The sequence below is a fragment of the Pelodiscus sinensis genome, chromosome 25 (assembly GCF_049634645.1).
Source record: "Pelodiscus sinensis isolate JC-2024 chromosome 25, ASM4963464v1, whole genome shotgun sequence".
Classification (NCBI taxonomy): Eukaryota; Metazoa; Chordata; order Testudines; family Trionychidae; genus Pelodiscus; species Pelodiscus sinensis.
The window spans coordinates 13,358,769-13,419,716 of NC_134735.1; the positions used below are offsets into that span (position 1 = coordinate 13,358,769).

Sequence of the window (60,948 nt, forward strand, 5' to 3'; positions counted from 1 at the left end):
GCAGATTTGCAAGGCTCAGCAGGCTCCGTGCAGGACGAGGGGCTGTCCGCACATCAAATCTGATCACTTATTAATGGGGTCATTTAAAAAAGCCCCAAGTCTCAGCTCCCACCTCTACTGGCGGCATCATCATGGACGTCCTGTCTGGAAATCTCAACCAGGGGACCATGGCATGAACACACACCCTGGGACCCCAGCTAACCAGCGTGCGTGAGCAGAATGGCCTTGGTGTGCTCAGCGGAGTCCCTTCTGGGCAGCACAAAATCCCAGCACAATGTAAGTCAAGTAGCAGCGTGGGCCTGGCAGAGGGTTGGGCCAGCAGAAGTCGCAGGAGCGCCAAAGCCAGGGACACAGCGGTGCTGGGGGGAGGCCTCCGGGGGAGGATTCCCAGCGGATGCTGCCAGGCAGGACTGAGCAATGCAGGCTAGCTCTGCAATAGCCAGCAAAGCGGCAGGGACATCGGTGGGGCACACAGACCTGGGAAGAGCTGCGGGGCGCATTGGCAGAGCTGTGGGAAGTGATCCAATTCAGACTTGAGAGAGCCCACGAGCATTGGGAGTGGGCGGATTTGCATGGCCCGCCTGGCACCTTCTGGCATCATCCCACTCTCCTGATCGCAGCAGCGCTACATCGCAGCCCTCAAAACAAACACCCCCCCCCAGTGTATGATCCTCCCGCTTCATCAATTAGCAACAAAGCAGCCCTGGGAGAAGCCGGGTGTGAGGACACATCAGAGCAGCCGCTAAGCAATCTCTGACTCCCAGAGCAGGATGCAACCGGCGAAGAAGGGTCGTTGGAAATGGGAAGTGAGATAAAAGCAGGATCTACAAAGCAGGGAGTTCAAAGCCAAGCCAGTCAGGAGAGGCCCGAGGGAGGCAGAGTGAAAAGGACTTTCTCCGAGATCTATTGCCGGATCGCATGGCTGCCCATTCTGTGCCATCCGAACGAGAAGTATGCTGACAGCCTGCGCTGAAATATAGGCTTCATAATGGAGAGCTAGCAATGGAGTCCTTCCAATTTTAATTAAAAGTATTTTATCTCAGTGCATGTGACGGATGCTTTTCAAGCTGCAATTAAATATAGATCCGTGTCTGGCATGTGCAAAAAGCAATAGTTGATTCGTGTGCTAGACTTCCGAGCCAGCAGGAGTTAGCTTAAAGAGATGCTAGATAAATTCATGGAGGTTAGGTCCATAAAAGGCTATTAGCCAGGGGATAAAATGGTGTCCTTGGCCTCTGTCTGTCAGAGGCTGGAGAGGGATGGCAGGAGACAAATCGCTTGATCATTGTCTTCGGTCCACCCTCTCTGGGGTACCTGGTGCTGGACACTGTCGGTAGACAGGATACTGGGCTAGATGGACCTTTGATCTGACCCAGTACGGCCGTTCTTATGTAGCAGCTTTAAGAATCACAAAGAAGATAACAAGTAGTCCTGTGGCATCTTAGATACTAACAAAAATATCAGGAGTATCATGAGCTTTCATGGGTAGAAGTGGGTAAGATCCACGTCATCAGATGAGTGGGAATGGAACCAACAGAATCCAAGATACATATAACAGCCTGTTCATTGTAGGACACGTGTTAATGAAGCTAATTAAGTGGACTGGATGTGTTCCATTCATAGCTTTTGATGTGAAAATGCAGAAGTTAAAGGCAGGGGGAAATGGCTTTGTAGTGCGTTAACTAGTTAAATGTCTTTACTCAAGCTCAGGGTAACTGTCAAATTAGTAGATGAATTCCAGTTCTGCTGTCTCCTTTGTAGAAGAATAGTTACTTTTAAATCCACGACTGAGTGACCAGGTAAATTAAAATGTTCATACAGATTTAACAGCTACCCCGCAGATACTTTTAAACAAAGATGATAGGCTGGAAATCTGTAGATAGTTCCCACAACCAACACTGGGATATATCAGGCTACTGACTGCTGCTAATGTAACCCACATGCCTAGCGTGGGTCACTGTCCCATGGAATGGCACTTAGACCACTATAGTGAGTGCTAATAACAAGGGAGCTCTACAGCCTAAGCTGAGAGGCAGATGGCTTTCCTCTCAAAGGGTAGTGGCTCCTAAACTAAGCTCTAGAAGTCTCAGGTTCAATCCCCTGCAATGGCAGTTACAAGGGGGAGGGGGGGGGCTTGTCTGGGATCTCATGCTTCCTCAGCTAGGGGAAGTATGTAACCTGTACACCTAGGCTATGTCTACACAACAGGGTTTTTGTGCAAAAATGGCTGCTTTTGTGCAGAACCCCATCCACACCTCAAGCACGTTTTTGCACAAGTAGATGTACAGTAAATCAAAAGAACAGAGGGGTTTTTGTGGTGTAGGTATTCCTCTTTCTACAAGGAATAACTCCTTTTTGCACAAGCGTTCTTGCACAAAACGGTGCATGTGGACAGGCAACAGGAGGTTTTTGCACAAAAAGAGCCAATCAAAAAAAGCACCTCGAATGTAGATGAACCCTGAGACAGGGCAGGTGCCATCTGTAACATGCTATGGATAATAAGCCCCCTTCTGTGAATAGCAATCGGAGCTTTCTCTCAAGAGAGAGTCCATGCAGTACAGATGCTCTCTTGTGCAAAAGCACATTGCTTTTGCGATGCCCTTTTCTAGTGTGGGTGCGTTCTTGAGCAAAAAGTTTTTGTGGAAGATTTTCTCTTCTGCAAAAAGCTTCTTGTGCAAGAAGCCTACGGTGTAGAGCAGTGGTCTCCAACCATTTGGAACTTCCGGGCACCAGGGGGCGGGGCCATTCGCCTTCCAGGCGCCAGAGGGCGGGGACACTCACGCGCCCGGGGGCGGGGCCACGCATACGCCACACTCCCATGAGCCACGTGCCTGGGGCCAGCAACCCCATGTGCAGGGTGGCCATGTGTGGGGCTGCCCATTCGCTGCAAGCCTGGGGCCAGCACCCCCCCCATAGCCACGCGCCCAGAGCCAACACCCCCCATAGCTGCATGCCCGGGGATGGGGAGGCCAATTCTCTGTGTGCCCGGGGCTGGCGCCCCCCATAGCCATGTGCCTGTGGCCAGGGTGACCAATTTGCCACACGCCCAGGAAATATAACTTAGATAGGGCCACGATAAGGTGGGTGCATAATTGGCTGGATAACCGTAGTCAGAGAGTTGTTGTTAACAGTTCTAAATCCTGCTGGAAAGGGATAGCAAGTGGAGTTCCTCAAGGGTCTGTTTTGGGACCCGTACTGTTCAATATCTTCATCAATGATGTAGATATTGGGATAGAGAGTACGCTTATTAAGTTTGCAGATGATACCAAACTGGGTGGGGTTGCAACTTCTTTGGAGGATAGGGACATAATTCAAAATGACCTTAGCAAGTTAGAGAAATGGTCAGAGGTAAACAGGATGAGGTTTAATAAAGAGAAATGCAAAGTGCTCCACTTAGGAAGGAACAATCAGTTCCATACATACAAGATGGGAAGCGACTGTCTAGGAAGGAGCATGGCGGAAAGGGATCTAGGGGTCATAGTGGACCACAAGTTGAATATGAGTCAACAGTGTGATGCTGTTGCAAAAAAAGCAAATATGATTTTAGGTTGTATCAACAGGTGTGTTGTAAGCAAAACTCGTGAAGTCATTCTGCCGCTCTACTCTGCACTAGTTAGGCCTCAGCTGGAGTACTGTGTCCAGTTCTGGGCGCCACATTTCAAGAAAGATGTGGAGAAATTGGAAAGGGTGCAGAGAAGAGCTACAAGAATGATTAAAGGTCTAGAGAACATGACCTATGAAGCCAGGCTTCATGAACTGGGCTTGTTTAGTTTGGAAAAAAGAAGATTAAGGGGGGACATGATAGCGGTTTTCAAATATCTAAAAGGGTGTCACAAGGAGGAAGGAGAAAATTTGTTCCTCTTGGTTTCTGAGGACAGGACAAGGAGTAATGGGCTTAAAGTGCAGCAGGGGAGGTTTAGATTGGACATTAGGAAAAAATTCCTAACTGTCAGGGTGGTCAAATATTGGAATAAATTGCCAAGGGAGGTGGTGGAATCTCCCTCTGGAGATATTTAAGAACACGTTAGATAGACATCTGTCAGGGATGGTGTAGGTGGAGCTTGGTCCTGCCTTGAGGGCGGGGGGCTGGACTCGATGACCTCTTGAGGTCCCTTCCAGTCCTATTATTCTATGATTCTAGGACTGGCACTCCCCATGCGCCATGCACCTGGGGCACGGGTGGCCCATTTGCCACGCGCCCAGGGCCAGCGCTCCACATGCACCATGCGCCTGGGGCAGGACCAGCCCCAAGCACTTGGCAGGTGCACACAAATGCCCCCGCGGGCGCCATGGTGCCTGCGGGCACCGTGTTGGGGACCACTGGTGTAGACATAGCCTCTAGTGTGGTTCACTGTCCCATGCAGTGGCACTTGGATCACTTACAGCTACAGATAAGAACAAAAGATCTCTACAGCCTAGGCTGAAAGGCAGCTGCTTTTAGCTCAAGCAGTAGAGGCTCCTTACACTAAGCTCCAGAGATCCCAGGTTCAAATCTGCCTGGTGGTGGTTATAATGTAGCATGTCTTGCATCGCCCACCTCTGGGGTGGACCACAGCAGTTGAAGGAATGAAGAAAACCACATATTGAACTGGACCACTGGTGAATTTGCATGGCATCTCTGCTCTTGCCCAGTGTGCGCCATGCATTGACGAAATGGTTAAACTCTGCAGTGGAAAAGGCACTTCCAACAGCACAGCCGCCCTGGCAACACTGGTTGAGTAGTGACTCAGATGTGAGTCATCATGAGTCATCCCGTTCTCAACCTGGCCACTTGCAGCCCTCAAAACAAACACGTTCTCAGCCTGGCCTTTCCCACCCAGCTGCACACCAGCCCCAGGCTTGCTGAGCTAGAAGACATCACAGGCCCAGACAGGGAGCAGACTGGCTGGCACAGGTGCACCTTCTATCACCCTGATCTTCCCTCTTCTGCTCTGCTAGCGTAGCGGGGGCCCCCAGCCAATGTGGATTGTCTTGTCGTCCGTGTGTCTGCTACCAAGTGAGATAGGCTGGAACCTCGGAACCTTGGCTGGCGTAAATCTGGCTGATGTCAGTGGATGGAGACGGAGCCAGGCCAAATTACTCCAGCTATAAACAATGCCGGGCAGGGAGTCCACCTATGACCCTTCCTGTCCAGGGTCCATAGCTCCCCCACCACGTGGTGAATGGAAGAATGGAAGCGAGAACAGCACTTCATCGCCCAGTGACTGCAAGGCAAACCTGCATCAGGAATAGCCCGGGGGAGCTAGCCCACAGTTGTTTGTTACCAGGTGTCAATGGTGGAGTCTCTGCAACATGAAGTCTTGACACCATGATTTGAGGACATCAGATTCGAGGACATCAGAGGGTCTATTACAGGAGGGAGGAGGGGGACAAAGTTCCATGGCCTGCAATATGTGACGGATCAGACTAGATCAGAGCTGGGAGCTCCCCTGCACTCCATGTCCACGTCCCCTGCGCCCCATGGCCCACCTGGGCAGTCAAAGGCGTTGCTATGAGGTGGGCACCAAGAGGCAAGTCCCTGCCTCTCGCCTGCACCCTGTGCCAGCTCGCAAAGCCTGCAGTTGCCTGGTGGAGAGCTCCCGTGGAACTATCCTCCTGAAAAGTAACGACAACAGGCCCGGCTTTGTCACCAGCAACAGTCCCAGGCCTTTTTGGGTGCCCCACGAGAACCCCAGTGGAGAAGATACCCCAGCCCCCACCCAAGGCAGCCACTTTGGCCGGTTCTGCCTACGGTCTCCTTGCCTTGTAGCCAATCTGTGGCACTCGAAGGGAGTGGCAGGGGATAGGAAGCCAGGCTGCTGCCTAGCCCTCCTCCTCGCTAAAGGACCACTCCATTAACCATCCCCCTACCGGGACCCAGCGGAACTAGAAACAGCTCTGAGCTAAATTCCAGCCCCTCCCAGATCTGACCCCTCACTGGATCAGAAATGGCCCCTCCCCTTATAACATCCCCCCACCCAAGCACCCGAGCTTGGTGGGATTTAGCCCCCCCCTCCATCCCATCCCTAAGCAGCAGTCCACTGCATCTCTTTCTCTGTGTAACTGGGCTCAGTTCACCCTTGCTTGGGCAGCTGCTGGGTCCCAGCGGTACCGCCCCACCCCGGAGGGCAAGGTGTCCCTGCAGGGTGTCTTTGCACTGCTGGCTCTTCCCCTCCAGGGGGCAGCTTTGCATTGCAGCAGGATGCTCGGTAGCAGCCTCATGTACAGAGGAGGTCCAGGGATGGTCATTTTGGCCTCATCCCATCCAAACCACCAGCAGAGCAGGAGTCCTGGGCACTTCCCAGTGTGGGGGCCGGGGACTGAGCTGAGCCCATTCCACCCCATCTTCTCCAGCCTCTCAGCTGCTCTCTAGTGCTAGCCCCGCGCCCTTGTGTCTAACCCAGTGGGAGTTTTGCCTGTGACTTCAGCAGAGCTAGGCTCACGCCCCCAGGACACTGCCGAAAGCGGCCAGGGCAGCCAGAGTTGGTGTGCTCAGATCCCCAGCCAGGGTTCCCACTAGGTTGAGCTTCAAAGCCAGATGGGGCAGCCCACACGGCCCCCGAGGAGTTCTCAGCAAAGAGATAAATGCAACCAGATGCAACAAAAAGCCTCATTCTCCTCCCTCTCCCGCTCCCGGCCTAACGGATATGCACATCCCACCGAATTCAACAAGCATTGACTGTATCCTGCCAGGGCAGAGGAAGCAGGACCCAGGGGATGGTGTGACGTGAGCCAGGAGAAATAACAATCAGAACTAAGAGGGGACAAGAGCAGGATGAAAAAGAGGGAAAGGGAGAAAAGAGGGAAATTAAGAGAAAGGCAGAGACTGAGCAGGATAGAGACTGGGGCGAAAAAGGGGACACGCAGAGACAGCAAGAGGGAGAGCACCTGGGGACTGAAGCTGAGGTCTGAGACCCACCTTCTGCACCCCTGCACCCAGTTCCCAGCACAGAGCCAGGAGCCAGCCTCGACTGAGGGCAGCTTGTGCAAAACCTCCCAGCATTCAGGTTCTGCATCTTCCAAGCTCCCCTTTGGGGTCACAGGACTTGCTGGAGCTTCCGGCCCTTCTGATCTGGAATCGGTAGCCAAGGGCAAGCCCCCAGCCTTCCTCCGCCACTGCAGGAAGCTGCCTCAGTGGCTCATTCCCAAAAAGGCGATTGAGGATTTTTTTAAAAAGGATTTTCAGCTCAAGGGCAGCCTGGGCTCTGCGCTGGGGACGGAAGTGCTCAGCTAAGCCCCGAGGGGCTTGATACACCCAGCCCAGGAATTGTTTCCACAGCGCTTTCATAGACTGTGAGCTCTGTGGGGAAGAGTCCACCTTCTCCAGAGTTTGTTCAGCACCTAACGCAAGAGGCCACTGCCATCCACACAATAAACAACAACATATTCATTCATTCGCCATATTGCCCCTCTCACCCGCTCCTCCTTCCTGACCCCACACCCAACCCGCATCCTGACCTGCTCGCTGGTTAACCACCAGCCCTGCGATGGGTCAGAGGGGCCTTGCTACCCAGGGCACATTACAGATGGCACCTGCCCTGTCTCAGGGTTCGCTTTCATTCAAGGTTTGCACCTTCAGCGAACTGATGGCCCATTAATACGAGGTGGCTCAAGGCTGATAGAGAAATCAATTGAAAGGCTCTCTAGGAGACAAAGAAATCAATGAATCATAACAGGCCATGCTGGGGCACGGTTATTATTTATCTGAGGGCTAAGCCACGCAGAGGTGGGGCGACACGGGGGGTTCTCACTACTCAGCACTGGGGAGCCGAGAAGGATTTTTGCAGGATAGTTTCAATTCTGACAGGGACAGTTGGTATCGCTTGCATCCCGGGAGGGCTGAAGTAGAACTGTGATCACATAGGGCTGTCCCAGGAGAGGAAGGGCAGCCCAGTAATTAGAGCACTGTGCTAGGACTGGGTTCATCTTCCTGCATGACCTTGGGCAAACCATTCAGATGCCCTGTGCCTCAGTTTCCCCATCTATGCAATGGAGATAACAGCACTGCCCGGACTTGCAGGAGGCTAGTGTGGGAGAAGACATTAAAGATTATGAGGCTCTCAGATATTACAGTGATGGTGGGTGAATAAATACCTAAGAACAAGCCAACAGGGCAAGAACACAGCAAGGAAACTAGGTCAAATTACAAAGGATGGATATGAGCAAACATCACAGGTATGCAGGGGCAAGATCAGAAACGCAAAGAACATAAGAACGGCCGTACTGGGTCAGACCAAAGGTCCATCTAGCCCAGTAGCCTGTCTGCCAACAGTGGCCAGCACCAGGTGCCCCAGAGAGGGTGGACCAAAGACAAGGATCAAGCGATTTGTCTCCTGCCATCCCTCTCCAGCCTCTGACAAACAGAGGCCAAGAACACCATTTTATCCCCTGGCTAATAGCCTTTTATGGACCTAACCTCCATGAAATTATCTAGCTTCTCTTTAAACTCTATTATAGTCCTAGCCTTCACAGCCTCCTCTGGCAAGGAGTTCCACAGGTTGACTACATGCTGTGTGAAGAAGAACTTTCTTTTATTAGTTTTAAACCTGCTACCCATTAATTTCATTTGGTGTCCTCTAGTTCTTCCATTCAGGGAACTAATAAATAACTTTTCTTTATCAGCCCTCTCCACACCACTCATTATTTTATAGACCTCTATCATATCCCCCCTCAGTCTGCTCTTTTCTAAACTGAAGAGTCCCAGTCGCTTTAACCTCTCCTCATATGGGACCCGTTCTAAACCCCTAATCATTTTAGTTGCCCTTTTCTGAACCCTTTCCAAGGCCAAAATATCTTTTTTGAGGTGAGGAGACCACATCTGTACACAGTATTCAAGATGTGGGCGTACCATAGTTTATACAGGGGCAGTAAGATATTCTGGGTCTTATTTTCTATCCCTTTCTTAATAATTCCTAGTATCCTATTTGCCTTTTTGACCACCGCTGCACACCGCATGGAAGTTTTCAGAGAACTGTCCACGATAACTCCAAGATCTCTTTCCTGATTTGTCGTAGCCAAATTAGCCCCCATCATACTGTACGTATAGTTGGGGTTATTTTTCCCGATGTGCATTACTTTACACTTATCCACATTAAATTTCATTTGCCATTTTGTTGCCCAATCACTCAGTTTGGTGAGATCTTCTTGGAGTCCCTCACAGTCTGCTTCTGTCTTGACTATCCTAAACAGTTTGGTATCATCTGCAAACTTTACTATCTCACTGCTTACCCCTTTCTCCAGATCATTTATGAATAAGTTGAAGAGGATTGGTCCCAGGACTGACCCTTGGGGTACACCACTAGTTACCCCTCTCCAATCTGAAAATTTACCATTTATTCCTACCCTTTGTTTCCTGTCTTTTAGCCAGTTCTCAATCCAAGAAAGGACCTTCCCTCTTATCCCATGGCCATATAATTTACACAAGAGCCTTTGGTGAGGGACCTTGTCAAAGGCTTTCTGAAAATCCAAGTATACTATATCTACTGGATCCCCCTTGTCCGCATGTTTGTTAACCCCTTCAAAGAACTCTGGGGGTATGTCTACACTACCCCCCTAGTTCGAACTAGAGGGGGTAATGTAGTCATACGGAGTTGCAAATGAAGCCCGGGATTTGAATTTCCCAGGTTTCATTTGCATAAAGCCGGCCGGCGCCATTTTTAAATGCCGGCTAGCTCGGCCCCCGTGCCGCGCAGCTACACGTGGCACGGTCCATCTAGTTCGGATTAAGTGGAACGAGGTGTACAGCTAGTTCGGATTAGGAAGCCTAATCCGAACTAGCTAGTCCGTGCCACGTGTAGCCACGCGGCACGGGGTCCGACCTAGCTGGCATTTAAAAATGGCGCCGTCCGGCTTTATGCAAATGAAGCCCGGGAAATTCAAATCCCGGGCTTCATTTGCAACTCCGTATGACTACTTTACCCCCCCTAGTTCGAACTAGGGGGGTAGTGTAGACATACCCTAATAGATTAGTAAGACAGGATTTCCCTTTACAGAAACCATGTTGACTTTTGTCCAATAAATTATGTTCTTCTACATGCTTCACAATTTTATTCTTTTCTATTGTTTTGACTAATTTGCCCGGTACTGAAGTTAGACTTACCGGGCTGTAATTGCCAGGATCGCCTCTAGAGCCCTTTTTAAATATTGGTGTCACGTTGGCTACCTTCCAGTCATTAGGTACAGAAGCCGATTTAAAGGATAGGTTACAAACCACAGATAATAGCTCAGCAATTTCCCATTTGAGTTCTTTTAGAACCCTTGGATGAATGCCATCCGGTCCCGGAGATTTGTTAACATTAAGTTTTTCTATTTGTTCCAAAACCTCCTCTAATGACACTTCAATCCGGGACAGTTCCTCAGATTCATCACCCACAAAGGACGGTGCAGATTCAGGAATCTCCCCAACGTCCTCAGCCGTGAAGACTGAAGCAAAGAAATCATTTAGTTTCTCCGCAATGGCTTTATCGTCCTTGATTGCTCCTTTTATAGCTCGATCATCTAGGGGACCCATAGGTTTTTTAGCAGGCTTCCTGCTTCTAATGTACTTAAAAAACATTTTGTTATTTCTTTGAGTTTTTGGCTAGCTGTTCCTCAAAATCTTTTTTTGCTTTTCTTATTACATTTTTACACTTGATTTGACAGTGTTTATGTTCCTTTCTATTTATCTCACTAGGATTGGACTTCCACTTCTTAAAAGATACGTTTTTGTCCCTCACTGCTTCTTTTACATGGTGGTTAAGCCACGGTGACACTTTTTTAGGTCTCTTGCTATGTTTTTTAATTTGGGGTATACATTTAAGTTGGACCTCTATTATGGTGTCTTTAAAAAGTTTCCATGCAGCTTTCAGAGATTTGGCTCTAGTCACTGTGCCTTTTAATTTCTGTTTAACCTCCTCATTTTTGTTTAATTCCCCTTTTTGAAATTAAATGCCACGGTGCTGGACTGCTGAGGTTTTCTACCCACCACAGGAATGTTGAATGTTATTATATTATGGTCACTATTCCCAAGTGGTCCGGTAACGGTTATATCCTGGACCTGATCCTGCACTCCACTCAGGACTAAATCGAGAATTGCCTCTCCCCTTGTGGGTTCCTGCACTAGCTGCTCCAAGAAGCAGTCATTTAAGCCATTGAGAAATTTTATCTCTGGTTCTCTTCCTGAGGTGACATGTATCCAGTCAATATGGGGGTAATTAAAATCCCCCATTATTATAGAGTTCTCTATTTTGGTAGCCTCTCTAATCTCCCTCAGCATTTCAATGTCAGTATCGCTGTCCTGGACAGGTGGTCGGTAATATATCCCTACTGCTAATGTCTTATTATTGGAGCATGGAATTACTATCCATAGCGATTCTATGGAACATGTCGATTCACTTAATATTTTTATTTCATTTGATTCTACATTATCTTTCACATACAGTGCCACTCCGCCACCCACCCGGCCTGCTCTATCCTTTCTATATATTTTATATCCTGGTATGATTGTGTCCCACAGATTTTCCTCATTCCACCAGGTTTCAGTGATGCCTATTATGTCAATCTCCTCATTTAATACGAGGTACTCTAGTTCACCCATCTTATTAGTCAGACTCCTAGCATTTGTGTACAAGCACTTTAGAAATTTGCCACTGCTTATTTGTCTGCCCTTCCCTGATGCATTGGATTCCTTTGTATGCGGTTGTTTGTCTGCTCTGGCCCATGGTTTGCCCTCTCCCCTCCTCTCTTTCTGACTACAGCTTAGAGAATCTCTATCAATGGATTCTCCTCTAAGAGAAAAGTCTCCATCCGATTTACGTGCATCTCCGCGCCAATCGGCTTTCCCCCATCTCTTAGTTTAAAAACTGCTCTACGGCCTTTTTAATGTTTAGTGCCAGCAGTCTGGTTCCACCCTGGTTTAGGTGGAGCCCATCCTTCCTGTATAGGCTCCCCCTCTCCCAAAAGTGTCCCCAGTTCCTAAAAAATCTAAACCCCTCTTCCCTACACCATCGTCTCATCCACGCATTGAGACTCTGAAGCTCCGCCTGCCTACCTGGCCCTGTGCGTGGAACTGGAAGTATTTCCGAGAATGCCACCATAGAGGTCCTGGATTTCAGTCTCTTTCCTAGCAGCCTAAATTTGGCCTCCAGGACATCTCTCCTACCCTTCCCTATGTCATTGGTACCTACATGTACCACGACCACCAGCTCTTCCCCAGCACTACACATAAGTCTGTCTAGATGCCTCGAGAGATCCGCAACCTTCGCACCAGGCAGGCAAGTGACCATACAGTTCTCCTGGTCATCACAAACCCAGCTATCTATGTTTCTAACGATCGAATCACCCACTACTAACACCTGCCTCTTCCTAACTGGCGTTCCCTCCCCCTCAGAGGTATCCTCAGTGCGAGAGGATACTGCAACATCCTCTGGGAAGAGGGTCCCAACTATGGGATGGTTTCCCTCTGCTCCCATTGAATGCTCTGTTCCCTTGAGACTCTCATCCTCCTTAAGAGCACAGGGGCTCTCAGACTGGAGGTGGGACAGTACTACAGTGTCCCGAAAAGTCTCATCAACATAGCTCTCTACCTCCCTTAGCTCCTCCAGTTCAGCCATCCTGGCCTCCAAAGCCCGAACTCGGTCTCTGAGGGTCAGGAGCTCCTTGCAACGGGTGCACACATACGCCACCCACCCACAGGGCAGGTAATCATACATGTTACATTCGACACAATAAACAGGATAGCCCCCACTCTGCTGCTGGGCTTCTGTCTCCATTTTTCTAATGAATAAGTTTATACTTAAACTGGGATTCTTTTTAAACCTCTGGAGTATAGATTATTTTAAGAGTTATGTTTTAAAGAAGGTCAGAAGTCAGTAGAGCCCTCTAACCTCCCCCTCTAAACTCCCTCTCCAAACTCTCCTGTTAGCTGTTCCTGGTCACTGAGTCACAGGCTTATATAGCTCTGGTAGCCCCTCCCCCTGACTAAGGCTCAGCCAATTAACAGAGGCTTCTAGATTTCAAACCTTTTAGAAGCTCCTTCAAACAAACAAACAAACAAACCAAACAGACAAACACCAGCTCAGCACACAGCAAATAACTCCCCCACACAGAAACACACACTCCAGACAGCCACTTACCACAAGGGCCCCGTTTTTACTCCTCTTTTACCTGGAGAACTCCCTCTCCAAACTCTCCTGTTAGCTGTTCCTGGTTGCAAGCTCCCTGGTCGCTGAGTCACAGGCTTATATAGTTCTGGTAGCCCCTCCCCCTGACTGAGGCTCAGCCAATTAACAGAGGCTTCTAGATTTCAAACCTTTTAGAAGCTCCTTCAAACAAACAAAGCAAACAAACAAACCAAACAAAAAAACACAAGCTCAGCACACTGCAAATAACTCCCCCACACACAAACACACATTCCAGACAGCCACTTACCGCAAGGGTCCCGTTTTCTTCTCTTTTACCTGGAGAACTCCCTCTCCAAAAAAAAAGGCACAAAACGTGCTCAGTCCAGCTAGAGCCATCAAGGGTAACAAGAAAGCCTTCTATAAATATATTAGAAGCAAGAGGAAGACTAAGGACAGGGTAGGCCCACTGCTCACTGAAGAGGAAGAAACAACAGGAAACTGGCAGAGGTGCTTAATGACTTCTTTGTTTCAGTCTTTACCAAGAAGTTTGATGATGATGGGATGCCTAACATAGTGAATGCTAGTGGAAATGGGGTAGGTTTAGAAGATAAAATAAAAAAAGAACATGTTAAAAATCACTTAGAAAAGTTAGATGTCTTCAGGTCCTCAGGCCCTGATGAAATGCATCCTAGAATACTTAAGTAGTTGATAGAGAAGGTCCACTGCTCAGAGCCTTTAGCTATCATCTTTGAAAAGTCATGGAAGTCAGGATCGATTCCAGAAGATGGGAAAAGGGCAAATATAGTGCCCATCACTAAAAAGGGAAATAAGAACAACCCAGGAAACTACAGACCAGTCAATTTAATTTCTGTGCCAGGGAAGATAATGGAGCAAGTAATTAAGGAATTCATCTGCAAACATCTGGAAGATAATAAGGCGATAGGTAACAGCTAGTATGGATTTGTAAAGAACAAATCACGTCAAACCAATCTGATAGCTTTCTTTGATAGGATAATGAGTCTTGTGGTTAAGGGAGAAGCGTTGGACGTGGTATACTTAGACTTTAGTAAGGCATTACATACAGACTCACATGATATTCTTATCAATAAACTAGGCAAATACAACTTAGATGGGGCTACTATAAGGTGGCTACATAATTGGCTGGATAACCATTCTCAGAGAGTTATTAACAGTCCACAGTCATTCTGGAAGAGCATAACAAGTGGGGTTCACAGGGTTCGGTTTTGGGATCGGTTCTGTTCAATATCTTCATCAACGATTTAGATGATGGCATAGAGGGTACGATTATTAAGTTTGCAGATGATACCAGGCTGGGAGGGGTTGCAAGTACTTTGGAGGACAGGGTCATAATTCAAAATGACCTGGACAAACTAGAGAAATGGTCTGAGATAATTAGGATGAAGTTTAATAAGGACAAATGCAAAGCCCTCCACTTAGGAAGGAACAATCCGTTTCACACATGCAGAATGGGAAGTGATTGCCTAGGAAGGAGTACTGCAAAAAGGGGTCATAGTGGACCACAAACTAAATACAAGTCAGCAGTGTGACACTGTTGCAAAAAAAGCAAACATCATTCTGGGATGCATTAACGGGAGTGTTCTGAGCAAGACACAAGAAGTCATTCTTCCACTCTACTCTGCGCTGATTAGGCCTCAGTTGGAGTATTTGTGTCCAGTTCTGGGCACCACATTTCAAAAAAGAAGTGGAGAAATTGGAGAAGGTCCAGAGAAGAGCAACAGAAATGATTAAAGGTCTAAAGAACATGAGCTATGAAGGAAGGCTGAAGGAATTGTTTTCAGGTATCTAAAAAGGTGTCTCAGGGAGGAGGGGGGGAAATTGTTCGCCTTGGCCTTTGATGACAGGACAAGAAGCAATGGGCTTAAATTGCAGTGAGGGAGGTTTAGGTTGGACATTAGGAAAAACTTCCTACCTGTCAGGGTGGTTGAACACTGGAATAAGTCGCTTAGGGAGGTTGTGGAATCTCCATCTCTGGAGATATTTAAGAGCAGATTGAACAGACACCTGTCAGGGTAGGTGGTACTTGATTCTGCCATGAGGGCAGGGGACTGGACTTGATTATCTCTCGAGGTCCCTTCCAGTACTAGTATTCTATGATTCTATGGGTACGTCTAGACTACATGCCTCTGTCGCCAGAGGCATGTAGATTAGGCTATCAGACATAGTAAAATGAAGCGGCGATTTAAATAATCGCCGCTTCATTTAAATTTACATGGCTGCCGCGCTGAGCCGACAAACAGCTGATCAGCTGTTTGTCGGCTCAGCGCGATAGTCTGGACGCGCGGGTGGCGACATCAAAGGTATTTGTCGACCACCCAGGTAAACCTCATCCCAGGAGGCATACCTGGGTGGTCGACAAATACCTTTGATGTCGACACCCACGCGTCCAGACTATCGCACTGAGCCGACAAACAGCTGATCAGCTGTTTGTCGGCTCAGCGCAGCAGCCATGTAAATTTAAATGAAGCGGCGATTATTTAAATCGCCGCTTCATTTTACTATGTCTGGTAGCCTAATCTACATGCCTCTGGCAACAGAGGTATGTAGTCTAGACGTACCCTATAAGGCAGGCAGGAGATTTTGTAAAGGGACTGACTGTTCAGTGCGTAAGGAACACACTACTTACTATGCTGCAGGCTGGGAATGGGTTGCTTTATTTGACTCCATAGCAGAGTGGGGGAAACACCCACTAACTAATCAGGAAGAAAGGGTGGGGTGGAGGATGGCTCCAATCTGTAATATTCTGAGTGACCCAGTAAACCCCCACACAATCACTTCACTACAGCCAACTCTTACAATACGAGATGCTTTTCTTACAGCCTCAGCTCCTGGAGTCCTGTGACTTCCCAGATTTTGTGTTTTAAGAAGCAAGTTTCTTGCCACGATGGTTGCAGAGAATAGCTGGGAAACATGACCTGAATGCACCAGTCCGGAAGGCTCAGAAATCAGAAGGCACAGCAAAAAAAGACCATTGTTATTTTGAAAAATCACATATTTGTAAAGCCAATCTCATATATTTGGGGGATGCCAGACTCAAGATTTCATAATGTATGAGGCTGACACAACTCGGAGAGAGAGAGAGGCCAAACTAAGTGACAGAAAGAAACAGTTCTGTGTCTATCCAGCCCCTAACACAGAGGGGCCCTGGTCCAGGACTGGGGTTGTATACAATACACACAGTAAATACAGTAGGATCTCGACTTTACGAACACCCATCTTATGAACAACCAATTACACAAACTGTTCTTCCTGAAGAGGAAAAAAAAATCACATAACAAAAGTGATGCTGAGGAACAAAAAGTCGACATCCTTTCCCATTCCGGAACCTCCAGTGCATTGGAAATTGTTTTGCTGCAGTTTGAAGACAAGAAGAAAGCGAAGTGGTGCCCCATACTGCATCGGACCTACGGTAAGCATCGAGATCTTCTGCTTTATGCCCCTATTGAATTTCTGAACTCCTCAGTCCCCAGCTGGTTTGTAAAATAAGGCTTCTGCTTGTAATAATAACAATGCAGCTGAAAGAGACATGGACGGAAACGCACAGATAGCTAGATAAGGGGCGTAGGTGGGAATAGATGGGTGTGCAGGGGAACAGCTAGCTAGCTAGATGTGTGTGCACAGGGTTAGCTAGCTAGATGCCTGCACCTGGGGATGAATGAAGAGAGAGAGAGAGAGAGAGATTTGTGCATATGGGGATAGATATGGGTAGGGGTAGCTAGCTGTGTGTGCCTGCGAATGGGATAGATAGATAGATAGATAGATAGATAGATAGATAGATAGATAGATAGATAGATAGATAGATAGATAGATAGATAGATAATGTGCATTGTCTGTCTGTCTGTCTATGAGGACAGCTAGCTTGCTGTGTGTACCCGGGAAAGGGCCGCTAACTAGCTAGCAGCGCATACGATAGGTACATGGGGACCACAGCAGTACATGGCTAGATGTCTGGGGATATGGGGACCAAGCAGAGCCAGATAGGCTGCTAGCGGGAAGCAACTCAGCCAATCACCCCAACCGCTCCAGCCCCTGCTCCTCTCCTCTGTGGGAGAAGGGGGAGTTCTAGGGGGTTGCAGGCGGGGAGAGGGGCCCCGTCTCCCGTCCCCCTGCGGCCCGGGAAGCCAGAAGCCAGCTGGCTCTGCGGACTGCCCGGGCTCGGCTGAGCTCGCCGCGTCTGTGAGCGGGGTTAGGCCGCCCCCTGCCGGCCCGAGCGGGGAAGGAGCCTCGGGCGCCCCGCCGCACTCCGGTCCCAGGAGCTCTCCGCAGGCAGCCCCAGCAAACAGGCTCCTTCGCTGCAAGGGCTCAGGTAGGTGCCGCCTTCCTCGTGCGGGGCCGGAGGGGAGAGCTGGGCAAGGGGGGGGGGGCTCCTGGGCTGGGCGCTGCCCCGGGGCTTTGCAACCAGGGAGGCGCCGCCCAGCTGCAGAGGGCTCAGCCGCCTGCCCCTGGCCGAGGATGCTTGGGAGCCCGTTCCCCCCCCGCGGCGCTCGGTCAGCCCAGCTGCGGACCCCGACCCGGGTCCCATCGCTCGGCACAGCGCCCCCTGCTGCAACGTCGGGACACGGCAGCGCCCCCTGCGGCGGGGCGCGGGCACCGCAGCGCCCCCTGCAGGAAAGCGGCGGGCGGTGCAACTCCCCCCTAGCGCGCCTACTTCTAGAGACCCCCCGGCACCTGCTTGGGGAGCGGTGGTGGGACTACGGGTGCAATCCAGGGGGAATCGACACAGCAGAGCCGCTGCTGTTCTGCGCTCCTCCCCTCACGCTCCCTTTGAGAGGGCTGTGGAAGGAGGGGGCCAGATTGGAGAGACCCCCCCCACACACACACACACGTTGTGCGGAACGGGATCCACAAATCTAAATACACACCCTGCTCACCTGCGCCCTGGGGCGGGGAGGCAGCCCGGAGGGAACCAGCTAGCCAGCATGTTTCCCTGTGATCACTCTGGGGTGGTCTCCCAGGCTCAGCTTGCTTTCCAGCGGTTTTTCTAGACCTTTGTTCTAGGCCACCCTCCTAGCTTGTCATTCTAGATTCTTTTCCCAGGCTCTTTAGCATTCAGCCCCAGTGCTTTTCACCAGGGCCAGGGGAGGGGAGGGGAACATGGAAGAGCTGTGCTGGAGACCCTGGTGGCCTTGCTTTCTCCCCCCTCTCTAGGTAATGGAGCCCAGCCCATCAGAGAAAGACAGGCGGCTCTCCGAAACCTGGCACCCACCTTGTTGCTGTGGCCCTAAACCCTGCTGCTTCTGCTGGTGCTGCTGCAGCAGCTGCTCCAGGTGACTGCTCTGAGCATGACATACAAGCACCTTACCTCTGTGGGGTTCTTGCAGACGAAGCCTTTACAACCTCCGTAGGCACCTAAGAGTGTAGGAGAAAAAGTTACAGGATCATGGGGAGCTTCATTCAGAGTGACCTGTATTGGAGGTATCATGTGGCCAGGACTAAAACATTCTGGTAATGTCTAACCATTGGAGGTGACAATTTCCTAACTCAAAAAGTGCTGCAGCTAACATGTGGGATCCTATGTTAAGGGTTAGAGGGTGGAATCTTCATCCCTAGAGGTTTTTAAGTCCCAGCTTGACAAAGCTCTGGCTGGGATGATTTAGTTGGGGGTTGGCCCTGCTTTGGGCAGGGGGCTGGACTCTTCTAACCGTAGGAGTCTATGAAAGGGAAAGTTGATAGCAATGAATATAAATCAGAAGTTAGGAATGATAGAAAATTGATAAGGGAAGCCAATGGATACAAGGTGGCATATATGGCCAACAGAGTTAAGGTCTACAAGAAGGAGATTTTTAAAATGTATTAGAAAGAAAAAGAATCCTGACAGCGGTACTGTTCACTACCTAATGGAAACAATAGAATTATCACTAGAAATATAGAAAAGGTGGATATGTTCAATATTTCTCTTCTGTATCTTGTGGGGAAAAGAGATAATGCAGTCTCATCATCTGGTGGTGATAGCACATTTCCCACTAGTATTTCTGGAGGATGTAAGACACAAGCCATTAAAGATGGCCATTTTTAATTCAGCAGCAGCCAAGACTTTTGAAACAGCTGGCTGAGGAGCTTGCTGGGCTGTTAATGTTGATTTTTCAGTCCTGGAGCACTAAGGAAGTTTCAGAAGACTGTAATAATGCTGATGGTAAATTGGATGGCCCACATAATTATAGACTATCATCAGTCCCAGGCAAGATAACTGAGCATATGATATGGGATGTGATTAATAAAGAACTAAAGGAGGGCAATGTAGTTATTGCAAGTCAGTGTGAGTTTATGGAAAATAGGACCTGTCACACTAACCTGATATCTGTTTTTAATGAGATTGCAAGTTTGGTTGATATAGGTTACAGAGTTGCCATTGTAGACTTCGATAACACATTTGTCTTGGTATGACATGTTATTTTGATTTTTAAAAACTCTAGAATAATATAAATGGCATATTAAATGGATTAAAAGCTGGCTAATTGTTAGCTCCCAAAAGTAATTGTAAATGGAGAATTGTCATTGACCAGGTCTGTTTCTATTTAACATCTTTATTGATGACCTGGATAAAATTACAATTGTATCAGATTTTAATAATCACTGATCAAATCTGGCACAGATCCACAGTGGTCTGTGTTTTCTGGGGAAGCTGGATGCAAATAAACAACACGCATTTTAATATGGCTAAATGTAAACATATGCACGTAGGAATAAAGACTAGAGGCCATACTACAGCGCGGGGGGGCTCTGTCTTGGCAAGCAGCAACTCGGAAAAAGACTCGGGGAAGGTGGTAGATAACCAGTTAAACAAGAGCTCTCAGTGTAATGCTGGGGCCAAAAGAATAATGTTGTCCTTGCGGGAGGTCTATTTCATAGGGCAAAGTCGACCTACTTTATGCAACTCCACCTACAAGAATACCGTAGCTGGAGTTGACATATCTTAAGTCGAGTTATTTAGAATCTCCACTGTAGGGGGTTGATGGGAGAAACTCCTGTCAGCTTGCCTTATACCTCTCGTTCCAGTGCAGTACCAGAGTCAATGAGAGAGCGATTAGCAGTTGATTTAGCGGGTCTTCACTAGACCTGCAAAATCGACCCCCGAGGAATCAATTGCTGCAGCCTCCATCCCCCAGTAAGTGTAGGCAAGCCCCAGTTGGGATGCATAACCAGGGGATGGAGTAGATAAGTCAGGGGTCTGGGAGTCCCAGTCAGGGAGGTGGGGCCTATTGTGCTGGGCACTATATATGCACAGTTGCAGTCCCAAAGAGCTTGTGATCTAAGTTGTTATTGTTAGTTATCAAACAGATGGGGCTTTGCTTACTATGGCTGAGTAGGCATCACAGGGAAAGGAGGATATAGAAAGTAAATGGAGTAATTAATTATCTAGCTGCCTCTGCTTTGATGGAGCCCCCCAATTGACTATGCCGCCTATCTCTTTGATAACACTTTTCATTAGTAGATCTCCAAGTGCTTTGCAGTCTCGTTATCACATTCCATAGATAGGGAAACTGAGGCACAGAGAAGGGCCTTGCACAAGGTGATCCAGAAGAGAGAAGAATAGAACCCAAGTTTCCTGCATGCCACCTGTCCAGTACTCCACGCCAAAGCCAAACTGCTTCCCTTATCAACAGCGAGATTCCCAGTTTTGCTACTCCAAACCATGCAAATCTCCACAGTTCCTGGACTTCCTGGGAACCCTGCGGAGGGCTGGGATCCTGTTTGTTCACACAGACAAAACGCCACCGCCACTCTCCTCCGCCAATCCCATTCCGTCTGTTTCAGGAGCCGGATGGTGAGGAGGAGACAGAGAGATGGGTTCCGGCGCAAAACATCCAGTGTCTCCGAGTTGGAGATCCCCCCGCCCCTCGAGGAAAGGTGTGTCTGGGAACGCCCAAGAATGCACCAGGAGAGTGGGCCCCAGATCATGGCCAAAAGCTGACGTCACCAGGCTGGGGTCAGAGGTGATCCCCTTGGTTGGATACGTGGGACATGAGGCACATTCAGATCAGGCTCCAAAGGTTGAGGTCAAATTCATCTCCCAGGAGCCCTGTTCCAGGTGCTTCCTCAGCTCTGGCTCTGCCATGGGAAAGAGATGGGGATGATCCAAGGCAGCAGGGCCATGGAGTACAACATGGTCAGCTCCATCAGCCGGGAGCTGGGATTGGCACGCTCTGTGCCCCTGAGCGAAACTTGGCAGGTGGCTTGGCCCCGCTGCAAATGAAGTTGGGGCAAGTCCTGGGCAGACACAGATGAGCCCAGGACAGATGGCAATTGGGGAACGGAGAGGTGGGAGCTGAAAAGGGATCATGTGATGCAATTGCCAAGACTCCGTCCCGCGGTTGAGCCCTGGGCTTGAGAGCCTCATGTCTCTCTCGCTCGCGCTCCCCTTGTCTCCTAGGCTCACGCTAGAAGAAGCATCCTCCTGGAAGCGCTCGTTTGATTGCGTGCTGGTGAGCCCGGCCGGCCGGAGCGTCTTCATGGAGTTCCTGCGGACGGAGCACAGTGACGAGAACATGGCCTTCTGGCTGGCCTGCGAGGACCTCAAGAGGGAGCAGAGCCAGGAGCAGGTCTGTGAGAAAGCCAAGAAGATCTACCTGGATTACATCTCCATCCTGTCCCCAAAGGAGGTAGGTCTGGGACATCACTCCCTGCTTCTGCCTCCCATTGTTGTCACCTCGCCACGTAATGCAACAGCCAGGGAAATACAGCCCTGAGTGTTGGGGGGAGGGCCACAGTGCGTCTGTGTCTCCTCCTTGTAGCCACGCATCTGACGCCCCAGCAAGGGGATCGTCCCCCAAACAAGTGGCCCCGTGACCTCAGCCAGCTGAGCTTCCCTGCAGCTGTTGCCCCCTGCGGTAGAGTCGGTCCCCACTGTATTTGGAAGGGGCAAGTCCTCATGTTACGGTCTCCTGTCACGGTCTCCCAGCCTCACAGCTAGAGGCTGGGTCACAGTAGCTTGAGGAATATTGGAACCATCTGCGCCAGTGTCCAAGAAAGGCTGAGGTCTTGGTGAGGGCTTGGAGAACCAGGGTGTCCCAGCAGGGTGTGAGGTATCTGGGACCCTTGGTTCTAGCCCTTTGTTCGTCACCCTCTCCAGGTCAGCATTGACGCTGCCGTGCGTGAAGCTATCAACAGTTCCCTGGCGAGGCCCAGCGCATGCATGTTCGACGAGGCCCAGGCACAGGTCTACGCCCTCATGCACAGAGACTCCTACCCCAGGTTCCTGAACTCACCACTCTACAAGTCGCTAGAACAGAGACTTTCTGCTCTGACGTGTGACACCTAGCGAAGTCCTCTGCGTGCCCATGCATCTCAGGAGACCGTCAGCTCCTTCAGCTTCCTGCCAGCCCAAGCCACCAGGGAAGATGGGACAACCCTGGGGAAGACAACTTTGGGGACAGAGCCTCAGTTCTCTCTACCTGTGGGTCACACCACTGGTGTTTCAGTAGTGATGCTGATCTAGAAATTATTCTAGTGTCTGGACCAACCAAGAGATTTGGGGGAGGATTTCACTAGGTCCCGTAAAGATGGGAGAGCCTGGGGGTCCTAGAACTGGGAGCCTTTCAGAGCACTGCTTGTCCTAGAATTTGGATGGTATCTGAGCTGGGGTGGTTCTAGAGCACGGATGGCATGCATGGCTTGGACCTTAGTTCTAGAACTTGGATGGTCACAAGCTGGAGTGGATTCTAGAGTGTGGCTTTTTGTGTCTCATCTAGGTGTTCTACTACATGACTTGCACATATGGCTGGGTTTCTAGAACAAAGGTAATATTGGTTTTCTGGTGGGTTCTAGAGTGTGGAGCCTTCTAGAGCTGTGGGGGCTTTTAGGTGAGTAAACCTTCCAAACGTGAAGCACTGGTTTTTGTTTTAGGGACAAGAAAAATTACCCAGCAAAAATTAATTGTATTTCAGAATTTCTAAGAGTTTCAAAAGTCTCCAAAGTAGACATTCCCCCCACTTCTCTGAAAAGGCTTAGCTAGTCATTCAGTACTGAAGCAGGTCTCAGCTGGCCAGCAAAAAGAAATTCTATCCAGTGAATGCAAAAAGAAATCCACAGGGGATTAATTCAAACCAATGACTTGGCAATGGCTTGCTGGGTGCATCTCAGTAGAGCCCTGCAAATCCACAGATATCTGCTTTATATCTGTGGGTATCCACATCTGCGGATGTGGACGTCCCTGGCTCATTTTTGCAGATACAAATGTTGTATGTAGAACCCTGCCAGTCGGCAGATATCCACTTTACATCTACATCTGCAGATAATTTTTGCAGATATAAATGGGTTATGTCTACACTCGCAGCGTCTTGTGTGAGAATTATGCAAATGAGGCTAAGCGTGGACTATCGGCGAGCCTCATTTGCATACCTAATGAGCCGCCATTTTGCAGAAGAGGCTCTTGCACCAACAGGAGCTGTCTACACTACCCTCTTGCGCAATGTCGCTACGCTGATTATTTTCAGGAATCACGGCATGGCGCAAGAGGGTTTTTCTTGCGCAAGAAGGGGCAGTGTAGACAGCTCCTTCTGGTGCAAGAGCTTCTTCTGCAAAAATGGTGGCTCATTAGGTATGCAAATGAGGCTTGCCGATATTCCACGCTTAGCCTTATTTGCATATTTCTCACCCAAGAAGCCGCGAGTGTAGACATAGCCATGTTGTATGTAGAACCCTGCCAATCTGCAAATATCCACTCTAGATCCACATCTGCAGAAAATTTTTATAGCTGCAGATACCAATTTTGTATCCACAACGGACTCTACAACTCAGATGTTTCTAGCTACTACATAGTCTTAGGACCACACATGCAAAGACTGTCCACTTGTTTTGGCTGTCCACCTTGAGCCACCTTGGGCATGGTTTTCAGAGGCAGTGAGCCCCCCCATAAATCTAGTGGGAGTTATACACACCCAGAAAAGCATTGCAGAGGCATCACAATGAAGCTGTCCCCGTTAAAAAAAAAAATCTGAAAATGTTGGCTATTTGAACAGCTCCTCTCACTGACTCTACAAGTTCAGTCAAAGTTGTTTCCCATGCAGCATCACTCATGTTTTATGACTTGTGGCCAGTCCTATCTACCTCAATCCAAGCGACTGCAACTTCTAAACGCCCCGGCCCTTGTTAGCAGACAGAAGAGTGACTGTGTCTACCAATCTGTATATATACATAGTTACAAATAAATCTGTCCCTAAAGCGAGCTGCTTGGGAGCTTATGTATGAAATAAGCACATGCATCTATCCTGTTCCCTCGGGAGAGACATTCTCATCACAAAAGCCCCATTCACAGATGCCATTAATAAAGATTTCTTGCTTTCATCCATAGAGCTCCCACATGCTTGACAGAGGAAGAACCATTATCCTTACTTTGGAAAATGGGAGGGGGAAACTGAGGCACAGAGCAGGGACATGACGTGGCCTAAAGGACCCCTATTCCTACTGTGGTACCCTAGCCCTGAGGACCATGCTGCCTCCATTGACTGGCATCTTTGGTCCACCATTTTTTAAGGAGGCCTGATTCCCCTTTCACTTAGATCAGCATAATTCAAGTGGTGTTGCAGGGGTCCTGCTGGATATGTTGGGCTGCTGATGTCTGCCAAATGACTGAACACCAGAAGACCCAGCCTTTCCCATCCATAGATCTCAAAGCACTTTGCAAATACAGTTCAGTAGCATTATCCCTACTGTATCAGCAGGGAAACTGAGGCACAGAGCAAGGATGTGCTTTCCCAACGTCACCCAGCAGGCCAGTAGCAGAACCAGGAACTGAGCACAGCACCTATTAGCCCCAGTCTAACCGCAGCCTCCTTAACAGTCGAAGGCCCAAATTGCCAGACGTGGCTTGGGGTTTTGGGTGCCTCCCTTTTTGGGGGGCTCAGCTTGAGAAGCCTTCAGAAAGCGCTGAGCTCTGGCAATCAGGGGACACCCCCTGTCACTTTCGGAAATGCAGACCTGGTGCCTGTTTGCTCTAGGGAAACGTGAACGCTCCCAGGGCACTTTGCAGTGGGATAGACTTTGCTCTGGAGGCCGTGGCCTAAAGGACGCCTACTCACACTGCTGCGTGCCCTTGGCTGCTCCCCGCCACCCCAGAGCTGGCTGCATGTCTGCAGCACTGTCTATACCGGGGTGGGCAATCATTTTTGACAGGGGGCCACTCCAAGGTTTTGGAAAGTGGTCGAGGGCCGCACTCTTCCATGATACTAATGGAGGAAATGTAAAGTTTGGGGTGAAGGTTGGGTGCAGAAGGGAGCTTGAGTAAGGAATTGGGGTGCAGGAGGGAGAATGGAGTCTGGGAGGGAGTTTGGGTGAAGGAGGTGGATGTGACCTAGGGCAGGGGACTGGAGTGCAGGGGTTTAGGATGTCACCTAGGGTAGGAGGGGATTGAGGTCTGAGGCAGGAGGTTGGGATGCCAGATCTTGGAGGGGGTGTGGGTATAAGAGGGGGACAGAAGGTTTGGGTATGTTGAGTGGGGGGCAGAGAGTTGGGGCAGGAAAGGGCTGGGTGCCAGAAGCAGGCTGTGGCCAAGAGATTTACTTGTCAGCTACCAAACTTGTCAGCCTGCAGAGCTTACAATGTTTCCCAGCCAGCTTGCCTGCTTGCCTGGCCATGCACTTCATGAATAACTGAGCCCAAGGGAGGGGGCGTGGTTCTTCTTGGCTGCCTGTTACTCCAATAAGGAGCTCACATTGGCCAGTTTCTGGCAGTCCCCAGCCAATGAGAATGTGCTGGGGTCGGGGTGGCTCCTAAAACTTCGCCCCTCCACTCCAGTTTCAAAACAGAAACGGAGCCTCGCGAGCCACGTTTCTGCCTGGCGCAGGGCTGCAGGGCAAGCTGGGGAGCCTGCCTGGGGTTCCCCACTGTCTCTGTGGGCCAGATCCTATGGCTTGGCGGGCTGGATCCAGCCTGCATTTTACCCAGGCCTGGTCTATACACAGCTGGTGAAGGGCCTTGAGCAGAAAGGCAGAAGAGAGAGGTTTATAGCTAAGTCCCCAGCATGCCGGGATCAGAAAGCAAGGCTCCCAGCCGGCTCTTTTTACACCTTTATTACTCTAACTGGAGATTTTTTCCCCCCTCTTTTCACCCCCCTTTATGGGCAGAGCGGGGACACGTTCTGCCTACGAGAAAAAACAAAGCCGGCTGATCCACATGCTGCATTTGGCGGGGAGGGGCCCTGCGGCTCTAGCTGGTGGAGACAGGATGAGAGGAGGCAGGCCCAACGCTGCTTGCACCCTGAGCCTGAAGCAGCAGGAGCTCTGACGCTCTGTCCCCACCCCGGCCCTCCTCCACCCCATCCGAAATGCTCGCCCAGCTTGTGAGCACGGGGCACAGGGAGTTCCATTCTCACTAGGTGAAGCTCAGAAATCTCCCCAGTTCAGAGTGATTACAAGTCTGGGGCTGAAGCTAGGAGGTGGCTCCGAGTAACAACGTCCCCATGGGATTCCTGCTCCACTTGGGTCAGGCGCACCATTAAGAACAGCCTCCCTTGCCAGGAGTTTCTCATGGCCAACCCCCCCCTGGAATCAGGCTACGCAAAGGCTACGAAAGGGCACAATTATTTACAACAAAGAGTAACGGAGCTTGGCAGGGATGGGGGAGGTTGCAATACGGGAGAACTCAGGTTCCAGGATAAAGGATAGCAGGGAACAGGAGTCCCGGCTTTGTGCAATACCCAGTCCTCAGGAAACAAGTCACCATTGGGAAAAATTGACGCCCAGGAATGGGGGCAGGTAAAACCCTAACTTTGCATCCCTCGTTCCAGAGCCTTCAGCTCCCACCTTCTCATGCAGGAAAGGAAGGTGGGTGGTTTTAAAACAGGAACTCGGTGTCATTCAATGGATTTCTCGCCGAAGGGCAGGAAAGCCCTCGCTGGCTGGACAGAGGATTAATGATCCGGGGCTGTGCCACCAAAATGCCCTTTGGGAGGAGGGGTTAAAGGCAGCCCGGCTCCCTCTGTTGACAATCTTCTAGTCCCTTAGGGTACGTCCACACTGCCTGGCTATTTCGAAATAAACTATTCCAGAATAGCTTATTTCGAAACAGCACGTCTACACTGCAGGGAAGCCTCAAAATGAGTCCAAGGCCGGCTCCCCTAATGTAGCCATGCTATCTCGATGTAGAGCCCCAGAAGGGGAGGAATAACTTCGAATAGCCCTGGGGAGGGGCTATTTCGAAATAGCAGCAGTGGAGCGTCTACACACGCCTTCTTTCGAAATAGCTATTTCAGAAGAGGCGTTATTTCTCGCAGAATGAGGTTGACAGATTTCGGAATAAGCCGTCCGTTATTTCGAAATTACTTTGAAATAACAGACTGGCCGTGTAAACGCTCGCATTGTTATTTCGAAATAACACGTGTTATCTCCAAGTAACGGTGCAGACACACCCTTACATGCTTTTGCAAGGGGGGGTTTTGTGCCTCAGAGGCATGGCCACACTCGGAAAATGACCCCCCCCGTACAGACAACCGTCTGCCTCCTCTCCCATGTATTGCACCCTGATCACCCAGCCATCTTCAACCCCACGGAAACCCCCTCACCCACACGCCACCCAGCAGCCCTCCAGCCTGGTAATCCACAGGGAGCTGAGTGATAACTGTGCTGGAGAACTGCTCGGGGGCCCCGTAAGCGTAGCATTAGAATTAAGTCTGAAAGAAACACACACAAATGCCGGAAGCTGCGCAGGCCCCTGGCAGCGCCAGCCGCGAGACCTGGGAGGTCACCAGCAGGACTCCAGGGTGCTGTCCAGTGCAATGGGCTTTCAGTGCCCTCTGGTGGCTTGTGCGAGGACTGCTGCTGACAGCCCTGGAAAGTTGTGCTTAGCCGGAGCAGAGTGGAGGGGAGGGGGAGGAGGAGAGGGAGAGATGGGAGATGCCCCCCGCCTCTCCCCTAAGGAGACAAACCTGACTGTGGATTGCCCTGGGCAGGAAGCCTCTGCCTCCGAAAGCAAACACCGCCCGGGATTCGGAAAGCCTCATTTTCTTAGCAACGTCCCCATGGGAGATTCCCCGTCGCCGCCCAGACTGACACAGGCCGTTGAGACCGGGGAGCATCCGGCTCATCAAAACAAACCGGGTTCAGCTTACGCTGGGCAACGAAAGGGAAAGGCACCTGTGCCGGGGGTGGGCGCCTCTGCAGCTCGGCTGCTGCTAGACGACGGGCTGGGAGCTCAGAGAACACCCCAAAGCCTCTGGAAAGAGCCCAGGGGAAACCTGCCCATCCCGCTCCAAGCACAGGCTGCTTCCTTCGGGGGCTGGAACGACCCAGTAGGTCCTTCCCGCCTCAGGTCCAATGGTAACTCCAGTCACAATATATACATCACCACAGCAGAGTCTCCTAATGTGGCACCCTGGCCTTGCACCTTGCGGGCTGGAGGCTCGGGTACCCCTACCCCCCGGCTTTTGCCAAACAATCCCTCCCCCAGCCAGAGAGTGAATCCTCATTACATTCTCGGGAGCCAACAGGGAGGGACTTGCAGCTCCTCTCTCGACAAGTTACTTCTCTTCCCCTCCCCTCCCCCACCCCCATTTTCAAATTTGGATGGTCAGAGATTTTCCTTCGCTGTCAGGCTGCAGCGTCTCCGCTGGTGGTCCGGAGGCGGCCTCAGCAGAACTGGAAGACAAGCCCACAGAGGAGGGAACACGTTAGCGAGGACTTTCCCACGGGGCCACAGGCAGCTGCTTAACACCACTACAGAGACCAGGCGCCCCGCAGGACGTGGGCTCGCGAGAGGGTTAGAAAGCTGCTGGTGTGGTCTAGGTTGCGGGGAGGATGGAACTGAGCACTGAGTTCTAGAGCACACAAGACACAGGCAGGGCTGTGTTCTAGATCCCCGGTTGCGGGAAGCGACGACGCTGCAGTGTTCTAGAGCACAGAACCAACCAGATGGGCTCAACACACTGGGAAATGTGGCTAGAACATTCTAGAACAGGGGTGGGGAACCTTTTTTCTAAAGGGGGGGGCCACTGACTCACAGAAAAAAGTCAGTCATGGGCCTCCCACAGCCCTGCGAGGTGGGGGAGGCTTCCTTTGGGCTCCAAGGTGAGGATACAAATGTGGGGTTCAGGGTGTGGGAGGGGGCTCCAGGTGGGGCTGAGGGGTTTGTAGTGCTGGAGCAGGGTTCTGAAAGGGGTTGGGGTGCAGGGTCTGGGAGGGAATTTGGCTATGGGAGTGGGCTCAGGGCTGAAGCAGGAAGCTCAGGATGCGAGCACAGGCCCTGGAAGGGGGGTTGTGGGGCAGAATAGGGGCTCAGGATGTGGTGAGGGCTCCAGCCGGGTGCTGCTCACCTTGGCGGTTCCCAGTTGGAAGCACAGGAGGATTAGGGCAGGATCTCCCTGCCCTAGCCCCACGAAGCTCCTGGAAGCAGCCACCATGCGGCCAGGTGGCTCTGGGCTGTGCACGCAGCTCCCATTGGCTGCGGTTCTTGGCCAATGGGAGTTGATAGGGTGGCACCAAGACGGGGGGGGGCGGAATGTGGACTCTCAGACCCGAGCTTCCCTGATTGCCCCTGCACCTACGGGCCACAGGCATAGCCAACCAACCTGACACCCTACTTTCTTCCCATGGTGGAGCAAGCTGGGGCATGTGGCTCCAGCCCAGCAGGGTTCACCGAGGCTCAGGGCTTCCGTCCCATGGTGCAGAGACTTGCCGCGGGCCAGATAAAATTAAGCTGGGGGTTGGATACAGCCCCAGGGAATGAAGGTTCCTCCCCACCCTCTCCTAGAGCAGTGTCTCTCAATCAGTGGTACGAGTACCCTTAGGGGTGCTCGAGAGAAGTCTGGGGGGAGGGATACGTCGACACAACTGAAGTTTGGAGAAAACCGAATTTTTGTTTGAAGATTTACAGCATTTTTTGTACTTTTTACACCCAAAAATTTCATTGCTCGCCTGGCTACGATTAAATTGTTTGAACAAATGTGTTGCAACGGTAGAAAAAAATGTTGTGTCTGAAAACTGTAGGTACTGGGGGTACTTATAATTTTTTAAGGGGTACTTTATAAAAAAAAGGTTGAGAAACGCTGTTCTAGAGCACGGAACCAGAGCTGGCTGCTGCATTCTAGAGCATGGCAGACGGGGCTGAGGTGTGGACACTCCATTCTAGAGCACCCTGGTGGGTGTGGGTGAAACGGACTTAACCCCTAGGGCAACTGCTCTGTCTCCTTCGAGGGACAGCCCTGGATACAGACCTTCCAGCGGTTCCCGCACTCGTTACACAGCACGAACGTTGTCATGGGCTCATCAGCACTACGGGTCTGGACCTGCAGAGAAAACCAGCCACGGAGACTCAGCAGAGAGCACGCACGGGTCTGCATTGATTCCTTCCACGGTCCAGGCGATGAGGGAACGGGCTTGGGGCAGAGGGGAGGGAACCCTTGTAGAGGCAACGAGAATCGCCCCGGAGCTTTCTCAAAACTCTGTCCCCCGCCAAACCACAAACCAGCCCCTGAATTTGGAAAGTTCCTTAAGAACATAAGAACGGCCGTACTGGGTCAGACCAAAGGTCCTTCTAGCCCAGTATCCTGTCTACCGACAGTGGCCAGCACCAGGTGCCCCAGAGAGGGTGGACTGAAGACAATGATCGAGTGATTTGTCTCCTGCCATCTCTCTTCAGCCTCTGAAAAACAGAGGCCAAGGACACCATTTTATCCCCTGGCTAATAGCCTTTTATGGACCTAACCTCCATGAAATTATCTAGCTTCTCTTTAAACTCTATTATAGTCCTAGCCTTCACAGCCTCCTCTGGCAAGGAGTTCCACAGGTTGTGTGAAGAAGAACTTTCTTTTATTAGTTTTAAACCTGCTCCCTATCCTTCTATCTTCCCCCTCCCTCCCTCTTGTCTGATCATTCTGCACGTGCTGCCTCTGCTCCTCGCAGCGGCTCGGCCCCGGAGTTCCAGCCCAGCTGTGGAGGCACAAGAGGCCTGGGTACGCACTTAGGCCTCCCCCAAGGAAACATGCAGCCTGGGGGTCGAGTGGCATGAGGGGGCATGAACCTGACTGGAAGCTGCTGGCCTTCTGATCCCTGAGCTAATCCTCTGAAGGGAGCAGGGCATGACCCATCCCAGCACAGTAGAACCTGCCTGGACTATCAGAGTCTTTACCAGCAGGACTTGAAGGCGAGAAAGTCGAAGGGGAAGGAGCCCGTTCGACAGGGAGCAGGGGGGATGCAGATCAGCAGGACCCTGCTGTAGTTCCAAGTGGTTAAGAGGCCTTAGCTCTGAGCCCCTGGCATCCTCTGACCCTGCTGTAAGTCCGAGTGGGCCAGGCAAACCCTCTGCACTGACCCTGGCATAGGGGGACCTTTCTCTGCAGCTGGGAGTGTCACGTCCCCTCCAAGCCTTCGCTCTGGGTGGAGGCCCCCTGCCCACGGTGCCAACCTGGTTGTAAGTGCAATTCTTCTTCTTGCACTTGCCGCACTGGAAGAGGTCGGTGGTGGTGCCCCCGGTCTTCGCCATCTGATGCTCCCGGATGGCTTCCAGGGTCATGGCGTTCCTCAGCTCTTTCAGCTCATCGCTCGCCATTTCCTGCAATGGTCACAGCGCCCGGGTCAGAGCTACAGAGAGTCTCTGCTCTGACCGTTTTCTCCCTCCCAGGTTCCCAGTGTCCGTCGGGAAGCGTCTCTCCAGCACATGCATGTGTACGTACACACGTGTGCACATGCACACACACGAGCATGCACCCATACACACACATGCCCACACGTGTGCACGCACACGCCTCCCACCCAGTTACCCACCTCTGCTGTCATCCTAGCAATTAGGCTGGGGGAGATGGCTCCATTCAGCACGTTCTTCCGCAGGTTGGGGTTCTTGGGGTCCTTCAGGTTGCTGATACGACTCCTCACACGGTTGCGGTACTTCATGTCTGTGCTCTTCAGCTCCTGGAAGATATGTGGCACCGTCAAGGAATAAGAGCCCGAGGATAATGGGGTGCCGCAGCGGAGGGTTATGAAGGTACCAGTGAAGGTATCAGTGGCTCTTTAGAGAGGTTCATCGGGGCTTTGGGACACCCAGAGAACTGAGCCGGACTCTAGGGCTTCATAGCAACTTCTCCCAAGGTTTCCAACTCCCAGGGGTTTGCTCTGGATGGTTGGATCCCAAAAAAACCCCAGAACTCAGGCAAACCTCCTCAGTTTCCCATGGCTTTGAGGCCAAGCCCTGGCTGGACCCTGGCTCCCTCGAAAACAGACCCAGAGCATAGTTCCCGCTAAGGTGCATGCCTGCATGGCCGTGCACCAAAAACTCTTCCCCCACCCACCTTCTCTGGAGAACAGGCATCTGCTCTGACGGGTGGGGCCAGCTGAGATGGTATGGGGAGAGAGCTGCTGGGGCAGAGGGCTGGGACCTGCTGCAGTTGCATGGCTGGGAGGGAGGCCTGCTCCTGTGTGGGAGGGGGCGGAGGAGGCCTGTTCTGGGGCTGAGAACGGGACCTGCTCATGGTGGGGGGGATGTCTGCTCTAGAGGCCAGGAATGGGACATGCCGCATGGCAGGGGGGGAGGGGGCAGTCTGCTCTGGCAGCCAGGAACGGGACATGCCAGATGGCAGGGGAGGGGGAGGGTTTGCTCCAGCAGCTGGGAATGTGTGTGTGTTAATAACTGGGGTGCCACGGTGGCACACGTCCAAACCAGCACCCATCACCTCAATACTGGTGCACAAGCCAAAACTCACTCCACTCGTGGTTGGAAAATCGAGGGAACCCTGACCCAGAGTCACCTTCACTAAACCTGGGCTGAGATTTGAGCGTGTACCGGAGACCAGTGACTTTGGGGGCAGCCCTGTTTCTGTTGAAATCATGAACGTTTTGCTAGCGGGATCCTGTCCTTCCTTTTGTCTCTAATCACTTGTCTGTTACACACAACTTCCCAAACCCTGTAAGGTACAACCTCTCCTCGACAACGGGTACAACCTCTCCTCGACAACGGGTACAACCTCTCCTCCACAATGGCTGCAGGAGAAGCCAGGCCACTTAACTTCTACTTCACCCTGCTGCCCCCCAATCCACTACCATGCTGCAGGTAGAATGGAAGGCTAAGCTTCAGTGCATCACTCAGCCAGCAGGTGGCGACGTGCAGGACATACCTCTCCCAGCCTTTCATCCCTAGAGCCCCTATGGATGTTGCAATGAAGGTGTCTGGTGGGTCTCCCTGGGAAGGAGGCTCTGTAGCCAGTCTCTGTCCAGTACAGGAGCCTGGCCTACTAGCAGCCACACTGCTGCAATCTACTTTGTATCAGCAAGGTGTGACCCCTCCTGTAGCTCAGCCTCATGTTTCAGACTCTCTCTCTCTTTCTACTGCACAAAGCAAAGTTAGCACAAGTCAGGTGCTGAGCACAAGCCAGGCCCTGTTACAAAACATGCCTGATGGCGAAACCCCACCCACTGCTGGGCACAGACATGCACGGACGCATATTCCAGAAGGGTAGCCCCTGACCCCCCCCCGTGCGGGCTCACGTGTGAACACACTCCCCGAAGGTGACCCAGGGTCACACTCCCCCCTCTGAAAGAGAAGGGGAGGACGGGGTGATGGATAGGGATGTTTTGATCGAACCACCGGGTACAAGGTGAAGAGTGGTAACTAACCACATCAGAGGGGCCCGGTGGAACCTGTTTGAATCAGTCTATAAAAGGAGGGCCGGATGGGGGTGTCTTTGGCCAGCCGAGGGGGGCGTGGAAAGCCCTGCCATTCACTCAGGCCACTGCGTCGGGCCCCTGTACACACTGATCCGGGGAGCCAGGACTGTGCTTTGTTGACAGTAACCCTGGCCGGGCGCCTCTGCTTACAAATCAAGGCATGTGTCTTCTGCGGTGCCAGCTGTCTGCAGAATGGGGACAGCACCGGGCACACCCCCGCCGCCAACGACCGCGCCACTTCGGGAATCCATGGCAGAAGTTGGTCTTGGGGTTACTGCCCTGCCGGCTTGCAAAGGGCCTTTATCTTTGAAACTGCCAACCCAGCTGCAGTGTCAGCCTGAGTGGGACCCGGGCTACCAGCCCCCGCCCCCCCGCCGGTTTCGGGTCTGGCTGCGCTGCACAGAGGTGTGAGTGCAGCATGCGGAGCCACCCCTGAGCCAGTCTCCATCACAGCTAGCTGAACAACAACCGCAGCCAAGCCACAGCAGCCTGGGTGGTGGGATACATAGACACCGACGTCCCCCTCACCTGGCAACGGTGACTGACAGTCCCCAGGCCACGCCCCCACTCCCCCTCCTCCACCACTTCATGCCCCCTCTCCCAAGAGCTCCCTGTCCCAGCATCTCCAGCTCGCCACAGAACAGCTGCTCGGGCCGGGTGGGAGGGAGGCAGAGGAGCTGATCGGTGGCACTGCTGGGTGAGAGGTGCTGGGGGAGGGGGGAAGGGGAAGGAGCCTGGCTAAGCCCCTGCTAATTTCTGTCTGAACCGACGCTGGGGCTCACAGGACGGTCCGTGGTGCGTTCAGCCCTCCGGAGCCCTGGACAGGCATCGGCTTTGTTAATTTACATCCAGCTAACGGCAGTGGGGGAGACCCGAGGTTCAAGCCCGCCCACCCCCACCAGGCCAAGCGGAGCCGGGCTGCTCTTGGGTTCAGGCTCAGCCCCTGGCGGCAAGGCCGGCAAAGGATATGATCTTCGATTTCAGAGGCCATCTTGTCACAGTTGACGCCGAACTGTTTGTAATCATCTGCAGCAGAGGGAGCGAAAGAGAAGGGGGTTAAACGCGCGTCTGAACCCGGAGCACATGCTGGGGAGTACAAAGGGCTCCATCCAAGCAGAATCCAAAGAATTCATTCATTATTGGTATAACCACTTGACACAGAACCCGAATGATTTTTATCCCGCCAGGTTCGTTCTCGCAGGGTTGTCAACGTGCCCCAGGGCCACACCCGTCGGCTTGTTAATGCAGAGTCGCTCCCGAGCCACAAACAAACGATTGTCCTAAATTTCTTCGCAAGGTCTGTTGTTCTAGGGTGGCTTATGTGTTCCAGGCCGCACACACTGCTTTGTTATGGTAGGGTTGCTCTGAGAAGGGCTGGCCCGCAGGCAGTGCAACAACTGGGTTGTGTTAAACCCAGTGAGCAAGCGACACAGTGTATGCAGGCTGCACAGAGACCACAGGGCGTGGAAAGGGGCGACCTGGCGGAAGCCGAGAAATCTGGCCCAGTGTTCTTCCTCGCTGGGTTTTCCAAAGCTGCCGAAGTGCCCAGCTCCTATTTGTGTTACAGTCCCAGCCCCTCGTGCCTACTCCGACCCCCCCTCCACAGCACAAGGGAGACCTTGAAATCAGTCCTGCCTGCGAGCTGTCCCGGCCCCCTCTCACCGTCCATTTTCAGGGCAGCGGAGATCATCTCAATGCACTTGTCCCGGACCGAGTCTCCTGTGAGGTAGCAGGACGCCAGGAAGCAGATGGTCGGCGCAAACGTGGGGCTGGAGGGGCTGCTGGGCGTCTCGGCTTTGGGTTTGGTGCTGCTGGCTCTGGAGAGAGGAGACGGGACGTCACCACAGGCAGCCCCATGACGAGGCACCTTCCCCATTAGCCGTAGCCTGAGGGGCTCCCAGCACCCACTGAAGCATCTTCATGGGCACGGGGTCCCTCAGTGTGACACGTACGTCCGCTGCCCTGGACCCTCTCTGCCCCACACTGGCCAGCTGCAGTCCCCAGGTACTTCTCTCCCGTGCACAGTGAGTCGATGCAGACCCCCAAGCCCCGCCCCTCCATCCCACGCTGCAATGGGTCTGTCTCCACCCACTAACCCACCTGCAAACTCCATCGGTCCCCCACTGGCCTGCACACGTCTCCTGACAGTCTTCCCCTCGTCTGCTCGCAGGCCTTGGCAAGATCCATCCATGCTGGGAATTTCCCACCATTCCCTTACGAGCCGAGACCTCACAATTTGGCCTCCCTGCATCTTTTAATTGGGTACCCCAGGGCTCTTATCCCCATTTTACAGATGAGAAACTGAGGCACAGAGAGATGAAGGCTCAGATCCTCTGAGGTGTTTAAGTGCCACCCTCCCATTGGTTTCCATAGGAGTTAGGTGCCTTTGGAGGATCTAGGCCTAAGTGACTTGCCCAAGGTCTCACAGGCAACCGGTAGCAGACAGGGACTTGAACCTAGCTCTCCTGAGTCCCAGTAGCTCTAAGCTCTGGGCCACTGAGCGCGGATGGCCTCCAGCGTCATCTTCTCTAGGCTGGCCCACCGTCCCCTACCTCTCCTCTCTGCTGTCACTGGAGCTCTTCCGAGAGCTGGTGGGAGAGGCCGCTGGGTTGGAGCCGGTCGAGGGCCTCCTGGAATTGAAACAGGGAGAAATAAGAGTGCTGGTGATGCCAGCAGAGAAACCAGGGCTGAGGTTGTTGTGGTGACCCCAGCCACGGATTTGTAACCCCACGGAGATGGGCAGGGTCTCCACACCCGATTGTCAGGAGGGATCTCAAACGCTCAGAACTAGCGGCCTGCCCCAACCGCCGCTGAATGCAGCAAGCGTTCTTCCACCAACTTGCTCTGGTGTTGGCTCATGTGCATGGTGGGATCTGAGGTTACAACCTTCTACGGCCTGCACACAAAGCCTCCCAAGTCCTGGGGGAAGGGTGTTTGGTCTTTTGGGGCATGTCTGCCTGGCAGTGAAACACCCGCGGCTGGCCTGTGGCCGCTGGCTTGGACTCACAAGGCCCAGCTCTGGGAAAGGTGAAAGGAAGCCGATGCGCCCAGTGTAGTGCACCAGCAAGGGACTGCCAGGCACAGACTCCAGCCCTGGTGCTGCGCTGGCCAGGCAGCACGGTCCCCACTCCCCTGGGCAGCTCCAATGCTAAGCCTGCTGGGCTGCTCCATGCCCACCGCACCCACCAGTCCCGGTGTAGGCCAGCCGGGCTGCACAGTCCCTACCTCTCCGGCCAGTCCCGGTGTAGGCCAGCCGGGCTGCACAGTCCCTACCTCTCCGGCCAGTCCCGGTGTAGGCCAGCCGGGCTGCACAGTCCCTACCTCTCCGGCCAGTCCCGGTGTAGGCCAGCCGGGCTGCACAGTCCCTACCTCTCCGGCAAGTCCCGGTGTAGGCCAGCCAGGCTGCACAGTCCCTACCTCTCCGGCCAGTCCCGGTGTAGGCCAGCCGGGCTGCACAGTCCCTACCTCTCCGGCCAGTCCCGGTGTAGGCCAGCCGGGCTGCACAGTCCCTACCTCTCCAGCCAGTCCCGGTGTAGGCCAGCCGGGCTGCACAGTCCCTACCTCTCCGGCCAGTCCCGGTGTAGGCCAGCCGGGCTGCACAATCCCTACCTCTCCAGCCAGTCCCGGTGTAGGCCATCCGGGCTGCACAGTCCCTACCTCTCCGGCCAGTCCCGGTGTAGGCCATCCGGGCTGCACAGTCCCTACCTCTCCGGCCAGTCCCGGTGTAGGCCAGCCGGGCTGCACAGTCCCTACCTCTCCAGCCAATCCCGGTGTAGGCCAGCCGGGCTGCACAATCCCTACCTCTCCGGCCAGTCCCGGTGTAGGCCAGCTGGGCTGCACAGTCCCCGTCGCCCTGGAACTTGGCCATCAGAGCTGCACAGTGGCCGCACTCCCAGCCCTGAGCTCCCCACCTCCACCCCGAGCCCCCTGCCCTGAGCTTTCAGCCCTGTGCAGATACAACATTTCCACACTTGTATCTGCAAAAATGAGCCATGCATATCCAACATGTGTGTAGGGTTCTAGATACAAAATGTGTACCTGCATCTATAGCTGTAAAAATGAGCCGTGGATGCCTGCGGATACTCATGGATATAAAGCAGATCCGCAGGGCTCAGGCTGAGCCCCGCATCCACCCACCTGCCCGGACTCCTCCTCTTACCCCACTAGGACTCCAGCACCCTCCACCTCCTGCCCTTCCAAACTCCCTGCCCTAACTCCTGCACCCCCTACATCCCCATCCCCCACCTGAGCTCCGTCCCTACTAGGGATGTGAACCACTAGTTGACTACTTGCTCCCCCGCCCTTGCTGCCTCTATCAGAAAGAGGAAGCAACGGGGGAGGAAGGGAAGACGAGGGGGCGCTTCAAAGCGTTAGCGCTGCATGGAGCCCAGGGTCAGCTGGGGACTCCGAGTCCCCAGGCTCCATGCGGCACTGCTGCTTTGAAATTCCACGGGGCGCACGGGGCCAGCAGGGACAGTTTGAGTCCCCCGCTGGCCCCACGCTCCCCACAGCGCTTTTGCCTTTGAAGCGTAGCAACGGCCCTATGGCTGTTCCTACACTTCAAAGGCGGAAGCGCCCTTATTGACTAATCAAATAGTTGGTGAAAACAGCATCGACTATTCAATTAGCCAATGAATCTAAATTTCACCTCCCTACACCCAGCCCTGAGCCCCCTGCACCTCCAAACTCCCTGCCCTGAGTCCTGCACTCCCCACATCCCCAGCCCCTCCCCCAGCCCTGAGCCCCACCACAAGCCATCCCACACTTACATTTCTTAGAGGTCCTGTCCCATCACAACCCCCCCGACCTGGCCCCATCCCCCAGGGAGGGTTGTGATAGGACAGTACCGCTAAGAAATTGAAGTTAGTTCCATCCCCCACTCCCCAGCTATGGGGCTGTAAAATTGCAGTGGAGACATCTGGGCCTGGCTTGGGCCCTGGGCTTCGGGACACGCCCCACAGGGTTCCCAACACGCCGGCTCCAGCCCAAGCCCAAAGGTCTGCACCACGAGTTAGCAGCCCCGCAGCCCCAGCCAGCGCACAGAGGGACACACGAGATCATCGGCCGCCCCCCCACTCAGCAAGGCCCATGTGAGCTTTCCTGCCTCCTGCTGGCTGAGAGCTCAGCTCTGCCGCGAGAGACAGAGCCCCCGGGAGGACCTGCATGCCAGCCCCACAGCGTCCCTGCCTCCTCCAGCTCTTTCTAGGCTTTTGCGTGGTGCCCAGCCACACGGTAGCCAAGAGCCTTCTGACAAGGAACCTCCATCCAGACACTCTCTAGCTCATCTGCCTGCGCCAGTTCTGGAGACGGGGCCCGTCCCAGCGAGGGAGTAGCCGGGGCCCAGAGCTCCATAGCGCACTAGGAACAAGCATCCCCTGCCAGGCCCCAGGATCCCTCCTTGGAGGCTCTAGGAGGGAGCCGGGTGAAATGGCAGCCCTCAGCGGGCTGGCTGGAAGAACGCGCCTCCCCTTTACCTCTCCACCGACGGTCTCTTCTGAGGGGAGGAAGAGGCCGAGGAGGAGGCAGTGGTGACGGTGGAAGCTCTGGAGTCTGCAGAGTCTCTCCTGAAAGAGAAGCGGGGGAGGAAGGGCCGTGTCCCAAAGTGCAGAGAATCAGGAGGGACACTCCCACAGAACCTGAGAGGCACAAGGGCCGGGAAAATCCCTAGCGAGGGAATCCTCCCCCGGCCTTGCCAGGGGCCATGCAGAAAGGCCGCTGACTGCGTGCAGAGCAGGCCGCGGCGGACGGAAGATGCCTTGTTTTGGGCACGTTGCTCCCCCAGAGACTGAGAAGCCAAACGGGCCACCACACACCTACCTCTCCTTCTTGCCGTCCGAGTGGAACTTTTTAGAGGCAGCGGGAAGGGCCCTGCCATCGCTGGCCTCCCTTCGTAGGGAAAACACACAGAGGGGCGAGAGGTTAGCGCACCTGAAATCCCAGCACTGGGCCCACAAGCCCCCCTTGCTGACATCTGTTAGGGGCCCGCTGCACGGAGACATGTGCCAGCTGTGGTGGTGCTTCCTCCCCATTGACCCGTCATCCACAGACCCCGGCATGGACGGGGACTCCTCCCCCACCCAGTCAACCACCAGCAAACAGCAGGTTCGTCACATCCCCAATTCAACTGGAGAACTCAAGCATGAGTCAGTCCCCCCCGGCCTCGCCATTACAGCATCACCTAGTGGTTAGAGCAAAATGCCTGTAGTCAGGACCTCCTGGATTCTGTTCCCAGCTCTGAGAGGCAGTACAGAGGAATGGTTAGAGTGGGAGGCTGGCAGACAGGACTCCTGAGTTTCTGAGGGTTTAACTATTCATTTGAGAAATGTGAAGCATAAGAATAACTCAAATCATCCATGTTCATAGATTTTAAGGCCAGCAGGGACTATTCTGGTGTCGTGTGACCTCCTGCGTAACACAGGCCAGAGAAGCTCACCCTACCATTTCTGCACAAGTCCAGAATTCCTGTTGCTGCTACAACAGATCTTTCAGCAAGACATCCGGCCTCGGAGAAATCCACCATCTCCCATGTAATTAACGAGCCAAACCCCGGCCCTCTTCCCTCTCCAGGACAGAAAGTCCTTCCACCAATGGGCAATCACGCAGAATGAGACGGTCCCACCGGAGCAGAGATCTGATCTCCCCAGCTGACACCCTGGGACCAGCCACGAGCTTGGCAGAATTCTGAACTGTGATCCAGCTAGGAACGTCCCAGCTCGCTTGTGTTTCTACAACCGGCCAAACTGCAGGCCCTGCTCTAGATACTTCTCAGAGTTTCGTGTCCATCAGGAATCTGGCTCGGAATCTCTGTGGGTCGAGAAATACTTGACAGCCTCAGCTCTCCCCTGCTTGGCTGGAGAATCAAGGGAACGTGGCAGGTAATTCACGGATTTGGGGGCGGCTCCAGCTGGACTCCTTCCAGGGGACTCTGCTGCTGCTGCGGCCACTATGCTGTTGTAGACCTGTCCTGAGCTCACAGCGGTTTTGGAGACAAGTGCCCGGGCCGCAGCCAAGCTATTGCAATTGGACATAGTCTGGGCAGCGCACTTAGCTGTCCCCACAGTGCCAAACGCTGATTATAAGATCCTGGGAAACTGCTGAATGGTATCGCTCACACGTGGCAAACGGGCCTTGGTAACAGCACCGGTAATAGTACAGACAGACCACAAAGGGAGGACTGAAACACAGTCTGCCTTCTAGGTGCCCAGCAATGAGAGCACAGGCCAGGGCTCAAAGGACCTGGGTTCTACTCCTGGCTCTGCCACTGGCCTGCTAGGTAACCTCAGGCAAGTCACTGCACTGCTCTGTGCCTCAGTTTCCCCATCTGTAAAAGCATGACACTGACCTCCACTCGGAGATCAATCTCTGAAAGGTGCTACCTAAAAGAGCTGGGCATTGTTATGCGTTCATGCTGGTATAAAAGCTTTGTGCCTGTAGAAAGGTCATTTCAGCCTTGAAGATGAACAACTTCCAGGTTCTGGTCCCAGCTTGATCTGAGACCCTTGCAAGCAAGAGGACAGGGGTTCAAGCCCTCTGTGACCTTATTCACGTCACCCCTGCCCTGTAACTGCTACTCCCCAACTAAAGGATTTGTGGGTATATCAGCAACTACCTGTCTGGCTTGGAGTCTGCAGAATGACTCTTGGGGGTTGCTGCATGAGAGCTGGACTTGCTGGATTTCCTGGGGAGAAAGAGGGTTTGCAGAGAGGGGTTTCCAGCACTGTTCTATTTTTATATTTTTACAACATCCGATTTTCACCCCCCCCCCCCCTTTTTCTGTCTTAAACACCAACCCCACGTACTAAACAAGGTGAAAGAAAGGGGAAAAAATGCCCCCCTCATTTCTCGGTCTTCTCCACTCATGCCCCTGACAGCTTCCCCCATCTACGGGCTTGTCTACACGGAGACTCCCTGCGTGTCAGCCTGGGGTGTGAAGCAACAGCACGTGGACCTGTCACATGCTAGCTGGCTGGGCCCTGCTAAGATGCACTAAGAGTTCCCTGGGGTGCTCTGCTCTACTCCCAAGGCAGCCGGGCAAAGCACACTCCAGAGTCCCGGAGCAGCAGGCCAGGGCGCTGTGGAGTTACAACTCAGCCTCCCTGACCACAAGCCCAATAGCAACCAATGGGCCAAGCCCCAACCCCTTGTATTCAAACTACATAGGAGTCCAGGCCCCAGCTTGCTCCCCTCCCTTGGCACTCAGCTGCATCACTCAGGGGAGGAGGCCTGGGGAAGGGGTGGAACCACCCTCCCCCCCACCCACTGGCAGTGGGGCACAGAGCGACATGGCTGGGAGTGGGCTGGGACCGGGTCGCTCAGCTTCTCACCGCCACCAGGGAGTGTGGGGGCAGGCCCGACTCCTGCTGAGGGCATCAGGGCCCCTGCTTGAGGAGGGGGTTGGGAGCAGGTGTGGAGTGGAGGTGGGGGCAGAGGCCCAGGAGGGGCAGGAAGAGGTGGGGAAGGGAAGAACAAAGCTAAGACAGGGGCTTTGGGGAGGGGGTGGAATGGGGGTTAAAGGGGGTTGCCCCAGGCCCTGCACTCTCTAGGGATGGCCCTGCTGGGCTGGCCAGGGAATGGAGCTGTCCACCAAAGCTGGCCCCACTGCATATCGTGCCTCAGGCACCACGAAACTTGGGGCAATTTGGTGCCCTGCATTCCATGGTGCCTAGGGTTGCCAGATGATTGAAACAAAAATATTGAACACCCTCCCCCCCCCCAAAAAAAAAAACACCGGGAAAAAATTATTTTGAAGGGGGAAAAAAAGGGGGGGAGAGACCAAAGTTGTTGAGCAAAACAAAAAACAAAAAAAGGGACTCCAAAGATTTAAGCAGCCAAAAATAAAAAAAAATGAAAATGAAACAGCATTAAAACAGCATGTCCCCTTTCAGAGTGAGTGCAGGGAACAGAGGAGCGGTTGAGCACTAAGACCCAGGTCTTTTGTCCCGCAGCCATTTGGTGCTGGCAGCCTTGGGGAACCAGGTAAGCATGGGGGCTGGGGCCAGGGTACTGGGGGTGTTGGAGGCCAAGGGGGGAGGCCGGGTGCTGAGTATTTGTGGGGTTGCCAGGTGCCCGGCATTTTCGCCTCCTGGCTGGGGAAAAATTCTGAAAATACCAGACACCTGGCAACCCTGATGGTGCCCCATGTAGCTGTGTATTTTGCGTCTGGGTAAGGAGGGTCCTGTGGGCAGTTCCACCTGCAGGCAGTGCCATAGGTATCCTCACCCAACAGGCTGGAAAATAAGTCACACAACAGCATGTCTGGAGTATTGCGTCCAAATCTGGGCCCCCCAGTACAGAAAGGACATGGACACATTGGAGAGGGTCCAGCAGAGGGCAATCAAAAGGATTAGGGGGCTGGAGCACATGACCTATGAGGAGAGGCTGAGGGATCTGGGCATATTTAGTCTGCAGAAGAGAAGAGTGAGGGGGGATTTAATAGCAGCCTTCAACTTCCTGAAGGGGGGTTCCAAAGAGGACGGAGAGAGGCTGTTCTCAGTGGTGACAGATGGCAGATCAAGGAGCAATGGTCTTCAAGTTACAGCAGGGGAGGTCTAGGTTGGACATTAGGAAAAACTATTTCCCTAGGAGGGTGGTGAAGCACTGGGATGGGTTCCGTAGGGAGGGGGTGGAATCTCCATCCCTAGAGGTTTTTAAGTCTCGGCTTGACAAAGTCCCGGCTGGGATGATTTAGTTGGGACTGATCCTGCCTTGGGTAGGGGGCTGGATTTGATGACTCCTGAGGTCTCTTCCAGCTCTATGATTCTATGATTCTGTCTTCCCCTTGCCCGCTGCCCAGATCCAAGCAATAAGGAGGTTGGGGAGTTTACCTGTCCTGCTTTGGATCGGAAGAATGTTTCTTTGAGCCAGGAGGAGCCTTATGACTGGGGAAGTCCCTTTAAAAGAAAGGGAAAAGGTGCAGCAGGTTACCAACACACAGTGGCTACGTCTACACTGGCATGATTTTCCGGAAATGCTTATAACGGAAAAGTTTTCCGTTAAAAGTATTTTAGGAAAAAGTGCGTCTAGATTGGCAGGATGCTTTTCCGGAAAAGCACTTTTTGTGGAAAAGCGTCTGTGCCAATCTAGACGTGCTTTTCCGCAAAAAAGCCCCGATCGCCATTTTCGCAATCGGGGCTTTTTTGTGGGAAAGAAATCTCTGCTGTCTACACTGGCCCTTTTCCGGAACAGTTTTCCGGAAAAGGACTTTTGCCCGAACGGGAGCAGCATAGTTTTTCCGGAAAAGCGCTGATGATTTTACATTAGATCGTCAGTGCTTTTCCGGAAATTCAAGGGGCCAGTGTAGACAGCTGGCAAGTTATTCCGGAAAAGCGGCTGATTTTCCGGAATAAGTGGCCAGTGTAGACACAGCCCTATTGCTTACAAAAAGCCTGATGGTCCAAGAACCCCAGTGGGCAGCTCGCACCTTTCTTTGTGTTTTTCCTTGTGCTTCTCGGCTGGGCTTTGGCAGAGTTTCACTGGATGGGAATTCGCCTCATCAGGCTGCCAGCTGGGAAAGTCGAGACTTTTTTCTTTTTTATTCTTTTGCCCTTCCAAGGTCTTGTCTCTCTTCGGGGTCTCCGAGGACTCTAAAGAGAACAGAGTAGGTTGTCACAGATGCTGGCTGCAACTAAAATGCGAGGTGGGGGAAGGGCACATCTAGTCACCAAGCTGGTGATAATTTCATACCAGCTAGGAAAAAAACATACAACCCATGAGCACTCGGCTTGGGGAAGTTCCCTCAGTGGTCCCCTTGGACATTCAGAGCAGGGTTATAAAGGGCCTGGTCCAGATCTTCCTTACAGTAATTTTCCGCCTTTCCAGCCCCAATGGTGCCGTCACTCCTAACGTACATTGATCTGCAGAAGCCAGCCTGAGGACCTGCAGAATCCAACCCATTGCTACCGGGGGCACGGTGGCCCAGAGGGTCAGTGCATTAGCCTGTTTGCTTCTGAGACTTGGGTTCCAATGGCCACTGGGGCTAGGCCACCAACTAGAAGAGACGGGGTTGCTTGTTTCAGGTCAGGATTGGCCTGGCAGGTGATGTCCCCGCTAATCTTTTCCATCCATGCGGAATACATTTTTCTACGTGCACCAAGACGTGCCAATGTGCACCACATGCAGAAACAAAAAACCTCGGGGGTGGTGCTCTGCTAATCAGCTGGGTGCCATTGGAATCTCTCCTGAACAGCTGCACAAGCGCCCAGCTGACAGTACGGGGAACTCTGCTGGCAGGATTGTGTACAGCTCCAGGACAGGAACATCAAGCAGCTCAGGCTTGGTGCCAGGCCTGGGGAACCAGGACTGGCCCAGCTAAGAGGTCCCTAGGTCAGGGATGAGTTGCATGCGCGAGCAGAACATGAACGTGGACGTACAAGTTGAAACAGCAGGGTAGGTTTGCACCATGAGAAGGAACGGGAGACTTGGGGCCAATTTCTTGCTCTGACATGGACTCCCTGGGTGACCATGGACAGTCACATAGCCTCCGTGCCTCAGTTTCCCCTCTCTAACAGCACCGCCCTGCTTCACAGGTGGACTGAGAGGGTAAATTCATAAAAGCTGGGCAGCTCTTTGGGATCTGCTGTGTTTTGGGGACACAGGCATTATTGTGGTTCGTGAGTGCACACCCTGAGCTGCCCTGAAAACCAGAGCTAGTACAGTAGCATGGCTTAGAGTCGCTCACACATGACCTGGCCACGGCTCTGTCCTGATCGTCTCACCAATAAGTCACCAAATGACCCCTCTGACAAATTAAAACCAACCCCCTGGCCCATTAGCTCCTTGAATCCCGGGGATGTGGGACTGTGAGGTCTGTGTAGAACCAAAGGGTGTAGCGAGGTTTTGGGACCACTAGCATTTTACTAGTGAGGCAGCGGCAGCCTCAGGATCGCTCACCTAGCAGCCGTTTCCAGTTCTTGATGAGGATTTTCGCCAGGGCCACCACCTCCTCATCCGAGCACTGCTTCCGGACAGTGTTAACAGCCACACCAATTCTCGTGGTCTGGGAGCACAAATGGATGGATGTTTGTGATTAAGCAGATCAAAGAGGAAAGAAGAACAGAGAGGAAAGGTAGCGCAGTGGTGCACTCACTACTGCAGAGACCCTGTGAGACCTTGGGTAAATCACTTAGTTGCTCCGTGCCTCAGTTTCCCCAGCTGTATAATGGGCATAATAGACTGCCCTGCCTCCCAGGAGGTGGGGAGGTGTTTAAATGTTACAGCAACAGGGGCCAGGTAAGTGCCATGGGCAGGGGCTATCTTTTTGTGTTGTGTTTGTCCGGCACTTAGCACAGTGGAACCCTCGTCCTTGACTGGACAAGTAGATGTGACAATAACAGAAACAATAAAGATGATTAATAAATACAACAATGGATGGATAGAAACTGATATGGCTCCTCCTTCTTCTGGTGGGGGCCCAAGGGAACGCATCAGGAGAATTCCTGCGAGTAGGCGCTCGCTGCCGCCTGCTTTCCCAGACGGAGGAGAGACCCAGACAGGGACAAGATTACAGCTCAGGGCAATCTAGGGATGTTAAATTTAGTTTAATCGACTGGTTGATGGAATTTCCATCGACTAGTCAATAGGCGGGGGAGCCACAGCAGGGTTAGCTCGCGGGCCTGAGAGCTAACCCCGCTGCGGCTCTGCCTTTTAAATGGATTAAGAGCTGGCAGACTCTTAATACATTTAAAAAGTAGAAGCGCAGCGGATGGGCGACCCCGTTCCCTTACCGCGCACCAGCCTTCTAAATGTATAAACCCTGCTGGCTCTTTATACATGTCAAAGGCTGGTGCACAGCGGGGGGGACCCACCAAAAGCCAGGAATCAGCCTTCCCAGCTCGCGCCGTGTCCCACCCTGTGCTTCTGCTTTTTAAATATATTAAGGGGCAGCGTCTGGGACTGGGCATGAACCGGGAATCAGGATGAGCCAGGGAGCACCTGGTCCCCGCTACCCCCCTACATCCCCTGCCCCCCACGGAGATGTGTTTGGGGGGGACTGACTTTTAAGCTGGCTCCCCTTAGCACTGGCAAATGACTAGTTAAGGGACTAGTGGGTTACATCCCTAGGACAATCACAGCTTGCTTTTGAAATATCTCAGGTGAACTGGTGACCTGGGGTGGACCCTCCCTCCCGCCAGCAAGTCTCGGATGAACAGGTGACCGGGGGGGGGACCCTCTCTCCTTCCCCCTCCCTCCCGCCAGCAAGAGCAGTCATCTAGGGGCTGGTCGCTGAAAATGACCAAGTCCCTTGCAGCTGTGATATACCGTTCTCCACTGAGGAGCTACGCCCTGATTCCTTCTCTCTAGTGCTGTCCTTACTGGGAAAGAAAAGACATGCCCGGCCCTACATTCTGTTTAAAAAGCCTCTGGAAAGCAATGACCTGAATTCAAGTGGATTGAAGGGCTCTTTCGACACCACCGCATGGGGGGGGGGGGGGTTGTCAGCCACGGGAACTGAACCTGGGGTCTCTCCAGGAGGCCGTACCTGCCCCAGCTAAAAAGCCTTGCTCCCTTAGCCCAGGCTGTAGTTGGCTCAGCGAGCACTAGTCGGCCTTGCCTCAGTTAGAGGGGAGTGAAGCGCCGCACCAAGTAGGTGGAGCTTACCCGTGAATTAACATACTCTGGATTCCAGGTTACCTCCCTTTGCACTGCTCCGCTTCAGCTCCAAGAAGCCCATGAGATGCTGGCTGGAGCTATGGACACCACCCTCTCTTCCACACACACCCCTCACCTGCAGCAGCTGGATGGTCATGGTGTAGCTGTTCAGTTCCTTCAGCAGATCGAGAGCTCCCTCCTAGGTCAAACCAAAGCTTCAGTAAGCCCTGAATCGGCAGCGCTGAAAACCACCCCTGGATACAGGCTCTGCTTCAGAGGGTGCCCAGAGGTGGTGGGAAAATCCTGTTCCAACCTGTCCTCCCCAGGCCAAATTCTGCTCTCTGTAACACCTCTGCCGCTTCGTGCAGAGCGCAGCTGGGGCCACCAAGAAAAGGCGGCTTTATTTCAACCCCGGACCACTCCAGGCACTGACCGAGATTGGGAACCCCTTTGGGCCGGACACTGCACAGACACGTAGGAAGAGACAAACCCAAAGAGCGCAGAGAAGCCAGCCAAGCAGGTGGGAGAAAGAAAACCTCGTTGCTGCTCTGGAGATGGGCACCAAGGCCCAGAGACATGAAGTAACTTGCCCAAACTCAAACGGGGACACAGTAGCAGAGCTGGAGTTGAATCAAGCGAACCTTTTTAACCTCAAGGCCGTCCTGAAACACCCAGGCCTCTGAACCCCCTCCCCCCCCAGCTTATCTCGTTGGCTGTGTGCCAAATTTCTATTGCTAGCTACACCAGCCAACGCCCAGAAAGCTAGTGGCATGACTTTGCATGGACGTTCATTTTCTCCTGTGTCTCTATTCTCCCACCAGGAGAGGAAGGGTCGCCCAGTGGTTGGGGTAGGAGGTGCTATTCAGTTCCTGACTTTGTGACTGTCAGGGCTGTTCCCCACTCGGGCACTCGGACTGCAGAAGATGGGGGCCCACAAGAGATCTTAAGTACCTTGCCTTTATAGACCCTGCTTACATAAACTCCCTAGAGTCACAGATTCACTGACTTCGGGGGGGTAGCTGCCACCACCAAGTGAAAAAACAACACCACCCCTTACTTCTTGATCCCAGGAAGAAAGCACTTGGCACTTCTTCCAGAAGGGTACCCCCAAGGTCCTTTACTAAAAGAGAGCTCGAAGAAGAAAAAAAAGAGAGAAAACAAGCTGCAGTCTCTGGTAACTGTCCGCTCAGTCTTAGGCAGGCAGATACACACACAGACAGATCTCCTGTTGCTTTCCAGGACACACGAATCAAATCATTGCCTTAAAAAGGGTGATTTTATTAACAAAACCAAAAGATATACTTGATAAAGCATACTTGGTTGCTAGGTATTACACAGAAATTGAGTAAAACAAAATAAAACGCAGAGAGCATCTCTGGGTACGCTCTTAGATAGTGAGTGGGGAAGGAAAGGCACAGATTCACACAGACATTTATCCAAGCAACCAAAAGAAAGAAAAATACCTTGATTGCAACTAAATACACCTTTTCCCTCTACTCACGATCCATGCCCAGTTCACTCCCATGTGCAATATTTCTTCTAGGCACGGTAATTCTAAGTACTGCATCTGCTCCCTCCAGCCCTTCTTAGATTCACCCAAAGGAAGAGCAGACCAGGTAGAAGAGCACTGTATCCCCATTGGCTCTTCTGGCTCTCTGCCAACACCCTTGCTAGCTACCTGAGTTTAACCCCTTAGTCACAGAGTGCTGGCCAGCGCTCCTCCTATCCATCACAACCACCTTGGGCAAGTCGTTGCCTTTCTGTGCATCAGTTTTACCAACTGTCCAACAGGGATAATAGCACTCCCGTGTCTGCCTCCCAGGGGTGTAGGAGGAGGAATACGTTAAAGACAGTGACCCAACAGGAAGCAGGGGGGTGGGCAAATATGTGCCACAGCAAGACAGATCCCGCTTTTGGTCTCCCATTCACTTCTTTTGGTGAGACAGCCTCCATCTCTGCAGCTCCTATTCCACAGAACCTCCATGATCTCGCTGCCCCCAGGGACTCTCCCTCACATTTTAATTCCCAGCTGAAACTCTCTCCTCTCTTTGCCTGTGCCCCTCAAGGTCAGTTTTCTTGCTATCAGTTCCCAGTGGAAAGCATTTTCCCAGCTCTAATTTATAGGGAAGGGGATGAGCAAAGAGGCCAGATTCTTCATTGGTGTCAACTGAAACAGCTCCATTAAGCTAACCCAGCAGCGCAGATTCGCCCCAACTGCAAACCTGGCCCGCAATGGATAAAACCCCCAATCGCTCATTTCAGTTGATTTGACAGCTCTTCCCACAGGCCACACATTCTAACACGAAACGTGCATCTTTCAGCTACTCCAATCCAATTCCCCACGCCCGGGAAGGCTGACAATGACTCTGTACGATCTGGCTGCCGTGAGTCAAAAGAAAAACTGGAACCTACATTTTTTAAAAGCTCTTTTTTATTATGATATTTTTATTCCCCGGACGGGGGAGGTCACATTCATAGCAGATGGAAAGGAGATGCCACAGTTGGGCCTTCTCCAGTTTCTGCATGTTTCCTAAGCCCAGCCCAAGCTAGGGAAATGCATCTGTTGTGGATTCGTAGGGTAAAGTGCCTCAAACAGGCCCCAGTCCCTCTGGAGTGTAACCACGGAGACCAGGCCAAGACTTAAGGAGACCCTGGATAGCAACTCTAGGCAGCACAGAGAGCCAGGGGAGAGTAGGAGGGAGTCTGTTCAGGAGCCTTAACGCAAGAATCCCCTTGCCCATCTCAACAGCAGAGTCTTGGTTTTTCTCTCCCACATGGACCACCACACATGGGGCACGGAGACTGGTAGCGGCAGCCCCCGAGCGGGAGGAGAGGAGCAGGCTGGCACCAGATTGCACCATGGTGCATAGCTTGGTTCCTCCCCAGCTTTCTGAGAGTACGAGGCAGCAGCTGACACCAAACTACAGTCTGATACCGCGATGGCTGGGATCCGATTACAAACTTGGATTCGGCAAGCAGGCTCCGCAGGGGGCGTTCAGTTAGACGCAGCAAGCCCAGCCCTGCTGTCAGTGACACCGCTGTAATAACCGGGGCTACCGCTTTACCCGAACTGGGAGCTCCACTGTCCAAACCCCATGGAAGTTTGGAAGGTGTCACCCTAACCTGTCACAATCAGTGAAATGTACGAGAGGGAGACGGAAAGATTGAACTAGCCCAAACAAAGAGGCCTCGTGAGAGAACTCAAGGCCTGGGTTCAGACTGTGCCTGGTAAATAAGTCCAGCGCGGGCCCAGAAACCAGCGAATCGAACTTGCTGTTGGAAACTCAGCCGAGCTGGTGGACGAAATAAGGAGAGAACGAGTTGCTCTGCTGGACGCTCCCTTCGGGGAGAGACTCTGGGAGCAAAATTGGCCGCTGCAGCGAGTTTCACCCTCCTGGCTCCCAGCCTCCCCATCTCTTGCAATGTGGGCCTCCCAGCTCCTGGCCCTAAGGGTTGTGCTGACTAGAGTGGGCCAGAGAGAGGGACCCAAACACCAGCTGGGATCTGAGACTTTGTCTCTTCTTCCCCCTTCCCCCGACATGTCCTTTTCCTTCCCCACCTTATTTCTTCTCCACACCCCCCCTTTTCAATTCTGTCTAATAAAACTCTGCCTTAGCCAGCTGTCAAGACTGTACATCTTGCAACACTGCTGTAACCTGTGACCTCGGAGAAGCAACTAAAAGCAGTCGCCTAAACAGCCCGATGCTGGTCCAAATTACCCAGGTCTCATGCACTGAACCTGTTTCTCCAGCACTGAGCTCTGCAGGAGAAAGTCCACCCCGGAGACAGCTGCTGCATTTGCTACCTTTGCTGCTGTTGGCTCTCCACTTTTGCCTGCATTTGTCTTCTAGAAAAGGGCATCAGGACCTCACCCACAGCACAGCTCCCGCCCAGCTCAACAAACTTCTTCTCTGTTCCCTAAGGGGGTATGTCTACACTACAAACTTATTCAGCCGCTATATTCAAAGTATAACAGCCGTTATTTTGAATTAACGTTAATAGCGTCTACACAGGCAAACCGCCATTTTGAAATACATTCGAAATACTGGAGCCCTTATTTTGAATTTGGTAAACCTCATTCTACGAGGAGTAATGCCAAATTCGAAAGAGCTATTTCGAATTAAGTGCTGTGTAGACACTTAATTCGAAATCAGGAGCCTCCAGGGAGCCCTGGTGGCCACTCTGGGCACAACCAGGAAAGCTTCCTCTCCTCTCCCTCATTCCCAGCGGGGCAGCAGGCCTGAAAGCTCGCCATGGCCCCGTCCAGCTGTGGTGGTTCGGTGCTAAACTCAGGGCTAACTATAGCAAGCCCCGCTCTACATTAGGCTAAGGTGATTTCCTTTCCTGACTACCTTCATGGGGCTATTACCAGAGCTGCTGGGGCAGTTACATTCACTACGAGAAGAGCACAGTGCAGGGGGGCAGCCCCCAGGCGCGGCGCAGGAAATGCACCAACGCAGCACATCCTGGTGCCCAGCTCTACTGCAGCAGGGTGGAATCTGAGGACAAGGAGTCCATGAGCAGTGCCCCTCCCTGGGTTACTCCAGCAGGTCTCTGCACCTCTCCCGCTGCAGTCCCAGGCACAGAGAGTAACTCCGCTCCACCACGTTCCTGGCCACACTGGATGTTTAATAGGCAGCAGGTTTAAAAGAAACCAAAGGAAGTTTTTCTTCATGCAGAGCACAGTCAACCTGTGGAACTCCTTGCCAGAGGATGTTGTGAAGGACAGGACTTTAACAGGGTTCAAAAAAGAGCTAGATAAATTCATGGAAGATAGGTCTATCAATGGCTATTAGCCAGGATGGGTAGGAATGGTGGGGTGGGATTGCTTGATGAGTCTCTGTTCTGTTCATTCTCTCTGGGAATTCCTGGCATTGGCCCCTGTCAGAAGACAGGATACTGGTCTACCTGGACCTTTGGTCTGACCCAGTACGGCCGTTCTTATGTTCTTAGGTTGCAGACAGCCAGGGGTAAAGCCAGAACCCCAGTGAAGTCACAGTTACAGGAATGTCAGGCTCTGAACATGGGCGGCAGGTAACATAGGCAAGGGAAGGAATTGCCTTCCCAAAAGTGTCTACACTGCCCAGCTACCCAGCTGGAAAGACTGGGGCCATGCTGCACAGTAGCCCCGGCCCTTAGCTGGGGTTGGGCGGGACTTGGCTTGTGGAGAAGGTTGTGAAAGGGCATGATCTTGGGAAGGGGTGTGGCTTTGGGAAGAAGGGGCGGGGCTTCAGCTGCCTTCCCCAGCAAGGCCTTCACCTGCCGCCCATGCCTCTGAACTCTGGCACAGTGCCAGCACATGCCGCCCTTTACCAACATCTTGCCCCCCTTAACAGGGGGGTGGTAGTTCATGGTTTCCTTACCAAAAGCAGCCTGGGTTTGGCTATTCCAGCTTTTTAACTACACCTCCTCTACAGCATGCCCATGTTACCCCATAGGGTCTTGTGCTCGGGCCCGCTTCTCCACTGCCTTGTTCCCCATGTCACAGACACAGCGATGCACAGCAAGTGCACGATGGGTGCAAAACACTGCCAGGGTGAATAAATGGGTGTGGCTGCTGGCGTAGTGTGTTGTGCCCCAATAGGGGCTGACAGACAACCCAAGGGGCACTGCTATGGTGTAAGGTTGTGACTACTCAAGTAGTTGACTACCCAATAAGCCTGGACTTATCGCAGGGGCGGGCAATAATTTTTGATGGAGGGCCACTTCAACAATTTGGAAAGTGGTCAGGAGCCGCACTCTTCCATATTAATGAAGGAGGGGAGGGGTCTGGGATGGAGGTTGGGTGCAGAACGGAGCTGGGGGTAAGGGCGGGAGTTTTGGTGAAGGAGACTGTTGTGACCTGGGGCCCTGGACTTTGACCTAAAGCAGGGAATTGGGGTACAGGAGGAGGTGCAGGAGTTTAGGTTGTGAGCTAGGGCAGGAGGGGACTGATCTCAGGCATGGAATTGGGGTGATGAATCTGGGAGGGGGTATGGATGCAGGAGGGGGGGCAGAGGATTTGGGTATGTGGAGTAGGAGGGCAGAGGGTTGGGGAAAGAAGGGGCTGGGGTGCCAGAGGCAGGCTCTGGCCAGGAGACTTACCAGCCGGTTCCTGATTCAGCTTCCCTGCCTGCCTCGTCCCCGCAGAGGCTGCAGGCATGTGCTCTGTGAATAACTAGGAGCCCCTTGTGCCTTGTGGCTGCCTGTTATTGAAACAGGCAGCTCCCATTGGCCAGTTTCTGGCCAGAAGCCAGCCAATGGGATTGTGCTGGGGGTGAGAGCAGCTCCTAAAGCTTCCCCCCCTCCCCTCCAGGCTCAGTTTTTAAAGTGAAACTACCCCTCAGTCACGTTTCTGAGCAGTGTGCATGTGGGGCGGGGCAAGGCAAGCAGGGAGCCTGCCTGGGGTTCCCCGCAGCATCCCTGGGCTGGATCTGGTGGCTTGGCGGGCCGGATCCATATTTTGCCCAGGCCTGGCTTGTCGGGTAGTTGAGTCACTACTCAACTAGTCGCTTCTCCCCACCCTTGCTCTACCAGAGGCAGCAAGAGGCAGGGGAGCAGGAACAGGTGCTGGGAGGAGCAAGCTTAAAAGCCAGTTCCCACCAGCATTATCCCTGCGGAGGGCGGGGAGGGAGCAGGGGAGGCAGAGGCTCAGTAAGGGACTGGGCATGAGCCAGGACTCAGCTGTCCCAGCTCGCAGCCGGTCCCAGACGCTGCACCTGCCTTTTAAATGTAGTAAGAGCTGGACAACTTTTACTACATTTAAAAGGCAGAGGTGCAGCAGGTTAGCTCCCGGAGCTAGGAGCTAACCCCGCCGCAGCTCTGCAGTTTCCCCCCTTATCAACTAATCAAGTAGTCAATGGAAATTTCAACACAATTTAACATCCTTACTTAGGATGCTAAGGACTAGTCTATTGCTTATCAGATAGTCAGTCAAATAGTTAACTAGTTGATCCCTGCCTCCTCCTGCTGCCTCTATCAGACAGAGGCAGCAAAGTTGGAGGAGGGGGAAGAAGCTGTACTTCAAAGTGGCAGCATCACACAGCTGAGCCGGGGATCAGCTGTGTGGCACTGCCGCTTTGAAACCCCAAGGCGGTGTTTTAAAAGGGCAGCTACCGCACAGCTGATCTGCGGATCAGCTGTGCCGCACTCGCCCTTTAAAATGCTGAAGCGCTGTAGACTCCCCCAGGTAACCCTGGGTTCCACGTGGCATTTCCCCAGAACCCAGGGTCAGCTGGGGAGACCCCACCTGACCCCGGGCTCCACGGCACTGCCCTCTGAAATGCAGAGGCAGTGTTTTAAAGGGGCAGCGCTGCACAGCTGCGCCGGGGATCAGCTGTGCAGCTGCTGCCCTTTTGAAATGCTGCCCCGATGATCCTGGGTTCCGCTGAAATGCCACGCAAAACCAGGGTCAGCTGGAGAGTCCACAGCACTTCAGCATTTTAAAGGGAGAGTGCCGCGGCATGCAGTGCATCATGGAGCCCAGGGTCAGCAGGGGACTCAAAGTCCCCCGCTGACCCTGGGCTCCAAGACTTTGAAATGCACAAGACTTTTGTACATTTCAGAGCAGGCACACCCACCTGCAGCGAGGAGTCAGAGGGGGCTCTTGTACATTTCAAAGGAGGAATGCGGAAGTGCCTATTGACTAGTCAAGTAGTCGATGGAAATTCCATCAACTACTTGACTAGTCAATTAACTGCAATTTAACATCCTTAATTCTTACTATGGAGACAGGCTCCTTGTGGCTCAGCCGGCAGCTCAAAGCCCTGCAACACGTGAGGATAGTTGTGCTGCGCTAGTGATAAAGTGTTGCTGGAGCTGTGCTGGTCCCAGGATATTAGCGACGAGAGGGGTGAGGTAATATCTTTTCCTGGACCAACTTCTGTTGGTGAGAGAGACAAGCTTCCAAGCTGACCCGGCGCTGAAGGAGCGCTCCATGGATCAGGTCCCAGGCTTGTCTCTCCCACTAACAGACACTGGTCCAGGAAAAGAGAAAACCTTTCCCACTTGCCTCTGAGTGGTAAAGAATCAGCCTTCTAACGCTGAGCATGGCACGTCCATTTGCGAGGATACAGTTATCCTGGCCACAAGCAGATACTTAGAGCCAGAGCTGAGTAAAAACCCAACCACATTTTCTCCCAGAAAATATTTCCAATGAAAAAATTATGAATTTACGAGGGACACTTCAATAAAACGGAACAAAATCAACATTTTCCCTTTGTTTGGAACTGACATTTCCCCCACCAAAGAATGTCATTAAAAGTGAGATTTTCCCATGGGGTAAAACTATCTTTGTTGGAAGCTCATTTCTGGGTGCGAAAATTTCAGTCTTCTCCCCCTCCCTGTCCCTGTGCCCAGCTTCCTCTTCTAGGTGTGAAGAAACAGCACGCACGTGCTCACCCCCCCCCCCCCCGGTTCTCTACATAAACAATATTTAAGAAGAGCTAGTCTAACACACAATCGGTTCAGAAGCATCGATGGCTTTGCCACTCAGTCAGTGCTGCTCACCCCCAGAGATTGGTCCCAAAGGAGTAGATTCCTGCTCATTGAATTCTCTGCACTAGGGCTGTGATGTGTGCAGCACCCGTACCAGTGCTACTAGGGTCACGGGACAATTCAGCTGGGCTTGTGCCCTACAGACTATTGCTTCTGGATTGAGCCCCTTGATCAATCTCAGACACCTAGGACCAAGCAAGGCAGGTACAATGCTGGGGTTGTCCAACATTTTCCCCCATCCAGTCTTCGGAGCAGTGGGTTTCCAGTTGAAGCTTGGTTCAGTTTCCAGCTCCATTTTCAAAGTTAAAGAGAACCTCAGGAAAGCTGCTGCACATCTGCACCAGCAGGGCCAGTGAGAACAAAGGTTTACCTCTCTGGGATAGCTCTGTTCTGATCGGTCAACCCTTAAGCAGCAAAGTTTCTCTGGTCCCTAGCAGGGTGTCTCAGAGCCTAGCAGAACTCGGATGGGGTGGCTTTTGTTGTAGCCCTCAGTGCAATTGGAACTGGAAGTCCATTCATTTGCTGGTGCCGGGGCCTCGGAGCAACATGCCTGAAATCGCTGCATGCCAGAAGCATGGTGTTCGGGGCTGGCCAGGTGGGACCTGCAGGCAAAGTCTGATTCTTCAGTGTCTAACCCCTGTTGGTCTAGTGAGAAGCAAGACTGCTGCAAAGCTGGACTGGCGGCTCTTTGAGAGCCAAGTCCCTCTTCTCCACGCAGATCTAGTGCCATTCCTTTCCAAGGCTAACGGGCTAACACTTTGGGCAGGAGAGTTCCTTTCAGTTCTGTCTCTCTGGTCCTTCAGAAAGACACCCAGGAATTCAGCTTGTGTTTTCAGACCCGCTCTGTGTCCCACCCTATGCACATCTAGGCTGCTCCCTCAGCACCTGCTCCTTGGGCACACTTTCCCTTACGTCCTCCTAAAGGACGGTGGCTTTGGAGACATCTCCAGGCAGAAGTCACAGGCTGGCTGTGGGACCCCCAGTAAGCAACTGGGCCATCCTTGGCTACTGATTACACGCATACCCAGCATTGGGGCACATTTCATTCATTCTAATTTTGGCATTGAGCCTGGCATCAGAATGGCCCTGCAGAGGATCAAATGGGGTTGCCAGATAAGGCACAAGTTGTCGCTATGATGAATACTGAGCAATGGGTTCTCCCTGGTTTGCCACTTGAGGTACCTCTGGCAGCTACATAGCACCTTGGCTTCGCTGGTCCTGAGCAGTACAAGTGGCTTGTGGCCTGTCACTGGCCAGAAATAATACAGACCGCACAGGTACCCTGGGAACATTCGCCCAGCCTGGCCAGGCACACTTGGGGCAGACGTAGAGCCTCCTCCAAGTGTGAAAGGTTCCAGGGACCATGGCTCGTGGTCCCCTGCAGACGAGATGGAGGTAAAAGGGCATTTCCACCCTACCCCGGTGTTTCCACCGCAGCTGCTATCAAGACTAGCACAATTAGCACATCTAGACTAGCACAGCAGCGGGAGCCCTGGAGAAGGCGCCAATTCTCAATTCTCTGTTGCCCCGGCCTTCTGCAGCCATTGACCCATGCATGAAACAAGGGCCAAGCACTAGCATTTAGAGGGGCCCTTTACACCCACTTTGCACTGGTGCAAATATAACCCACACACCTAGGGGAACGTCTAGACTACAGGCTTTTGCCGACAGAGGCTTCTGTCGACAAAGACTGTCTAGACTACAGCCAGTTCTGTCAACAAAGCAAGCCGCTTTTTCAACAGAGTCTAGATGCTCTCTTTTGAAAAAGCACAGTGTGAATGCAATAGCACCTTTTGTCGACAGAACTCTGTCGACAAAAGGCGTTATTCCTTGTAGAAGGAGGTTTACTGCCGTCGAAAAAACTGCCACGTTCTGTTGACTTACTGTCAACAGAACTCAGTGGTAGTGTAGACGCAGGTATAGTTTTGTTGACAAAAGGCCACTTTTGTCGACAAAACCCTGTAGTCTAGACACACCCCTAGTGTGGTTCACTGTCCCATGCAGTGGCACTTAGACCACTTACAGCAAGAGATAAGAACAAGGGAGCTCTACAGCCTAGCCTAAGAGCCAGTTGCTTTTATAGCTCAAGATGTAGAGGCTCCTATACTAACTCCAGAAGTCCCAGGTTCAAATCTGCCCAGTGGCAGGTTACAATGTAGAATCAGGCTGGGCACATGCACATGCCATGCAACAGAGAAACCAACACACCCACCATGCACTGATAATTAGAAACCAACTGTCAGGGGACTCTGCAGCAATTTTAAGCTCCTTAACAGATTCTGTGCTGCAACCCCTGTCACGTGGGGGAACATTTTAACATGCTTCCCCATTTTTAAACAGGCACCTCCCCCCGTTGCAGGCCAAGCCAGCCAGAGGCACCAGGTCTCATGTTGGAAGGACTGAGAGCTGCTAGGCACATTGTTTCACCAGCATGCAGGGCCCGTGTCCTCCATCCTGCTACATCAAGTCGTGGTTTGCTTCGGCAGTGACTCCCGATTGCCTTAGAACAAATCCAAGGCCCAGCATTACAGCAGCTGCCAGCATTAGCACTCCAATGGTATACACTGATTGGGGGGAGGGAGAGCGGGTTAATTACACTCCATTGAGGCAAAGGTCACAAGGAAAGTAAAATATTAACTTCACACCCCCGCCCCGCCTTCCCTGGATCCTGATCGCAGGGCACCAGAGCCAATGGGGCCCAGATCCCCTGCCAGTGGAATGGGGCAGCGTCAATGCTAAGGAGCTGTCCCCAAAAAAGAAGTCAGGGGAAGCCAAGCCAGCACACCTTCCCCAGGACAAGACGGATGCACAGGAAGGATCAGGCTGGTTGTACCTACAATTAACTCTTTGCTTGAAATGCTCAGGGCGGGTAGGGACACCTGTCCTGTTTGCTCTTACAACCTGTGCGCACTGACATGCGGGGCTTTACGAGCGTTAATTTAAATTCATTCTGCCTCCCCCACCCCGCCCCCTCCCCGCCTTCCATTTTTTCATTCTCTTGTGAAAAAGGTTTCCATACGTCGCTCCTTCCCCTCCCCCGCCCGTCCTGGATATGTTTGCTTTGCCCCAGCCCAATCTCTTTGGATGAGCACCCGAGGGAGATTGGGTTTGCACTGTTCAGATTCCTGCCAAACACTTGCGGTCTTGGCCCACACTCTACCCCCTCCAAACCCTGCCCTTGAGCTAGAGCTAGGGCGGCATGAGGGCGAGGGGGGTGACACAAAGGAAAATCCAAACGCCCCACAGGATGGGTGAGCTTGAGAAACACATTTTTCACGTGACCAAACTCTGGCAAAATGAAAATCCTGTCAGGAAGCCAGGGAAAACAGCAGCTCAGATGCACAGGGAAATCGAGGGAAATCAAATGCACGGGGCTTAGACGGGAGGCCTGAAACCCAAAGGCTCAGGCTACAAGAAACTTTTGTCGTTTTCGTGGACGTTTTGGGGGCACAAAGCTTTGAGGGCCTGGTTTTCAGAGGTGCTAAGCCCCAGGGGAGCTTTCCCCAAGGTCAAATCAGACACAGTCTGTCAGCAGCTACCTTCCCCCAGATCAGCTGGAAGACAAGCCAAGCAGCCCCTCCTCCCTCCACCTGCAGGACTGAGCCAGGAGGTTGTCTTGTGCTGCACAGATCCAAGTTGAAAAAAAACCAAACCAGAACAAAACAAAACCACAGGAGCTAAGCTGCAAAGTTTCCACACACACACACACACACACACAGTTTTGCTTTTTTTCTTAACTTGGGCCACACCCACCCATACTGCTACACACACACTTGCACATACAAAGACACGGCTGCTCACACACATACACAGCTACACACGCACACACAGACTGCTACACACACACACACACACTTGCACATACAAACAGACACGGCTGCTCACACACATACACAGCTACACGCGCACACAGACTGCTACACACACACACACCGCTACACACACACACACACACACACACACACACACACACGGTGTCAACACACACAACGTTTTGGTTTTTCGTGTTTCCTATCTTGCTACACGCCCTCTCTGGGTTTACTCACCGTGTTCTTCCTGGTCACCATCTTATCCAGTTTCTTTGCGATCCGCACCAGCTCCTCGGCTCGCCCCATGACGGCGGCTCGGCTCGCTCCGAAGTTTTGGCGTACGCCGGAGCGAGGGGGGGGGGGGGGGTGTTTACACGACAGAAGAGGCCAGGCGCTCGCCCTCGGGGCAACTCGGCTCTGTTTGCATCTGGGCCTGGGGCAGTCGGGGGGGGGGGGTGTTTGTGGAACTTTTCTGCGGGTTCGGGCCGCGGGGGCGGCTGACAGCTCGGCAGGGCAGGGGGAAAAGACGAGGAGTCGGGAGCGAGAGAGCGAAAGCGGAGAAGGGGGCGTGGCACATGCAGCCAAAATAGCACCAGGGGGACGGGCTAAATATAGGGGCCAAGGTCTGAGCGGGGCCGGGCGGGGGCTGGGGGCGCGGGTCGCGTGTGAACGCAGCTGGAGCGCCCGGGCCGGATCCCCCCGCGCGCGACAAGCTACACCAGGAGCGGTGCCTGCAGCTGCCTTGCTCCTGTCACGGGTGGGACTCACAGCTCCCCCCCCCCCCCCACACACACACACTCTACTGCACCCACATGGATAAATCTGTTAGCAAGGCCGGAGGGGGGAGCAGAGATGCCACCGTGGGAAGAGCGCTGGGGGGCGCGGGAGGGCTGGCCCGCTGCTCTTTAAAGTCTGCGTTTCTCCCAGCCCCCACCTGCTCACACGCACCCTCTAAGGCTTGGCTCCTGGCTCCACAAAAATAGTCTGGGAATTTCCCCTACAACCATTTTGCCACAGGCCATGGATTTTCCAGTCCAGGCTCTTGCATCCAACAGAGGCCAGGGCCCGGTTCTTCAGAATAAGATTCCCTGCACCACTTTCCCATTGAGAGACAAGAGAAATTTCTTCCTGACCACAGCTGGTGACCAACATGTGTCCTGAAGCATGAGGGTTTGGTGATGCATGCCATTTTATTGTAGGTCAGGCATCATGCTGGTCTTATGCCTTGTAGCAGCTAGCCCTTGTAAAGAGCCTGTTAAACTAATTGTCTGCAGCAGCAGGTTTCACAGGTTAATATTTATTTTAATAGCTGGGGAGATGTCTTTTAAAGCATGGGTTAATTTTAAGGCTAATAACATTGGTAGTGATGTTGTA

General features: G+C 52.7%; 2 protein-coding genes across 3 annotated transcripts; one reads left to right on the forward strand and one right to left on the reverse strand.

Moving 5' to 3' along the window:
• Nucleotides 1-17,281: 17,281 nt before the first annotated feature.
• LOC102452949 (regulator of G-protein signaling 20-like) lies at nt 17,282-22,407 on the forward strand. The gene is made up of 5 exons (XM_006111961.4): nt 17,282-17,424; nt 18,267-18,385; nt 20,874-20,966; nt 21,490-21,718; nt 22,189-22,407. Exons 2-5 carry the CDS (start codon nt 18,270-18,272, stop codon nt 22,375-22,377), a joined length of 627 nt encoding a protein of 208 aa, XP_006112023.2. The 5' UTR covers nt 17,282-17,424; nt 18,267-18,269; the 3' UTR covers nt 22,378-22,407.
• Nucleotides 22,408-26,152: 3,745 nt separating this feature from the next.
• Nucleotides 26,153-60,131, reverse strand: TCEA3 (transcription elongation factor A3). Of its 2 annotated transcripts, XM_075908669.1 has the most exons (15): nt 59,812-60,125; nt 47,427-47,489; nt 45,593-45,698; nt 44,124-44,286; nt 43,528-43,593; nt 41,313-41,381; nt 39,521-39,589; nt 39,178-39,267; nt 36,256-36,333; nt 35,366-35,520; nt 34,668-34,729; nt 31,811-31,960; nt 31,452-31,598; nt 30,262-30,333; nt 26,153-28,687 (listed from the first exon to the last, which is right to left on the reverse strand). In XM_075908669.1, exons 1-15 carry the CDS (start codon nt 59,878-59,880, stop codon nt 28,679-28,681), a joined length of 1,368 nt encoding a protein of 455 aa, XP_075764784.1. In that variant the 5' UTR covers nt 59,881-60,125; the 3' UTR covers nt 26,153-28,678. The 2 variants fall into 2 exon arrangements, with proteins under 2 accessions (XP_075764784.1, XP_075764786.1); XM_075908671.1 differs by lacking the exon at nt 43,528-43,593 and having other exon boundaries at nt 59,812-60,131.
• Nucleotides 60,132-60,948: the final 817 nt, after the last annotated feature.

What these genes read in the sequence shown, in the direction of transcription:
- LOC102452949 (XM_006111961.4), top strand. Translation starts at nt 18,270, where the DNA reads ATGGAGCCCAGCCCATCAGAGAAAGACAGGCGGCTCTCCGAAACCTGG. An exon ending in TGCTGCAGCAGCTGCTCCAG is followed by an intron (nt 18,386 to 20,873) that starts GTGACTGCTCTG and finishes CGTCTGTTTCAG; the next exon opens with GAGCCGGATGGTGAGGAGGA. An exon ending in CCCCCGCCCCTCGAGGAAAG is followed by an intron (nt 20,967 to 21,489) that starts GTGTGTCTGGGA and finishes CTTGTCTCCTAG; the next exon opens with GCTCACGCTAGAAGAAGCAT.
- TCEA3 (XM_075908669.1), bottom strand. Translation starts at nt 59,880, where the DNA reads ATGGGGCGAGCCGAGGAGCTGGTGCGGATCGCAAAGAAACTGGATAAG. An exon ending in GAACTGGAAACGGCTGCTAG is followed by an intron (nt 44,287 to 45,592) that starts GTGAGCGATCCT and finishes TGTTCTCTTTAG; the next exon opens with AGTCCTCGGAGACCCCGAAG. An exon ending in AAGAGACCGTCGGTGGAGAG is followed by an intron (nt 36,334 to 39,177) that starts GTAAAGGGGAGG and finishes TTTCAATTCCAG; the next exon opens with GAGGCCCTCGACCGGCTCCA.